This window comes from Chiloscyllium plagiosum, chromosome 30 (assembly GCF_004010195.1).
Source record: "Chiloscyllium plagiosum isolate BGI_BamShark_2017 chromosome 30, ASM401019v2, whole genome shotgun sequence".
Taxonomy (NCBI): Eukaryota; Metazoa; Chordata; class Chondrichthyes; order Orectolobiformes; family Hemiscylliidae; genus Chiloscyllium; species Chiloscyllium plagiosum.
Window position 1 is genome coordinate 7,843,537 of NC_057739.1, and position 62,121 is coordinate 7,905,657.

The 62,121-nt window shown below is 43.7% G+C and overlaps 2 protein-coding genes across 2 annotated transcripts in view; both read left to right on the plus strand.

Moving 5' to 3' along the window:
- The window catches only part of LOC122564748 (neural proliferation differentiation and control protein 1-like), a 195,139-nt gene extending 181,439 nt beyond the window's left edge, over positions 1 to 13,700 (plus strand). Inside the window, exons 5-9 of the mRNA XM_043719908.1 lie at positions 4,731 to 4,797; positions 6,068 to 6,155; positions 7,554 to 7,633; positions 8,175 to 8,274; positions 9,935 to 13,700. Coding sequence (XP_043575843.1) covers positions 4,731 to 4,797; positions 6,068 to 6,155; positions 7,554 to 7,633; positions 8,175 to 8,274; positions 9,935 to 10,006 — 407 coding nt within the window. The 3' untranslated portion in view covers positions 10,007 to 13,700. The remainder of the gene's footprint in view (positions 1 to 4,730; positions 4,798 to 6,067; positions 6,156 to 7,553; positions 7,634 to 8,174; positions 8,275 to 9,934) is intronic.
- A 28,914-nt stretch (positions 13,701 to 42,614) lies between these two features.
- Positions 42,615 to 60,223, plus strand: LOC122564647 (POU domain, class 5, transcription factor 3-like). The gene is made up of 5 exons (XM_043719737.1): positions 42,615 to 43,387; positions 43,793 to 43,904; positions 50,836 to 50,966; positions 54,927 to 55,091; positions 59,620 to 60,223. The coding sequence occupies exons 1-5, from the start codon at positions 42,719 to 42,721 to the stop codon at positions 59,863 to 59,865; spliced, it is 1,323 nt and encodes a 440-aa protein (XP_043575672.1). The 5' UTR covers positions 42,615 to 42,718; the 3' UTR covers positions 59,866 to 60,223.
- The last annotated feature ends 1,898 nt before the right edge of the window (positions 60,224 to 62,121 follow it).

Consider the following 62,121-nt stretch of genomic DNA (forward strand, 5'->3'; position numbering starts at 1 on the left):
TGCAATGGAATCAGTCAGTGCAGGAGGAGACCATTTGGCCTTCATGTTTTGCTTCCCTCATGTAATCTCTACAGGTTCCAGCATTTCAAGTTCATAGCCATGTTATCTTACAGTGGATTTTGGTTTTCTGCCTGAATCCCTTTTTCAGGTAGCAGGTTTCTGATCCCCATTCCCTTTAAACTAATACAGAACCAAGGAACAGCGACATTGTCAGAGGTTTGAATGAGGTGTCGAATCAGGGTTTTAGAAAAGGACCTGTTGAACATACTGCACTGTTCTGGTATCAGTGATTAAGGGAAATGAGTTAAAGTCTTTATTCTGCTAAGAGATCATTGACCTGAAATGTTAACTCTATTTTTTGACTCAGACATTGCCAGAGTTGCTGAGTATTTTCAGCATTTTGTGATTTTATTTTCCATTTCAAGTACCTGCAGTATTTTGCTTATAGTTGTTTATCTGAGGCTCCTGCTATTCCTGATTAAAACAAGATATCCCACGGCATGACTTTGTGAGAGAGAGAGAGGCATGAAACATGATGTTCTGGCCAATCATCAACACAAACAGATGATCTGATCATGAATTATCACATTACTGTATGACATCACAGATTGGGTTTCCAATGTTGCAACAATGGCTACCCTTTAAAAACACTCATTCGCTGTAAAGCATTTTGGAATATTCTAAACCCATGTAAGAAGCCTTCAAATACTCTCTAATCCTTCCATCAATTACTTCAAAGTTCTACCCCTTAATTATTAATCTTGATGCTAATTGAAATAGTTCCTTCTTGTATTTCTTCCTAATAAGTCCATTCACCTCAACAGATCTCCCTCAGCCACCTTGGTCCAAAGGCACAACAAAGCTGCACTGAGGGAGGATATTCCTGGAAATACATCCAGGGAAGTTATTTGGATGGAACTGAGAAATAAGAAAGGGATGATCACCTTATTGGGATTGTATTATAGACCCCCCAATAGTCAGAGGGAAATTGAGAAACAAACTTGTAAGGAGATCTCAGTTAACTGTAAGAATAATAAGGTAGTTATGGTAGGGGATTTTAACTTTCCAAACATCGACTGGGACTGCCATAGTGTTAAACGCTTAGGAATTTGTTAAGTGTGTACAAGACAACTTTCTGATTCAGTATGTGGATGTACCTACTAGAGAAGGTGCAAAACTTGACCTACTCTTGGGAAGTAAGGCAGGGCAGGCGACTGAGGTGTCAGTGGGGGAGCACTTTGGGGCCAGTGACCATAGTTCTATTTGTTTTAAAGTAGTGATGGAAAAGGATAGACCAGGTCTAAAAGTTGAAGTTCTAAATTGGAGAAAAGCCAATGTTGACGGTATTAGGTAAGAACTTTCGAAAGCTGATTGGAGGCAGATGTTCGCAGGTAAAGGGACGGCTGAAAAATGGGAAGCCTTCAGAAATGAGATAACAACAATCCAGAGAAAGTATATCCCTGTCAGGGTGAAAGGGAAGGGTGGTAGGTTTAGGGAATGCTGGATGACTAAAGAAATTGAGGGGGTTTGGTTCAGAAAAAGAAGGAAGCATATGTCACTTTTAGACAGGAGAGATCAAGTGAATCCTTAGAAGAGTATAAAGTAAATAGGAGTATACTTAAGAGGGAAATCAGGAGGGCAAAACGGGGACATGAGATAGCTTTGAGTTAAGGAGAATCCAAAGTGTTGTTACAAATATATTAAGGACAAAAGGGTAACTAGGGAGAAAATAGGGCCCCTCAAAGATCAGCAAGGCAGCCTTTGTGTGGAGCCTCAGAAAATGGGGGAGATACTAAATGAATATTTTGCATCAGTATTTAGTGTAGAAAAGGTTATGGAAGATAAAGACTGTAGGGAAATAGATAGTGACATCTTGGAAAATGTCAAGATTATAGAGGAAGAAGTGCTGGATGTCTTGAAATGGTTAAAGGTGGATAAATCCCCAGGACATGATCAGGTTTACCCGAGAACTCTGTGGGAAGCCTGAGAAGTGATTGCTGGGCCTTTTGCTGAGATATTTGTATCATCGATAGTTACAGGTGTGCCGGAAGACTGGAGGTTGGCAAACGTGGTGCCACTGTTTAAGAAGGGCGGTAAAGACAAGCCAGGGAACTATAGACCAGTAAGCCTGACCTCAGTGGCTGGCAACTTGTTGGAGGGAATCCTGAGGGACAGGATTTACTTGTATTTGGAAAGGCAAGGAATGATTTGGGATAGTCATCGTGGCTTTGTGCGTGGAAAATCATGTCTTGCAAACTTGATTGAGCTTTTTGAAGAAGTAACAAAGAGGATTGATGAGGACAGAGCAGTAGATGTGATTTACATGGACTTCAGTAAGGCGTTCGACAAGGTTCCCCATGGGAGACTGATTAGCAAGATCTCATGGAATACAGGGAGAACTAGCCATTTGGATACATAACTGGCTCAAAGGTAGAAGACAGAGGGTGGTAGTGGAGGGTTGCTTTTCAGACTGGAGTCCTGTGACCAGAGGAGTGCCACAAAGATCGGTGCTGGGCCCTCTACTTTTAGTCATTTACGTAAATGATTTGGACGCGAGCATAAGAGGTACAGTTAGTAAGTTTGCAGATGACACCAAAATTGGAGGTGTAGTGGACAGCGAAGAGGGTTACCTCAGATTACAACAGGATCTGGACCAGATGGGCCAATGGGCTGAGAAATGGCAGATGGAGTTTAATTCAGATAAATGTGAGATGCTGCATTTTGGGAAAGCAAATCTTAGCCGGACTTATACACTTAATGGTAAGGTCCTAGGGAGTGTTTCTGAACAAAGAGACCTTGGAGTGCAGGTTCATTGCTCCTTGAAAGTGGAGTCACAGGTAGATAGGATAGTGAAGAAGGCGTTTGGTATGCTTTCCTTTATTGGTCAGAGTATTGAATACAGGAGTTGGGAGGTCATGTTGCAGCTATACAGGACATTGATTAGGCCACTGCTGGAATATTGCGTGCAATTCTGGTCTCCTAACTATGGGAAAGATGTTGTGAAACTTGAAAGGGTTCAGAAAAGATTTACAAGGATGTTGTCAGGGTTGGAGGATCTGAGCTACAGGGAGAGGCTGAACAGGCTGGGGCTGTTTTCCCTGGAGCGTCGGAGGCTGAGGGGTGACCTTATAGAGGTTTACAAAATTATGAGGGGCAGGGATAGGATAAATAGGCAAAGTCTTTTCCCTGGGGTTGGGGGTCCAGAACTAGAGGACATAGGTTTCGTCTGAGAGGGGAAAGATACAGAAGAGACCTCCAGGGGCAACTTTTTCTCGCAGAGGGTGGTACATGTATGGAATGAGCTGCCAGAGGATGTGGTGGAGGCTGATACAATTGCAACATTAAAGAGGCATTTGGATGGGTATATGAATAGGAAAGGTTTGGAGGGATATGGGCTGTGTGCTGGCAGGTGGGACTAGATTGGGTTGGGATATCTGGTCGGCATGGACGGGTTGATCCGAAGGGTCTGTTTCCGTGCTGTACATCTCTATGACTCTATGTTCGTGCCATTGCTCTAATACTTCAGACCACTATTCTTTGGGTAATCCAGGATGGAAGCCGGGAAAAGGTTGTGGCTGTAAGAGCTGCTCTCTTTTTTTGAGGTATTTTAGGTATTAGGTGTGCTGTCCAACAGAAAGTTGTTTTCAGTAAGCAATTAGAAGCCCGACCTTTAAATTCTGTTTAATTTTGGTATTTAGATTTCTTGAAGATAATTAGCCTGGTAGCAACCATGCAATTTACTTATAATATTTCCTCTTGAAACTATGTTTACGGTGCAAGGGTGAATCGTGAATGCTTACAGCTAGTTCTGAAGGACCAGATCTCACTTTTTAGAGTTATTAAATTAACTGTCACCCTGTACCTCAATTCTGTATTTATAAGTGAATTGCCCTCTCAGTATGTTATCATTTATGATTATGATTACAGTGTGGAAACAGGCCCTTCGGCCCAACAAGTCCACACCGACCCGCCGAAGCGCAACCCACCCATAACCCTACATTTACCCCTTACCTAACACTACGGATAATTTAGCATGGCCAATTCACCTGACCTGCACATCTTTGGACTGTGGGAGGAAACCGGAGCACCCGGAGGAAACCCACGCAGACACGGGGAGAATGTGCAAACTCCACACAGTCAGTCGCCTGAGGCGGGAATTGAACCCGGGTCTCTGGCGCTGTGAGGCAGCAGTGCTAACCACTGTGCCACCGTGCCGCCCACTTATGGCTATTATTTCATGTATAGTATTTGCTGCCGGTTGGCTCACTTTTTTTTTTACTGACTTTTGGTGTGTGGTGATTGGGAATAAAATTGGCATCTTCTCAATCTACCAATAGTAGAACTGTATCAATTTTACACAGTACAATTCATGTATGGAGGACTTGAGCATTCATTTTATTCTGGGACTTGTATGGAACACTGAGTGTGTAAAATACAATGGTCACTAATTTGGTAGAATTTTGGTGCTTCAAAAAAATGGGTGGCTAATTATGAAAATGTTGCGTGGTTGGAGAGTGAATTCTTATCCATGGAAGATGCTTCCTTTGAGATTTTCACATACTCAATTATCCACTTAATACCCCTTGAACAGGTGAGCGGTTAAGTGGTTAGTCAAGTTAAATTTGATAATGTAACAGTTTTACATATTTAGATTGTATGAAATGTAGAAAAGGCCTGTCAAGTGCAGATCTTTTGAAAGTTATTGACATTTGTCATTCTTCATTCCTCAGCTTTGATCATTGTATGCACAGTGGCGGGGGTCTCTGGACTGATCATTGCTGGCATCTGCTGGTACAGGTAAACTTCAAGTTTCTAATCGAGGAGGATGAAACAAATTGGAAGTTCAGAAATAATAGAATTTTATGACTCTAGAGTTCGAATGCATTGTTCCCCTCTCTAGTCCAAAACTGAGCTGTCAAATGGTTTGGGGTCATGGCTGGTATTTCGGTCTTCATTTGAGGATCTATAAAGACTAATTTTTGAAAGACTGGACAATATGACCTTTGGGTACAACTGAGAATTGATCTTAAGTTAAGAAATAAACTAAATTTGGACTACTTTACACTCTGTGATGGTACAATAAAGAGGTAGATGGTGATATTACTAAAAGGCAAATACAGGGTGGATTTAAGAAAATTCTTCAAATAAAGAATGATTACTGCATTGAATACACTTCTGAATTGGAAGTTTGAGGCAAATGCCCTGAATTTCTTTGGCACAAGTAGATTGTAAAATGGATGGAGTGAACTTTAGGCCTTACTAGCCATGGGCTAGTGCCTCTACATTAGAGACCTCTACATCAATTTACATACTTCTGAAAATCCACTCGCAATTGTTGCTTTGCTCAAAATTGAGCAAGTCTCAGACATCATTTTGCAAATAAAACAAATAGAGCAACTAGAGTCATTATCTGTGAACAGTATTGTAATAGAATGCAGAATCTGGCCACTACAGCACTATGGGCAAATACTGAGCTAAGAGGAAGGCCCATATGTGTGTATGTCACCTCGGACAATCTTCGCCTTTCTGAATCAAGTTGAAAGATTTGATAGCGTTGGATCTCTGGGTGAAGGACAGATGTGAAAAACGTATGAAGGGGATGGAATAATGCATGGAAAAGAAAATCTCTGCAGATTTTGACCTCGATAAATTTAATTAGAATGCTATAAGCATGCTTTATGAAGTCTAGCTATGCTGGGGCTGGGGATTATAGCTTTACAAGTATTTTTCTTGCCAGCAATGTATAACATACTGTTGAAAATTGAATGTATCCAATGTTCCTGTTATATTCTCTTCCCTTCCAAAAATACCTGCCTGTACTAGAAAACAAGCATTCTGAGGCCAGGCATCCGCATGATTGCCATTCTTCTTCCATATTTCCAAAATATAATTCTTGACAGCTTTCTCAATTGTTATGTCCATGCTGGTGCACTTTTCAGATTTTGCTTGGGTTATAGTCGGGCAGGCATGGATCTGTCAATAAGAACATGATTAAGTCAAATAAATGGCATTTAAGTAGCTCTCTGTAACCTATGCTTTTACTTGATTTTTTAAAAATTAATTCTAGATTACAGAAAGAGGTGAGATTAACTCAGAAAGCAGACTATCCAGGCTATGGTATAATTGGATCTAATGCGCAACCTGAGAAACCCTTGGTAAGTTCAGAAGAAAATGGTATTTAAATTATATATAATCTGCACATAGATTTTTTTTTATTCATTCATGGGATGAGGGCATCCTTCCCTAAAGAAACTTAATGAACCAGGAGGGTTATAAATATAGTCCAAGCCTTGAATGGTGTTGGTACATTGATTTGCTGTCTTGCTGAGACACAGTTTCAACAATGGGGAAGATAGGACCTTAACCAACCAAAAACAAGGTTTCTATCTGCTTTCCAAACCTGAGCAACCTACCTTCTACCTGACCTGCTTCCTTTCAGTTCTTACAACACCTGACCAGCTGGTTTTAAAATATACATTGTGGGAGCTTTATGTGAATGTGATCTTGTCTCTAAGTCAGACATTTGAGATTTTGGCATTCAAATCTAACCATGAGTTCGTAATGGAGGCTGACTGTAGGATAATACTGAGGTGCATTGAGTTATCGGAAGAATCATCCTCAGGTATCAACCTGAGCTCCATTTGTCTATGTCAGTGTCCACATGAATGCTAAAAATCCCTATACCCTTTTTTGAAGAACAAGGATATCTCCCAGCTGTTTGACAAATGTATGTCCATCAACCAACATCAGGTTGAGCAGATTCTTGTTTCTGGGACCATGTTTTGTGTGAAGTGCCTGCCATGTTTTCCTACATCACTGCAGCTGTACTTAGAAATAATCAGTTCCATGAAATGAGATATTCAATGAAATGCAATAGAAATTCAAGTTACTTTTCACAGATTCTCAACCAAAAGAAGACCATTTTAAAAATGTATTTCTTTACCTGTTACCTGTAGCATCCAACTAGGAAAAGCCATGATTATGGGAGCATAGTGACCATATTATTGGCTGCTGAAGTCTTTAGAGTAAACTCTTTGGTTCAGAGTTATGATAGGTTGCCGTCCAAAACTGAACTGATTTGAGTCTCAACTGGGCTGTGTATGTACTTTCTGAATCCACAATCCTTAGCATAACTTTGTGGCCAGCTTCACATGCACTGACCTGCGCACAATTTTGACATCCACATTAGTTTCTGTCACACTAAATGGCATCAAAATAATATCACTGAATTCTAAAAGGACATTGATTAGAGGCATTTCAGCATGAGACTCTGAGAGAGGCCTTGTCAATTTTATTTACACAGCAGCATGTACTGTCTGAAAGAGTCATGGGAACAGATTACAAGTAATTTACAAAGGGAATTAGACATCTACTTAATAAAAGGTTTTCAGTCTACAGAGGAGTGGGGCTAAATAGATGGGTGCTATGAGATTCTATTACACTAGTCTTTTGCTAATTGTAATATAAATGTTTAGTGTGATAACCAAATAAAGGTACTGAAAACATTTTATGCACATCCTCATTTTTTTAAAAATGTGCCCTTGCTTGAACAGAGTGGTGACAAGAAGCTGGCACAGAGTGCCCAGATGTACCACTACCAACATCAGAAGCAGCAGATGCTATCGATGGAGAAGTGAGTATTCAGATCCATTATGTACTGATAATCTTTCTCATAATATGTATGAAACTGCAGTTAAATTAAGCAATCATGTTGCTCAATACTGTGCCAATTCTAAAGTAGCTTTGATAGTCAGAAAACCGCATTTGTTAGGAATTTTCCAGTCATCTCATGCAGTTCAAATGAGCAAGTTGGTCAAGTATAAGTCAAGATGTGCATCTTATTCAAACATCAAGTGGATAGGATGGGAAACATTGACAGAGTCGACAGCAGCTAAAACCAATGGGCAGGAGGGAGTGTGTAAAGTGGGAGGTAGAGGAATTTCGGGAGGGGACCTTCTGTTCCTTTTGGCATGTTAACTAGACTGTGCTAATTGGTCTATTTACTTTGAATCTTGATGGCTGTACAGCAGCTGTGTGTCAGCACATAGCTAGTGTACAAGAGCTGTACATTGTGGGGGGGAGAGAGTGGGAGTGGATGGAGAGAGGGCAGATGATGATAGACATTGCACAGAAGGATAATATAATTAGCTGTTTTCTTTTTTGAAAAAAATTAGAAATAAGGATGAATCCAAAGTACCCGAATCAGCGACAGAATCTGAGGGAGAGAATGAAGATGGCGATTTCACAGTCTATGAATGTCCAGGACTGGCTCCAGTAAGTCCTAGGGAATGAGAATATTACTACAAAACCTGAAGCTACATATTACTAGGGGCACCAATAATGTAAGGAAAGCTGTACTTTTTCTGACTTTAGACCGTGGGTATGTAAGTAATCTATTTCAAAGGAGCTTGTGGTATTGTGTCATTCTATACATATGCAGAGTAAATAATCTCAAACGTCCACTCCATCACCATGTGGAGATGCAGAAGGATTTGGCTAGCAGCAATAAATTATTTAAACTGCACATTTTGATGGCATAACGCTATTAATTCTCAAATATGATCTGCTTTGGACAATTTTAAAAATCCATTATACCATTTGAATAAAAATAAGGAATGTTCCTTATAACCTGGCCAACATTCTATCCACCTTACTAAACACATTTTCTGACTGTACATTTGTTTTCTTTTTGTGGGGCCTTACTCAACATCAGCTAGCTTACATTTACCAGCAGACCAGCATTAAATGATTTTGTAAATGCTAATTAGCATCCTGAGACTACGATGAGGTACTATATTCAGGTTAATTTCTTTCTTATCATTACCCAGTCACCCCAACTGAAAGAAAAAGACTTGTAATGATATTGTGTCTTCCTGAGCTTACATTGCTCCAATTTCTTTGCAAACAATGAATATTGTTTTGAAGTATGGTTACTGTGATAATGCACAATGGTTGTACACTGCATGTTCTATAATCAATGTGATGATGACCAAAGTTTTTTTATTGTTGGTTGAAGGATAAATATAGAGAACAGCGAACTCTCCACTTTTTAGTATTGTTGCCATGGGATATATCTGGATGAAGGCACAGTTGGGTCTCACTTTAATGTCACATCCAAAAGAAGATCAACACTCCCTTGGTTCTGCTATGCAGTATCTATCTGGATTTTGTGTTCAAGTCAGTATGGGACTTAAACCCCAATTCAAAGACAAGATTGCTGCTGACTGATCCATAACTGACACTGACTTGCAGGCATACAGTTGGCCAGCATGATTGGATCAGGCCCATGGTGAAGGCTTTTGCAGTCGATATGCCTACCAGTGCCATATTGCCTGCAGGGGAGCAGCTTCCACAATAACTCTTGCAGAGAGAGGATAGGGGGGAATTTACAGAAAAGGGATTGAGGGTGGGGAAGCTGTTTCTGTGAAGTGTTAAATGTGACTTAATTCTGTGTTTCTGATGGGTTTTCACAATTTAAGGATAAATGAATTGTGTCATTAAGAAGATTGAACAAGTTTTACTGCAGTTTCAGTCACTGATGCTATTATTACTGCTGCTTGTGAATAAGATGCTCGTAGGACAATGTGGTGGGGTGCGGGTGATGAGGGGAGAACTCCACCAGGCTTTTCTTATGTAAATGCACTTCACAGCTAGGCAAAGACAGCAGATATTAGCCATATCATTACATCTTTACAGGCCCATTAACTTGCAGGCTTCTCTAAACAGTGGGGTCTGTGATTGAACAGCTAGTTCCTGTTAGATTCACACCCATTCGCAAGTCTCTTTTGCTTACTTTCTGAAGACTAAACCTTTTCAGGTAGGTAGAAGATTCTGAATGGGAATGGCCACTAGGCAGGTCTCAATAGCACACCCATTTCCTCTGAATCTGCCTGCTGGGTCTCACCTCTCAGCTTTTCTTTTTCTCTTGTCACAGACCGGGGAAATGGAGGTCAAGAATCCACTTTTTGATGATTCATCCCTGCATCATCCACCGCTCAGTAACTAGACAACCTGGTATCTCTCTGGACTATGAAACTTCAAAGAGGGAGAAGTATCTGCAGTTCCAAAAGATCGTTCAACTGTGCACCAAAAGACTGTTTTGCTTCCAATGGCCTCTTTCATTCTGTTTCTGACTGTTGAGGAAATCCATCCCCCTACCCCAATCTAAACTCTGGTAATAGTCTTTAATCACACCACCACTGTGATCACCACACATTTTCAGCTTCCTTGACCTGACATGTTTGGCAGTTCAAGAGAATGTTATGGTGCGTTTCTTGTTACCCAGTGATCATCTCGTTTCTGAAAGAGAACAGAATGTATGACGGTTCAAAGGAAAGTATTAAGAAGGTGACCGTTGTCCCTCTGTGGTTTGCACATATAGATGTGTGTGCTGCAGACAAACTAGGTACATGTTTGTCCATTCAGCCAATTTCCCAACACTCCTGAGTGTGGTGTGATACTTGTCTACATCTGACCAGAAAGTAATCATTGAAAGTGAAACTTGCTCCATAGCAGTGTCATTTCACTGTGCTTTGTAGTGGTCAGCTGCAGTTGCTAAATGTAGCTGCCTCTTTACTGGGGAAGGGTTGATGATGTTTCATTCTTTCAAATTGTAATCTGTTAGGACTCTTCACAGCATCAGTCATCTAAAAACTCAGATGCCACTGATTTTCCATTGCAGTAGGTTATTATAAATAACTTGTCAAATTGTGGTGAACTGCCAGCTGTCTTGAACCTTGATGTAAGTAACTCAACGGGGCAGTTATCAAATGTCAGTACTCATAAGGATGAAAGCAAAACGCTTGTACCACTGAAGCTCATCCTTACATGACTCTTTTAATTGTATTGGCCAAGTATTCATTTTGTAATCTTGTAATGCACAACTATTCTACTGATACTTCCAAAACATCATCTGAAATCATTTCACCATCCATTAAAACTGAAGAAGCATATAAGAGCCAAAGCTCCTTAATATTGGAATACAATAAAACCATGGTGTGATTGATAGGAGATGATGAAGCAGGACCCAATTGAATTGACCACACTCCTTAACCACTCATTTTATGTATGTGAGATTTTCACCAGTAACTAAGTGTTACCTCTTTAATGACAATTCAGGGTGGTATTAGTCTGTTAGTGTAGAGAGGTGCTATTGTTACCAACTGTGCTCTATTTCTTACTCCCATCCATTCCCTGTCCTGCAAATTGCATGAACTTCAATTGTTAGATCGATAGGGGAGTTATACAAAGCATTCAACTTTCAGTTGTGACTGACACAAAGCATACAGACTGATGGTGATACCGGTCAGTCCCAGGTTTTAATCAAGAGGTACCAACTTCAGAGCTGCATGTTGCACTTTGTGACTGCTGGTGATAAATTGGGTTTGGCTGGCTGACCATGGTTACAGTAGTATGAGAAACCCAGAGACTGAGTGTTCAAATCCCAAAACAACAGGTTTATGATGTTGACTTAATTCACTCTGGTAATTTGTAAGGCAAAAGCCAGAAATGGATGATAGATTGTTATAATATTTCAACCTGCCTCTTCTATCTGTTCCATCCTAGACATTACTATAGACCATAGCTGATGATTGACTCTTGATGCCCTCACAAATATCCTAGCAAGCACATGTATAAACAAGTAGCACACCAACTACTGCCTCCTGGTAACTGCCAATGAGGTGCAACAAATGTTGCCTCACCAGCATTCCAAGAATAATTTTTCAAATTAAAATCTAATTTCTAATCTAATTAAGATCTAATAAGGTTAGTGCTTGCCAACTGATTTGAACAGTACAGATCCAACAAATCTAAATTATTTGAAGACCCCAACACTTCTCCACCTCTCACCAAGCTGAAGTTTTATTCCTGGAAGTAGGGCATCCCCAAAGTGGATACACATTAAACTTCAGTAGTTCAGGTCCAGATGAAAAGGTCTTTGTTTCTCAACTAGGGAAAGAAGACGTCTGTATATTAGTCATATAATTGCCTTGGTAACTATTTGATTTTCTTGTGTAAATGTAATATAGCAGAAACCTGTTGCGAGAGATGTTAAAAAAGGAGATAAAGGTTATATCTAGATTGTATAAATTGGTTGGTCAGATTTTAATCTAATTAAGAGCATTTATGAAGTAATTTATGTGCAAGTTTATAGAAATTAGCTTAATATTTAGATTTTGTTTATAGGGCTTACCTGAAGTTTTATTCCTAAATTTTTATTTCAAAGAGCTTTATTTTAAAGGGACTGGATTCATAATGCTGTTTTTGCTGGTGATGCTTCAATACTGAATCCTGTAGCAGTCAGTTAATTTCATAATATTTTGTGTTCTGCAAACTTTATGCAGGCTCCACAATGTACAGAGCCCAGTGCAGGAGCCAGATTAATCCCACTGGTTCACTTGGCTGTTTCTAACAATTGCAAGAGCCTGTCTATGACCCAAAGTTGGACCTACTCACTGTAATTACTCATTTCCATTCTGCTGAAAAGGTCAGTTTAACCGCGATCATGCAGTTTAAACTATTATCAACAGGAAAAATATTGAATATTCTGTGCTATAACTAATCTATGATAAAATGAAAACGTAAAATGATGAAGATGTACAGCTAATGGATCAGCATCTGAGGGAGACAAAGGATTGACACTTGTGTTTATTCTTAAAATCCTTCAGCATAAGTGGGGCCATTTGACCCATTAATCTTGCATTGGCTCTTTGAAAGAGCTATCCCACTGATCCCAATCTCCTGCTCTTTCCCCCCCCCAGCCCTGCATTTTTACTTCAAAGATAACTTGCAGGCTTCGGATGCTTTTGAAACATTTGAATGTAACCAAATCCACAAATGAGCTGCTAAATTGAAGCCGTCAGCCAGGAAACTCTTCAGTCGTCTTACATAATTTTAATAATTGAAACAGTAAGACTAGAAACAACAGTAATTTTATTTTCCAAAATTTCCATAGCAAGAGTAAATAGTTAACCTGATGGAAGTACCCCAGTGGAGCAGTTTGGCTTAAACTGTTACCAATCATGCCAACACCAAAACCTATCTGGAATTGGTTGCCTTCTCCATAAAGGGACATTCAGTGAAAAATTCCTCCAGATGGTTTTCATTTTGATACTTGAATTGCTAAGCTGCAGATTCCATTCCATTGTAACTCAATGAATAGAAATATGCTTTCATTTAAATAGGAATATGAACATTGATGAGATGGCTAATGTTAAATATTTCCTTTTCAGAGGAAGCATGTAATGGTTAGATGGGAAATTAGTTGAATTGAGTTGCATGGTGCACTGTGGGAGAATGAAGAGATTCCAGAATGCAGATCGATAATGCTTGCATAAGACAAATGCTTTGGATCAGAACTTTTGATATTCTCACTCTGTTTCTTCTTCCCTCTCTTGTTCTTATGGGATTGGCCACATGGACCATGGTGATCTTTAACATTCCAATGATCTGATCCATATTTGTCTTCTGCCACTTCATGTATTTATTATCTATCTATTCACTTTTATTTTAGTTGTCGTCTTTTCTAGTATATTTCGTTTTCCCAAATTAGGTCACCACAATTTAAAATACCCGTTCTTGCATTATGTTTATTGTATTTTTCAGTGAAAATAAATTAATTTGTTGAAGATCTATTTTTTATTTTGGCCCTGTTTCCTGTGGTATTATTGAACATAAATAAAATGGCTTTTTTCACTGGATTTTGAGGATCTCCAAACTTTTTTTTATAGTTTATTCACACCTTGGAACTCCACAGACTGTGCACTACGGTTCATTAAAGAATTGGTGTCAACTATGATTCAATTGGCAACATTTCTGCTTTTAACTAAAACAATTGTGGGTTTAAATTCCACACCAGAGGCTTGAGCATTAGGTTTAGATTGACATTTTAGTCTCACATTTTGTTCTAGTTCTTCTGGGAATTATTTTGAATACCTTTTTATTGGGACTTTCTGCTGAGGGGAGGACAATCCCAACCTCTGCAACCTGTCCACATAACTAAACTCCCTCAAATGTGGTAAACCTCATCAAGACCTTGATATTTTGACTGAGGCTGAAGTATTGATTTGCAAACTTTAATAATGACTTGTTTTTTATTTCACTGCCCCTCTTTACAATGCTAGTAAGCCTTGTGCTTTCAGACTTGTCATACGAATTAGGAGCAGGAATAGGCCATGATTCCTGAAGAAGGGCTTATGCCTGAAACGTCAATTTTCCTGCTCCTTTGATGCTGCCTGACCTCTGCGCTTTTCCAGCAACACATTTTTCAGCTCTGATCTCCAGCATCTGCAGTCCTCACTTTCTCCCATTCAGTCCCTTAAGCCTATTCTGTTGTTCAATAGGGTCATGGTTGATCTGATTGTGACCTCAAATCCACATCACACCTCCTGCTGATAAACTTTGTTAGTCAAGAGTCTATCTATCTCTGCCTTAAAAGTATTCAATGACCATGTCTCCATCACTCTGGGGAAAAGATTTTAAAAACTCAACCTCTGGAGAAAATATTTCTCTTCATTTCCATCTTAAATGGGAGATCCCTTAACTTTTAACTGGCTCATGTCCCAGTCTCCCACACAAATGGAAACATCCTTTTAAAATCTACCCTGGTCTGATCTCCCCTGCCACCTTCAATCTTTTTTAAATATCCATCCCCAGGTCCATTGCTCTTTTTCCTTTCAAAGTAAAAACATTATACTGCCTTGTTAAAGTTCATTGCATCAGCATGTGTATATCCATTTGAAGTTTGCTATTATCCTGCTTAACATTTAAATAAAATATAATAAAAATAATGTGCCTAATCTTGACTCCCAGGAGTCGAGGGATTAGTGTTGTCCTGTAGGAGAATCATCTATTCATTACTAATGTTTGCTTCCCATTCTTAAACCCACTGTTTCCCAACTATTTTGCAATATGATCTCTTTTTAATGTCTAAAAAAATAACATTACCCCGGATGCCAGCAAAAACAAAAGCAGTTTGGAATATTCAATATATAATAAATCAGGTTTGTGTGTTATGGATCAAAATATGCATCATAAATCTGCATTTGTAAAGTAAAAAAATGTTAGGAAACACTCCCTATCCGTATTCCTTTGTTACAGAAGACTCAGTTAAGACCCTCTCGCACATCCCCATTCACAATGTATTCAGTGCTTCTCCTCTCCTCCCCTGCTACAGACAAGCAGTTGTCACCACCACAACGTGTGCGTGTACGCGCGCACACACACTCGCTGCTCCCTGCCCCCCTCCAACTCAGTGAAGTTTGAAGCTGCTGTGTCATTACTTGATTTCTCCTCACCCTCAGTCAATCAGTTTTACACTTGCTTGTGGTTTCTCCCCACTCACAGCCAGTAAGTGTTACAGTTGCGTGTCATAAGCCAAATACAGATCCAAGTAACCAAAGATCCTTTACACATTCTAGTATGCACCATTGTATTAGAGAAACCAGTTCTGTTAATACTTGAATGTGATGTCTAATGTTAAGTCATAGATGTCAAGTTGGTGCCATTCCTGCTCCTCATCTACTGTGCTGAGTGATTTAATGAGCTTTCTACTCCTGCTCAGTGTTGGGAGTTCAGCTGTTAATGCCCAGCTGTAGAGGAATGGATGGCAAAGAAAAGGCTTGGGTTAAGGCTGCCTGAGTGGGGCTTAGGGAGACTTTTTGGGCTTATGGAACAGCATTTTGATGCAAATTGACATCACTGCAAAGAGTTGTGTTGGTGTAGCTCCTATTCCATGTATGTACTACTTCAATAAGGGAGTTGAAAGCTCAACTAAAATTTACTGTTTTCGCAAAGATAGGTGACATATGTGAAGTTAATGAAAAAGATTACCAAGATACTAATATGATAAACAAATGGTTAAAACTCTGGCAAATGGACTTGAATGTGTAAATGTAAAGTCATCCATTTTGGACCTAAAACAACAATAGGGTATTGTCTAATTGTCCAAAGAGACATGGTTTCCAGGTACTTAAAGCATTAAAATGGCAAAAAAATTCTGAAAATAATCAAAAAGGCTAATGGAATGCAGGTCTTTATATCCAGGTGACAAGAACAGAATACAAATCTTAACTGTAAACAGCCCAGTTTAGAGCACACCTAGAATATTGAGAGTAATCTGGGCAACAGATCTTCAAAAGGAAATATTTTGAAGGGAGGAAATACAGTGTAGTTTTACCAAAATTATATAATTGGACTCCAGGGGTTTAATTACAAGGGAAGATTACACAAACTCTTCTCTGCCCAGAACTTAGTAGGATAAGGAAAAACTGGACTTAAATTTTCAGATATTAAGGGCAACCGGGTAGCTTAAGAAGCTTACCTCTGTTGTTTAAGAAATTGAGGTCAAGGGAGAATTGTCTACATGTTGAAGTCAAATCTTTCAATAGTGACGTTAGGAAACACTTTTGAAAGCTGAAAAATGTTTTGAGCATTCGTCCACAAATGGAAATTATAGATTTTTGTTTTAACTTGAGGTTTATTTTTGTTCCTTTTAAATATGAATGTTGATCTCATTGTTGCAACTGGCTGAAGGAGCTAAATGGCCTTCTGTTCCCATATTCTAATACAACATTCACTTTGAGTAGGAATGGCTGGACAGCAATCGTGAACAGGAACACGAGCTTACTTTCCCCCTTCTCTAACTTGGAGGACATTTAGTTCAACTGTTACACTCTAACTGCAGATCAGGTAAAACAGACCAGACCAGAAATCTGTTCCGAAAATTAAGACACTGTACGTTCAATGTGGAAAGGGAATGATAAGGAGCAGGGTGGGGTAATTCACAAAGGACGTCTCTCAGCTTAACTCAGTTTCACATTGCATTGATTTTTGACTTCATGACTTTTCACATTGCATTAGCAGCATCACATTTGATGTAAACAGTGTGCATCATTCGCACAACTGGCTGCAAGCCATCAATTTCATTTACTAATGACCAGGAATCCTATTTGGGGGAAAAAACAGGGAATGAAAATAAAAGCAAAATGTGAAACAGGAAACTGAAGCATTTGGCAGGTCTGGCGGCAGACAGGGAGAGAATCAATGTTTCATCAGAGCGGGAAGAAATTAGAAACCAAACAGCTTGTAAGCAACTGCAGAACTGTGAAAAGAGGACAGGGAAAGAGCAAAACAGAGGTCAGTGATAAAGTGGAGCAAAGGAGAGATGAAGTGGCAAAAAATATCTTAGTGGAAGTCAAAAGAGAATTATAATGGGATAAAGGAAGAAACGAAAAGAGTGGGCCAAGCAGAGGAGTAAATGGATACAGCAGAATGGCAAAGGGAGTTAGTAATGTGAAATATTTGGTAAAGTAGTGCTATATTCCAAGGAATGTGATTGGAGTAAGTTGAATGACCCTGGAGATCATAGAGTCATAGAGATGTACAGCACGGAAACACACCCTTCGGTCCAACTCATCCATGCCAGCCAGATATCCCAACCCATTCTAGTCCCACCTGCCAACACCCGGCCCATGTCCCTTCAAACCCCTCCTATTCTTTTACCCATCCAGATGCCTTTTAAATGTTGCAATTGTACTAGCCTCCACCTCTTCCTCTGGCAGCTCGTTCCTTAAACGTACCACCCTCTGTGTGAAAAGGTTACACCTTAGGTCTCTTTTATATCTTTCCCCTCTCACCCTAAACATTTGAGTCTGTTAAAATATCAACCACTCTTGAAAAAATAGCAGAATACTAAGTTTAGCATAAACCCAGGATCAGTGCTGCATTAGCAACCATTACTGATTACAAGGAGATCACTTATTGAAGGTCTTCCAAATATCTGTTCTGGAGGAGAATCAAATCAGTATTGAAACATTAACCTTCTTTTCACTCTACAGATTCTGCCTGATCTGCTGAATTTCTCCAGCACTTCGTTTTGATTTCAGATTTTGAGGATCTGCTTTTGTTTGTCCAGCTCCTGCCCTGCATTTCAGAGAGAGCTATATACCACCTTGGAATCAAAGAGTCATAAAGCATGTAAAAAAAAAATCTTCAGTCCAACTTGGTAAAAACAATGACGGCAGATTCTTCAGTCCAACTTGTCAGCACTGACCATACATCCCAATCTGACCTAGTTCCATTTGCTAGCACTTGGCCCATGTCCCTCTAAATTCTTCCTATTCATAAACACTTGCAGATGCCATTTAAATGTTGTAATTGTACCCACTTCCACCACTTCCTCTGGCAGCTCAGTCCATTCATGCGCCAGCCTCTGTGTGAAAAGGTTGACCCTTACGTCCTTTTTTAAATCTTTCCCCTCTCACCGTAAACCTATGCCCTCTAGTTTTGGTCCACCCTGAGGAAAAGACCTTGACTATTCATGCTAACAATGACTTTAATAAGCTTCTAGAAGGTCACCCCTCAATCTGCAAGGCTCCAAAGAAAAAAAGCCCCAGCCTATTCAACCTCTCCCTACAACTCAAACTCTCCAGTTCCAGCAATATCCTTGTAAATCTATTCTGCACTCTCTTTAACAACATGCTGTAGAAGGGCAACCAGAATTTATGCAGCATTATAAAAGTGGCCTCACCAATGTCTTGTACAGCCACAACAAGACACCCCAACTCCTATACTCATTGTTCTGACCAATGCATGAAAGTATGCCAAATGCTGCCTTCGTCATGCTGTCTACCTACAACTACACTTTCAAGGAACTATGCACCTGCACACATAGGTCTTGTTCAGCAACACTCCCCATTAGGTGTATAAGTCCTGCCCTGATTTGCTTTACCAAAAAGCATTACCTCACATTCATTTAAATTAAATTCCATCTGTCGCTCCTCGACCCAAAGGCCCATCTGAGATAATCTTCTTTGTCCACTACACCTCCAAATTTGGTATCATCTGTAAACTTACTAACCATACCTCCTATCTTCATATCCAAATTATTTACATAAATGACAAGAAGTATTGGATCCGGCATTGATCCTGCTGGTTACAGGCCTGCAGTCCAAAAAGCAACCTTTTACCGCCCCTCTGTCTCATACCTTCAAGCCAATTTTGTATCCAATTGGCTACCTCTCCCAAATCCCATGTGATCTAAACTAACTAACTGCTACCCTGGTTGATAGAATTGTTAAGAAGGCATATGGTGTGTTAGCTTTTATTAATAGAGGGATTGAGTTTCAGAGCCATGAGGTTGTGCTGCAGCTGTACAAAACTCTGGTGTGGACGCACTTGAAGTATTGCGGTTCTGGTCACTGCACTATAGGAAGGATATGGAAACTTTGGAAAGGAGTCAGAGGAGATTTACTAGGATGTTGCCTGATATGGAGGGAAGGTCTTATGAGAAAAGGCTGAGGGACTTGAGGCTGTATTCGTTAGAAAGAAGATTGAGAGGTGACTTAATTGAGACATATAAAATAATCAGAGAGTCCGACGTAGTTTCTTTACTCTGAGAGGAGTAGTGGTGTGAAACAGCCTGGCTGCAACAGTAGTAGACTCGTCAACTTTAAGAGCAATTAAATGGCAATTGGATAGACATATGGACGAAAGTGAAATAGTTGGATTAGTGTTGGTTAGATGGCATTCAGATTGGTTTCACAGGTCAGCACAATATTGAGAGCAGAAGGGCACGTACTGCGCTGTAATGTTCTATGTACATGATTTCCCACACACAAAAAGATTGAAGCCTTCCCAGGCACAGATCCATGGTCTTGCGAGCCTAAGTGATGCCACCAAGTCCAACCAGGTGACTGACCTTCCATTGGAAGAACATTTTGGAAAACGATCACAACTCCTCAAGTTGTAAGGTAACTATGAATAAGGATAAGTCTGGTCCTTGTGGGAATATATTGGATGAAGCCACTTTTGAAAGTATTAGACAAGAGCTAGGAAGTGTTAATTTGGAGGAGCTATTATCAGGCAAGTCCATATTTTACATATTGGAGTTGTTTAAAGACCTACTGATCAGCGTTCAGGGTCAGCATATTCCAATAAGAAGGAACGACAAGGATGGCAAGGTGTGGAACCCGTGGATGATGAGAGAGATTGTGAATTTACTCTAAAAGAGAAAAAGGAAGCATATGTAAGGTTTTGGAAGATAAAATTGGACATGCCTGTAAGGAATATGAAGAAACCAGGTAGCAGGGACATAACTGAAACAAGATATTAGGAGAGCAAAGATAGGCCATGGAAAGTCCTTGTCAAGTACAGTGAAAGGGAATCCCAAGGCATTTCATATTTGGGATTACTAGGGAGAGGGTAGAACCACTGAAGGGTAAGGAATGGTACTTGTGCTCGAAGGCAGAGGATATGTGTGAGATCCTAAATGAGGACTTTGCATCAATATTCACTAAGGAAAAGAACATGGGGAATAGTGAGATTTGTGTGGAGCTTACTAATATGCTAGGACATTTTGAGGTCAAGAAAAAAGTAGTGTTGAGTCTCTAGTAGAGCATTAAGGTGGATGTCTCCAGAGCCCAAAGGGAACCACCCCAGGTTATTGATAGAAGTAATAGATGAGATTGCTGGGCCTTTGGTGAAGATCTTGGTATCCTCTCTAGCCAGTGGAGAGGTGCTTGACGACTGGCAAGTTTCCTGTGTTCAGGAAGTGCTAGCGAAGAGTAGGAATAGGAGGATAGAGCAGATGATTGGGCTGGCATGGTAGCTCAGTTGTTAACACTACCACCTCACAGTGCCAGAGACTCTGGTTCAGATCAAGCCTTGGGTTACTGGAGTTTGCATGTTCTCCCCATGTCTGCCCATGGGTTTCCTCTTGATGCTCTGGTTTGCTCCCACAGTCCAAAGGTGTGCAGGTCAGGTGGATTGGCCATGCTAAATTGCCCATAGTAAGCAGGGATGTGTAGATTACCCATTGGAAAAGCAGAGTTATCGGGCGAGTCTGGGTGGGATGCTCTGTGGAGAGTCAGTGTGGGCTTGTTGGGCTGAATGGCCTGTTTCTACACTGTACAGATTCTATGAAAGCCATGGTGACTATCCTTAATCAGTCCTTGCCTTTCCAAATGCCTTTAAATCCTATACATCAGAATCCCCTCCAACAACATTCATACCATCGACATCTATAGTTCCCTGGCTTTTCCTTACAATCTTTCTTAAACAATGGCACCACATTAGCCAACCTCCAGTCTTTTGGCACCTCGTAATGGCTGTCAATGATACAAATATCTCAGCAAGGGGTCCAGCAATCTCTTTCCCCAGCTTCCCACAAAGTTCTGGGATATACCTGATCAGCAAAACCTTTAAAAGCTGCAATAGAATCTGGACAGTGCTGTTTGGTGTGTATCCTTCAGTGGATGGATGGCTCCAATTAAATCACCTCCAATGAAAACAGAGTGTATTGAGATGATCTGCTCAAAGGACAGTGACTGATTAGAATTGAAGTATAAAGACTGGCTGCCATTGTTTAATAGATGAAGTTACCCATTCAATACCAGAGTGTGTCAAAGCTACATTTTGAAGAGCTGAATGTGTTGATTTTCCTGGGGAATGCACAGGGGAAAACGAAGACACTTCAATGTTAAGTGACAACCAGCCATTTGGTCATGATGGGCATCTTAGCCTTTTACATTCCTTGGATCCAAGATAATCTAGGCAATCAGGAACTGTTTTTTTTGGCTCCACTGCAGCTTTGAAAGCTGATGCAAGGAGAGAACTATCAACACCTCTTTTTATACAGATCAATAATGAACTGCAGAGAAGTAGTAGGTCATGAGGAAAAGACAGGAAAGCAGAGTTGAGGCCAAAATCAGTCAGTCGTGCTCTTACAGAGCGCAGGCTAGAGAGGCTGAATGGCCTAATCCTTTCTCTTTGACCTCTCAGGCCTTATACAATTTCAGAAAGTCCTAAGATGCTTTAAAAGTAACAAATGATTTTTGAAGTGGAAACCACAGTCACAATATGGGGAATACAGCAGTCAGATTGTACACAACCAGAGCTTACAAATAGGTGACAAGATAATCTGCTTTGTTGATCTCAGTTGGAGGTTAAATATTGTCAGTATTACCCTTAGCACGAGAAGGTGTCTTGGACAGGATCTAGCAGTGTCACTGGGTTTGGACACTTCAGCTGCACTGGCACTAGGAGGTTCAGAGACACTGACCATAGAACGTAAAACATTACAGCGCAGTACAGGCCCTTTGGCCCTTGATGGCTTCACAGGTTAGTGCAACAATGTAAAGCCCATTTAACCGACACTATTTCATTTTTGTCCATATGCCTATCAAATGACCCTTTAAATACCCTAAAAGTTGGTGCATCTTGTCATATTGAAACCTACTCTAAATACAAGCTAAAATATTGGAATGGAGAGAGGGGTTGGGAGGATTTGAGGAGGGAGATACAGAGAATTGGGAGCGGGCGTGTAGGTAGCAAAAGGGGAAGGATGTAGGTGGCAGTTCATAGCTCCTTGAGAGTAGAGTCATAAGTAGGATAGTGAAGAAGGCATTTTGTATGCTTTCCTTTATTGATCAGTGCATTGAGTGTAGGACTTGGGAGGTCATGTTGTGGCTGTACAGGACTTGGGTTATGGCCACTTTTGGAATATTGCATGTAATTCTAGTCTCCTTCCTATCGGGAAGGATGTTGTGAAACATGAAAGGGTTCAGAAAAGATTTACAAGGATGTTGCAAAGGTTGGAGGAATTGAACAATAGGGAGAGGCTGAACAGGTTAGGGCTGTTTTCCCTGGACCATCAGAGGCTGAAGGGTGACCTTATAGAGGTTTATAAAATCATGAGGGGAATAGATAGAGTGAATAGACAAGGTCTTTTCCCTGGGCATGGGGAGTCCAGAACTAGAGGGCATAGGTTTAGGGTGTGAGGGGAAGATATAAAAGGGACCGAAGGGGCAACCTTTCCATGCAGAGGGTGGTGCATGTATGGAATGACCTGCCAGAGGAAGTGGTGGAAGCTGGTATAATTGCAAGACAGATTGTTGGGAGAAGAGGCATTTTCAGGATGGTGAGCTTTAACTGGTGTAATGCCACAGAGATCAGTGCTGGGACCGCAATTATTTACAGCATGTCTTAATACCTCAGATGAGGAAAGCAAATGTACTCTTGCCAAGTTAGTGGATGACACATAAATAGATGGAAAGGCAATGGGTGAGGATGATCCAAAAATTCTACAGAGAGATATAGATAGATTAAGTGAGTGGGCAAATACTTGACAGATGGAATATAATGTGGGAGATGTAAGGTTATGCACCTTGGCAGGAAGATTAGAGGAGCTGAATTTTATTTAAGTAAAGATTGCAAGGGATATAGGCCCAAGGCAGGTATATGGAGTTAGCCACAGATCAGCTATGATCTAATTGAATGGCAGAACAGGCTTGAGGAGCTGAACAGCCTACTTCTGTTCCAAAAACATGACAACACAGAGAGATGTGGGAGTCCTCATCTATAAATTACAAAAAGGTAGCTTCCATATTTAGCAGGCACAAGGCAGGACAAATGGAACATGAGCCTTTATTTCAAAGGGAATGGAATAAACAAGTCGGGAGGGTTTGCTAAAGTTATTACACAGGGCGCAAGTCAGACCACAGCTAGAATATTGTGAAGAATTCGGCGACCTTAGCTAAGAGAAAATATATAGTGTTGGAGGCAGTCTAGAGAAGGTTCACTTGGTTGATACTAGGTATGGAGGGAGTGTCTTCTGAGGAGAGATTGAGAAGGTTGGGCCTGTGCTCACTGGAGTTTAGCAGGATGAGAGGCAACCTTGTTGAAACATCAAAACTTCCTATAGGACTTAACAGGGGAGATGTGGAGAGGTTGGTCCCCGCTGTGGGAGAGTCTAGTACCAGAGAGCATAAACTCAGAGTGAGGGGTCACACATTTTAGACTGAAGTGAGGAGGAATGTTATTCTCTCTGAGTAGAGGGTAAACCAGTGGAAATATTTACCACAGAGGACTGTTAAGGCTGGGTCATTAAGTGTATTCAAGGCTGAGATAGACAGATTTTTCATCAGTCAGGGGAAAACGCAGGAAAGTGGAGGTTAGGATTATCACATCAGCCATGATCCCATTGAATGACAGAGCAGACTCGATGGGCTGAATGGCCTATTGCTGCTACATCTTATTGGGGTCAGTGAGGAGCGGTTGAAGAAGGGAAAGAGTTAGCTGAGGTTTGGGAATGGCTAAGTTGGAGATATTGCCAGGAATCCAGTTCCTCCTTCAGCCAGAATCCATAGAGCCACAGAGGACTCAAAGCACTCCGCTTCTTCCTTTCCCGCCGTACCACCCAGTACCCTTCCACCGACACCCTCCTTCGACTGACCGAACTGGTCCTCACCCTGAACAACTTTTCTTTCCAATCCTCCCACTTTCTCCAAACAAAAGGAGTAGCCATGGGCACCCGCATGGGCCCCAGCTATGCCTGCCTCTTCGATGTACAAACAGGAAAGCAATCTTCATCAACTCCAGCCACTTCCAGCCCAGCTCCATTGATATTTTAGCTTAGAGTCATAGAAATGGACTCCCCCACCCCAGGGAAAAGACCCTATCCACTCCCCACTTGATTTTATAAACTTCTATAATGTCTTTAAACCTCTATATAAGGTCACCCCTAAGCCTGCAGATCTCCAGGGAAAATACCTCCAGTCTCTTCAGCCTCTCTCTATAGCTCAAATCTCCAACCCTAGCAACATCCTTGTAAATCTTTTCTGAACCCTTTCAAATTTCACAACATCTTGCCTATAGCAGGGAGACCAGACTTGTATGCAGTATTCCAAAAGTGGCCTAACCAATATTAAGTACAGCCACAATATGACCTCTGAACTCCTGTACTCAATGCTCTTTTACTAACCTTTGTTGTGCCAATCTAATACTCCTCCCCCATCCACTGCTTGTGTATGTGTGTCAGTGCAAGAACATCTCTCCCATCACTCAGATAGGGACACTCCAACAGATTACATGGTGATCACCCAGTGGGCTGTTTGCTGGAATCACATCCTTGAATAGTAATGTCCAACTTTATCTACTTATACAGTCGGACAGACTGTACAACACTGAGAAAGCCCCTTTAGCCTATCAGGTCCACACTGGTCATCAAATGTTGTCATTTCTATCCAGAAATGCTGCTGGGCCTTCTGCGTTTCTCCAGCAATTTATGGTTTTGTTTCTGATTTCCAACATCTGCAGTTCTTTGGTTTTTCATTATCTATTCTAATCCCATTTTTTACCTCTTGGTCTGTAATTTTGTGCGCTATTGCATTTCAAATGCTCATCTAAATAGCTCTTAAATATCTTTGGGATGACCACCTCTATGATCCTTTTAAACAGTGAGTTTCCAGATACCTAAAACCTGTCTCACAAATCCCATCAACCTCCTGCTCCTGACCTTAAACCGGTGCCCCCTGGTTATTGATCGCACTGCTGAGGGGAAAGGTCACCCGGGAATTACATTATTTATGCCCCTACTGGCCTGCTGAACACTCTCTGCTCATTCCTGAAGAAGGGCCTGTGCCCGAAACGTCGAATCTCCTGTTCCCTGGATGCTGCCTGACCTGCTGTGCTGTTCTAGCAATAAAGTTTCAACCACAGAGTTGTAAAGCAAGGAAACAGACCCTTTGGTCCAACTCGTCCAGAAATTTTAAATTAATCTAGTCCTATTTGCCAGCATTTTGCCTATGTCCTTCTAAACCCTTTCTATTCATACAGTCATCACGATGCTTTTTATGTATTATAATTGTACCACCCTCCACCACTTCCTCCAGCAGCTCATTCCATACACGCAACACCCTCTGTGTGAAATGTTGCCGCTTAGGTCCCTTTTAACTCTTTCCCCTCTCACCTTAAACCTGCGCCCTTTAGTTTTGGACTCCACTACCCTTGGAAAAAGACCTTGGCTGTTCGCCCTATCCATGTCTCCAGGCAAAAGCCAGTGACTTCGGTGAGATGTGGCATCTCCATTGACGCCTTGTGAATATTGAAAACTTGCCAGGTACCTGGGAGTTGAATGAGGCAAGAAAATAAATACCTGAATCACTGGGAGCTGCACCAACACATCCAATAGAGCCCCTCATCCAGGCATTTCCCTGCACTCTTTAGAGAGCTGAGGGTCAGATTCAGTGATGAATATGCACCAAATGCAGATTGATGGATATTGCAAATAACATGGGTGTCTTACATAATGGCCTCATTAAAAGAATTAGCCATTGGTTCCATATGTATGAAATGTCTTCAGGGAATTAACACTGATTAAATAAACAGCATAAAATGGCCTTCTGATAACTAGGTTGCTGCGTGAATTAAGTAGAGGATTCCAATTGCAAGAGGTTGAGCTGGTCAATGTAAACAATACCTTTATTACCTTCACAACAGCTGCCACAATTTTGTATTTGACCTGGAATGATCAAACTAACTTCCTCAGAAGTGAACAGAGAAGTGTTTAATTTGAGTGGGTGGACACTTGTATAGGCAGGTGACATTGAAAAATGGCTTTTGTCATGTACACGTGGCCTGGTATGAATTGTGTTGCTCAGAACACGCATGTGCAAATGCCATTGTGTACGCAGTGAGCACTGAAACAACAGCAAACCAGATCATCGGAACAACAACCTAAGTTTATATAGCACAATGGGTACTGCCTCCCCGTGCCTCACTGAGGGAAGTTCACACCTCTTTCCAAGCCTCAGGTCACAGCAGCAAAAGGCTTTAAGAGCCATCTGAAATAAGGAGAGTGAAGTGGAAAGGTTTAGGGAGATGATTCCAAAGCTCAGGGACTAGGCACCTGAAGGCACATCCCCAGCAGAAGCAATGAAGTCAGAAATAGCACTCCCAACAGACATTGATTCCCTCATGGTCCAGCTGTACTGCCCCTCATTGGCAGCATAGCCCGAAGGCCGACTGCAGCCTGACAAGCTGTCTGTAGCCTGATTGTAGCTCGCTGCTATATGGCTGGCAGCTGACAGCAGGCATGGTGCCTTCATTCTGCTGCAGTTTATTGTCCTACTTGCATTTGAGCCACTACTGCAGAATCAGACGGACCGCTGGCTGATGAGGAATGAGCCCCACTGTTTATACTGCTGGTTACTGCTATGTGCAAAACCACACACTCACACATGCTCACTATCACATATACACACACACACAAGCAGTCACACACATACACATTCTCCCACACAGACACACACATACTCTCATACACACTCTCTCTCACACACACACACACTTTCTCTCTCACACACACAAGCACTCGCATCTACCTTCTATTTACTACTTTGTATTTACTATAAACCGACCGACTCCCACAGCTACCTAGATTACACCTCCTCCCATCCTGCCGCCTGTAAAAACGCCATCCCATATTCCCAATTCCTTCGCCTCCGCCGCATCTGCTCCCAGGAGGACCAGTTCCACTACCGAACAACCCAAATGGCCTCCTTCTTCAAAGACCGCAATTTCCCCTCAGACGTAGTTGACGATACCCTCCACCGCATCTCCTCCACTTCCCGCTCCTCCGCCCTTGAGCCCCGCCCCTCCAATCACCACCAGTGCAGAACCCCACTGGTCCTCACCTACCACCCCACCAACCACCAGATACACCATATCATCCTTCGTCATTTCTGCCACCTCCAAATAGACCCCACCACCAAGGATATATTTCCCTCCCCTCCCATATCAGCGTTCCGGAAAGACCACTCCCTCCGCGACTCCTCATCCCCCACCAACCCAACCTCCAGTCCCGGCACCTTCCCCTGCAACCGCAAGAAATGCAAAACTTGCGCCCACACCTCTCCCCTCACTTCTCTCCAAGGCCCCAAGGGATCCTTCCATATCCGTCACAAATTCACCTGCACCTCCACACACATCATTTACTGCATCCGCTGCACCCGATGTGGCCTCCTCTACATTGGGGAGACAGGCCGCCTACTTGCAGAACGTTTCAGAGAACACTTCTGGGACACCCGCACCAACCAACCTAACTGCCCCTTGGCTGAACACTTTAACTCCCGCTCCCACTCCGCCAAGGACATGCAGGTCCTTGGCCTCCTCCATTGCCTGGAGGAAGAGCGCCTCATCTTCCGCCTAGGAACCCTCCACCCACAAGGGATGACTGCAGGTTTCTCCAGCTTTCTCATTTCTCCTCCCCCCACCTTATCTCAGTCCCAACCCTCGGACTCAGCACCGCCTTCTTGACCTGCAATCTTCTTCCCGACCTCTCCGCCCCCACCCCCTCTCCGGCCTATCACCCTCACCTTAACCTCCTTCCACCTATCGCATTCCCAACACCCCTCCCCCAAGTCCCTCCTCTCTACCTTATCTCATTCCTGAAGAAGGGCTTATGCCCGAAACGATGATTCTCCTGCTCCTTGGATGCTGCCTGACCTGCTGCGCTTTTCCAGCAACACATTTTTCAGCTCTGATCTCCAGCATCTGCAGTCCTCACTTTCTCCATATACAAACACTCACACATACACTCTCATACGCATTCTCACACACAGCCACATGCATACAAGCTCTAGCACACATACATATTCTCTTTCTTTCTCACACAGGCAAACACATATACACATTCTCACACACACACAAACACACAGGTGCAGTTGGCACACAATGAAAGTCCTGCTGGCACATGTGACATGATAAAGCAAATCTTTGGCACATTGAGCTGAGGTTTCCCATGCAGTAAATCTCTCTAGTGGAGCACCCCTCCACCCCACCCCTGCCAAAATCTCTCTGGAGGAGACCCCCTGCAGTAGTCTCTTTCGCGGAGCACCCCATATAATCTCTCTGGAGGACTCCTGTCACATTCAGCTGTCCAGGGGTTAAAGTTCAAGCTGACTTGATGTAGGGTGCACAATCTTTGAACACCCCAAGAAACATGATTTGGAGGGGCCAGTGTTAGACTGGGGTGTACAAAGTGAAAAATCACACAACATCAAGTTATAGTCCAACAGGTTCTAAGAATCTATAGTCCTAAGAAACAGCAGATGAAGAGCACTATCTGAACAGTGATGAAAGGCAGTGAAAAGGTAATCTTGACGAGCTCTTTATGGTTGGTCTGACCATGGGGAGCGCCCCCAAAGGTGATAGCTGTTCCTATTCTGCATTCAGCAACTGGCCCAATCCCAATTCCTCATTCAACAACTGGCCCAATGCCAATCCCAATTCCCCATTCAGTAACTGGCCCAATCCCAATCCCAATTCCTTATTCAACAACTGGCCCAATCCCAATCCCAATTCCCCATTCAGTAACTGGCCGAACCCCAATTCAAATCCCAATCCCAATTCCTCATTCAGTAACTGGCCCAATGCCAATTCCAATCCCAATTCCCCATTCAGTAACTGGCCCAATCCCAATCCCAATTCCTTATTCAACAACTGGCCCAATCCCAATCCCAATTCTCCATTCAGTAACTGGCCGAACCCCAATTCAAATCCCAATCCCAATTCCTCATTCACTAACTGGCCCAATCCCGTATCCAATCCCAATTCCTCATTCACTAACTGGCCCAATCCCGTATCCAACTCCAATTCCTCATTCAGTAAGTGGCCCACACCTACCTTTTCCTCTCGGTCTGTGATTCATGGCATTCACAGAGTCACAACAGAAAATGTAAAGGCCCCTAGACAAACATTCCAAATCAGATTTATTAATGGATTCAAACTATATGCCATGCTAAAGTTAACTAATGAATGTTGGACATCGTCTTGCAGATGACGTATAAACAGTCCATGAGGTTGACAGTGAGAAGGAAGCCATTCCTGATGAAGGGCTCCTGCCCGAAATGTCGATTTTCCTGCTCCTCAGATGCTGCCTGACCTGTTGTGCTTTTCCAGCACCACTCTAATCTTGCCTCTAATCTCCCACATCTGTATTATCCACTTTCGCCAAGAGAGAAAGAAGCTGTTAGGTTACAGGGGGATATAAACAGATTGTTCAAATGGGCAGATCAGTGGCAGATGGAATTTAACCCTGATTAATGTAAGGTGATGCACTTTGGAAGAAGGAACAAGATAACAGAGTTCTCAATGAATGGCAGGACAGTAGGCAGCTTGGAGGAGCAGAGCGATCTTGGAGTGTTTGTCCTTAGATCCTTGAAGGTGGCAGGATAGTTAAAGGACACTTGCATTTATTAGTTGTGGGGTAGATTATAAGAGCAGGGAGGCCTGGAGCTGTACAAGACTTTTGTTAGGCCATACCTGGAGAACTGTGTGCAGTTCTGGTCACCACACTCTAGGAATGATATGATTATACTAGAGGGTGCCTCAGTGGTTAGCACTGCTGCCTCAGAGCACCAGGACCCAAATTCGATTCCAGCCATGGGCAACTGTGTGGACATTCTCCCTGTGTCTTCATTGGTTTCCTCTGGGTGCTCCGGTTTCCTCCCACAGTCCAAAAATGCACAAAGTTAGCTGGATTGGCCATGCTCATTTTCCCTGTAGTGTCCAGGGATATGCAGGCTAGGCGGGCTGGCCATGGTGAATACGGAGTTACGGGGTTTAGGATGCTCTTTGAAGGGCCAAAAGGCCTCTTTCTGCATTGTAGGCATTCTGAGATTAAAAGGAGATTCACCAGGATGTTGCCTTTCAGATAAAGGTGGGCAGGATGAGCTCGAGTTGTTTTCTTTAGAGCAGAGAAGATTGGAGGGAGGAATCTGGTAGAGGTGTGTAAGATTGAGGGGAATGGACAGGATGAATAGGAAGCTGTTTCCCTTAGCTAAAGGGTCAATAACAAGGGCCTGAATTTTAAGGTGAAGGGCAGCAGGTTTCCAGGGGACCTGAGAAACGTCTTTTTAACCAGAGGGTGATGGGGATCTGCTGCACCCGATGTGGCCTCCTCTACATTGGGAAGACAGGCCGCCTACTTGCGGAACGTTTCAGAGAACATCTTTGAGACACCCGGACCAACCAACCCAACCACCCCGTGGCTGAACACTTTAACTCCCCCTCTCACTCCGCCAAGGACATGCAGGTCCTAGGCCTCCTCCATCGCCAGACCATGGCAACACGACGCCTGGAGGAAGAGCGCCTCATCTTCCGCCTAGGAACCCTCCACCCACAAGGGATGAATGCAGATTTCTCCAGCTTCCTCATTTCCCCTCCCCCCACCTTATCTCAGTCCCTACCCTCGGACTCAGCACCGCCTTCTTGACCTGCAATCTTCTTCCCGACCTCTCCACCCTCACCCCCTCTCTGGCCTATCACCCTCACTTTAACCTCCTTCCACCTATCGCATTCCCAACACCCCTCCCCCAAGTCCCTCCTCCCTACCTTTTATCTTAGCCTGCTTGGCACACCTTCCTCATTCCTGAAGAAGGGCTTATGCCTGAAACGTTGATTCTCCTGCTCCTTGGATGCTGCCTGACCTGCTGCGCTTTTCCAGCAACACATTTTTCAGCTCTGATCTCCAGCATCTGTAGTCCTCACTTTTTCCTAGGTGATGGGGATCTGCAATGCACTGCCTGGAGGGTAGTTGAGATGGCAAACCTTACAATGTTTAAAAGTAACTTAGATTAGCACTTGAGATATCATCACATTCAAGGCAATGGGCCTAGTCCTGGAAGGTGGAACTAGTTTAGACTTAGTGTATTTTTGACAATACAGACTCGATGGGCCAAAGGGCCTCCTCTGTACTGTATGGTTTTATAACTGTAAAGAGTTTGTATAATTGTTTAAACTCATTCAGATAAAGATGTATAAAAAAGATATAGAATATATGTAGAAATTTGACTCATGGGCAGGAAACAGTGGGGGGAGATAAGGGATTCTTTTACAGGATGGTGACCTGTAACCAGTGGATTCCACAGGGATCTCTGCTGGGCCTGCAACTGTTTACAATATATATTAATGACTTGGGGGAAAGAAGTTGGTTAGGCCACTGTTGGAATATTGCGTGCAATTCTGGTCTCCTTCCTATCGGAAAGATCTTGTGAAACTTGAAAGGGTTCAGAAAGGATTTACAAGGATGTTGCCAGGGTTGGAGGATTTGAGCTACAGGGAGAGGCTGAACAGGCTGGGGCTGTTTTCCCTGGAGCGTCGGAGGCTGAGGGGTGACCTTATAGAGGTTTACAAAATCATGAGGGGCATGGATAGGGTAAAAAGGCAAAGTCTTTTCCCTGGGGTGGGGGAATCTAGAACTAGAGGACATAGGTTTAGGGTGAGAGGGAAAAGATATAAAAGAGACCTAAGGGGCAACATTTTCACTCAGAGAGTGGTACGTGTATGGAATGAGCTTCCAGAGCAAATGGTGGAGGCTGGTACAATTGCAACATTTAAGAGGCATTTGGATGGGTTTATGAATAGGAAGGGTTTGGAGGGATATGGGCTGGGTGCTGGTAGGTGGGACTAGATTGAGTTGGGATATCTGATCGGCATGGACGGGTTGGACCGAAGGGTCTGTTTCCATGCTGTACATTTCTATGACTCTATAGGACTCTAAGTGAATGTCCTATAGCCAAATTTGCAGATGACACAAAAATAGGTGAAAAGGCAAGTTGCGAGAGGGATAGAAAGACACTGCAAAGAGGTATTGACAGGTTAAGGAAATGTTGGCAAATGGAGCATGAGGGAAAATGTGAAAGTCGGAAGGGAGAATAAAAGTATTATTTAAATGGAGAAAATCTGTAGAAAACTGCAACACAAAGGGACTTGAGGATATTTATGCACGAAACACAAAAAACTAGCACACAGGCAGCAGGTAATCAGGGAGGCGAATGGAATTTTGGTCCTTATTTCATGGGGGTTTGAGTATGAATAGGGAAGTCTTACTGTGACTGTACAAGGTGCTCGTGAAATCACATCTGGAGTATAGTGAGCAGATTTGGCTGCATTATGCAAGGAAAGATAAATTCCACTGGAGGCTGTTCAGAGAAAAGTCTTGAAGATGATCCCTGGTATGAGCAAAGGCTAAACAGGTTGGGACTCTACTCACTGGAGTTTAGAAAAATGGGAGGTGATCTCATTGAAAGTGCCTTCAGTTGAAAACAGAAGTTGGAAATCCAGCTGGGGTCAAGGCTCAGTAGGGCTTTCATTCACCATTATACAACAATAGACATGATGCCACATTGCCAAGCTGTACCAGTTGGTGTTTCCAGGCAGATACAGAGCGGTTACCACCTGCTGGTCATTCAGATTGGCGATGACACACACCTTCCCACTGTCTGTACAAACCCCTCACCTCACCACTACATGGGACCCTCAGGAGGGTCTAAAGGAATGAGTCAGATTATCTCCTTCCTGTCTGCCCTGAGGCAGTCTAAACATCCTTACAGCATAACAATGGCCCATTGCTGATGCACCGAGATCATTCTTCAAGCTTCTTGTCATAAGAACAGACGTTCGCACCCTGTCTAGTCATCCAGTCAAAGGCACTGCCTTGGTAATTGCTGCACTCATCACTGTGTTGGTTAGTAAGCAGTCTTTCCATTCCTTCCTTTGACCAGGATTTGTATCACTTCCATCCCCCTCTCACTCCCTCCTTTACTGAAGGAATGAGCTCATGGATGTTGTGAAACTTGAAAGGGTTCAGAAAAGATTTACAAGGATGTTGTCAGGATTGGAGGCTTTGAGCTACAGGAAGAGGCTGAATAGGCTGGGGCTGATTCCCCTGGAGCGACGGAGGCTCAGGTCTGACCTTATAGAGGTTTATAAAATCATGAGGGACATGGATAGGGCAAATAGACAAAGTCTTTCCCCAGGATGGAGGACTAGAGGGCATAGGTTTAATGTGAGAAAGAGGGAAAGTTTCAAAACGGACATAAGGGACAACTTTTTCACATAGAGGGTGGTATGTGTATGGAATGAGCTGCCAGAGGAAATGGTGGAGGCTGGTACAATTACAACATTTAAAAGGCACCTGGATTGGTATATGAATCAGTAGGGTTTGGAGGGATATGGGCCAAATGCTGGCAAATGGGACAAGATTAATTTAGGATATCTGGTTGGCATGGATGAGTTAGACAGAGGGTCTGTTTCCGTGCTGTACATCTCTATACTGGTGGAAAGTGCCAAATAACATATTGTACATGGAGAATTCAGTAAAACGTCTAGCCCGTTAAATGTTATTGCAAGGCAACCTCCATTTTCCGAACAACAGGGGTGGGGAGTATTTTGTTCAGATAATCGAATATTTAGATTATCGAATGTTCGGAAAATCCAATGTTTGGATAACACAGTTTGCCCAAGCATCGGGAACTTGAAATCTTGTTCTGATAATCCGAAATTCGTATAATTGGTGTACGGATAGCCGAGGGTGCACTGTACATGGCATTGTTCACAAGGTAATGACACCTACGTTAACCCCCACCCCCACCCCCACCCCAGCTGTAGCCTGCGTGGGAAATTTTAGATGGTAGAATTTAGAGGGAATATTGATCATGGGGCCCACCAGATGTCTTCAGTCATCACCTGTAAACATAAACTCAGAGACCGTAGAACATTCCAGTGCAGAACCATTTTTCCCTTCTACAGACGAGCACTAGGGGGAACCGTTCAAAATTAAGGCGTTTTCCATCGAGGACAGTGATGAGGAGAAATGTTTTCAGTCAGAGGCTGTAGAATGTATTATCCTCAGTGAGTCTTTGAAAGTCTTTCGGGTCAAGGCCATAGAGATGTACAGCATGGAAACAGACCCTTCGGTCCAACCCGTTCATGCCGACCAGATATCCCAACCCAATCTAGTCCCATCTGCCAGCACCCGGCCCATATCCCTCCAAACCCTTCCTATTCATATACCCATCCAAATGCCTCTTAAATGTTGCAATTGTACCAGCCTCCACCACATCCTCTGGCAGTTCATTCCATACACGTACCACCCTCTGCGTGAAAAAGATACCCCTTAGGTCTCTTTTATATCTTTCCCCTCTCACCCTAAACATATGCCCTCTAGTTCCGGACTCCCTGACCCCAGGGAAAAGACTTTGTCTATTTATCCTATCTATGCCCCTCATAATTTTGTAAACCTCTATAAGGTCACCCCTCAGCCTCCGACGCTCCAGGGAAAACAGCCCCAGTCTGTTCAGCCTCTCCCTATAGCTCAAATCCTCCAACTGTGGCAACATCCTTGTAAATCTTTTTTGAACCCTTTCAAGTTTCACAAGATCTTTCCGATAGGAAGGAGACCAGAATTGCACGCAATATTCCAACAGTGGCACCTCCCAACTCCTGTACCCAATAGGCAATAGATTCTTGACTATGAGCGAGCCAAAGAGTACTGAAGTAGGCAGGAAAGTGAGTTGAGGCCTTAATCAGATCAACCAGATCTTATTGATTGGCGGAGCAGGCTTGAGGGACCAAATGGCCGACTCCTGCTTCTAATTATGCAAAGACTATGGTCTAATTGTATTATTGGTGGCTTGTTAATCCAGAGACCCAAGTAATGTTCCAGGTTCAAATCCTGCAATGGCAGATGGTGGAATGTGAATTCAATAAAATCATCTGGAAATTAAGAGACTAATGATGACCGTGAATCTCTTGTCAATTGTCAGGAAATACCCAACTGGTTCACTAATGTCCTTTAGGGGAGAAAACGGTTATCCTTACCTGGTCTGGCCACGTGTGACTCAAGACTCTCAGCAATTTGGTTGACTCTTAACTGCCCTCTGGGTAATTAGGGATGGGCAATAAATGCTGGCCCAGCCAGCGATATCCTAATCCTGTTAATGAATAAAAAAAATCCATATGTTTGCATGTCGGTTATCAATGGTAATTCTGCTTGAATATATTCCTGGCAGCATTATCTCCCTCTAAGCCACTCAATTGAAATGATTTTCTCCACCCCAACATTCTTATTGCTTATAAACAAAAGAAAACAGTACTTGAAAACTCCAGACCAATCCTAGACGTCAGTAACTCTCCACTTGGTCCATCTAATCTTTTTCTAGTGTAACCCTGCCCACAGTGTAACCTCTGTGCTCCAATAACTCTCTGCAGAAAAATACTTGGATTCTCCTTATGGCTAAGAATTCTCCATTCTAGCCTATCCCTTAATTTCTGTTGTTTGATGTTAAAGCTGCCCTCCTTACAATCAGTAAAGAGATCATAGCCAGCGTATCCCCAGGTTCTCCTGTGATCTACACAAGTCAAGAGTGTGGTGCTGGAAAAGCACAGCAGGTCAGACAGCATCCAAGGAGCAGGAAAATCGACTTTTTGGCACTTCCTGATGTAGGGCTTATGCCCGAAACGTCAATTCTCCTGCTCCTTGGATGCTGCCTGACCTGCTGTGCTTCACCAGCACCACAATATCCTTATGGAACTTGACAGGGGAGATGAGGAGAAGTTGTTTGCCTTTGTGGGACAGTCGAGGACCAGAGAGTGTACTCCCAGAATAAAGGGTTACACATTTAACACAGAGAGAATGAGGAATTTCCTCACTCAGAGGACAGTACATCTGTCGAATTCTTTACTGTAGAGGGCTGTCGAGGCTGGCTCATTAAGTATATTCAAGGCTGAGGTAGATGTTTAATCAATCAGGCAATGACAGGTTATGGGGAAAAAAGACAGGGTGGAATTGAGGACTATCAGACTATTCATCATCTCACTGAACGGTGGAGAAGCCTCATCTCACTGAACGGTGGAGAAGCCTCATCTCACTGAACAGCCTGTTCCTCTGTTTTATGGTTAATCCCCAGTGAGTGCTGAAGTAGTAGTGATGTGAACACACGATCTCGTCGACACTCCAGTGCATCGCTGAGGGAGGGCCACGATAAAGGCACAAACTCTGGGATGACACGCTAAACTGAAGCCTCACCTTTCTTCTCACAAAGGAATACTTCCCATTTCACCTTGTGCAGAAGAGCAAGGGATTGGTTCCAGGTGTCCTGTACAATTTGTACCCTTCAGTCAACATCAGATTCATAACACATCATGTGGTTTAAACACTGTTTATAGGAGCTTGCTGTACAAATTCACATTTCCTTTATTACAAACAGTGGCTCTACTTTAAACATAGTGACTTAAATATAAAGTGCTTTGTGATAGTCTGAGTCTGTGAACAATGTTTTTCCTTTATGTCTCTTCATTAGGTCACGTCCTTCAGAGAAAGAAATCTGTCATCCCTTACCTGGTCTGGCCTACATGTGACTCCAGGCCCACAACATGTAGAGGTAGTTAACCCATAATAGCCCTCTGGGAAATGAGGGATGGGTAATAAATGCTGGCCCAGCCAGTGATGCCCTCATCCTGTGAATGAATAAGAACAATGGAAGGCCTTGGATAACTGCATGGTTTCATTGAGGCTGTGGTGTGATGAGCTGAGATTTGGATTCTGACCCCTAGCTGATACACTCACAGGGTCTCTGGACCTCAAATATCCAGCAATTCCAACCCAGGAGGGAGGTGGGGATGGGGGTGGGGGTAGTGGTGGAATTTAGTCAGTGTGTCTCTGTGTGACAGTACCCCGTTGTATATATGTTATTCCTTGTGGTGAAACAACGTGTCCCCACTGAGAACCAAAGCTAACACATGAATAATGCCCCTTGTGGCAAAAGATCCAAGGCTGCCCGATGCCCTTAGGTCTGTAAAAGGACTCAAGAGCTTCAGGAAAATCAGAAAGAGGAGGAAATAAAGATTACGTATGCTCTTTGACTTGAGCCATAAGATAAATAGATGCTTCCCACTTTCGCTGTCCAGTCAGTGATTTCTGCTGACTGATTCACCTGGGGTGTTTGGTCTGCTCGTGTTGCCTCCCATTGTCGAACAGGCCTTGTGCTCACTGTCCACCCTCGTGTTGAAAGATTGACCAGGGCAAAATAGTTTTCTTTACGAAAAGAGTGAAAGCATGGAGTTGAACTCCTTCACTGGTCACAATAACATTACAGGAGCATAGCTCTCTGATTCAAGCAGTGTTAGCTGATACACACAGAGCCTCACACAGAGACAGTGGCTCTGCATTTGAGTGCATTGTCCTGAGATCACGCATCTCAATAAAGCACCCAGAGGCAAGTGAAATTGTCTCTTAATCTGCTTCAATTAGCCCAGAATTCCAGAGCTTTGCTGGAGCTTTTGTTGCCCTTGGAGTTGCACATTTTGCATAAAGAAGCCCCGGGGTCAAATCCAGCAGCTACCAGCCTTACAGAGCCACCTACTTCATTTGCAAATTGTTCCTTTCCTGCATGTGAGGAATGGTTTTCATGCTGAGGACATCAGTGAATTCAGATCCATCTTCTCATGGGGCAAAGGGGTGGGAACTGTTAACAGTTTGTTACAGAAAACAGACAGAAGAAGACAACAATATGATGTTGGAAATCAGAAAGCAGTTAAAATCACTCAGGACACATCTGTGGAGAAAGACTGACAGTCAACATTTCAGTTAAATTTCTGTTTGGAAATAGGGATTACCTTCAATTGCCATTGTTGCATTTTCACTGACTGTACAAGCTTCTGAAGATATTTTGCGAGTACAAGATGCTATATAAAGACAGACCAGCATGTTTCAGGCAGACCAAAGACGGTTTTCTCATCTTCCAGATGCAGTTGATGTTCATTTCAGACATAAATTGCAGACTGCAGCAACACATATTCACTTAGAATGAGCCATTGTATGTCTTTCCCAACCAACTTAACAAAGGTACATTTAAAACAGCTTCTTTCTTGTTATTATCAGAATGGATCTTTCCTGCAGCTGTAACACTGTATTCCTCACTCTGTTCTATCACCCTAATTCTGGATTAGTGGTGCTGCAAAGAGCACAGCAGTTCAGGCAGCATCCAAGGAACTTCGAAATCGACGTTTCGGACAAAAGCCCTTCATCAGGAATGCACTACGACCTGCCTGCACTGCATGCAAAACAAAACCTTTCACTGTACCTAGGTAACATGTGATAATAATAAATCAAATCAAATCATATATTAGGGTTGCTCTCTCTCTGCACCTTCTCTGTAGCTGTAACACTACATTCTGCTCTATTACTGCAATGTACTTATATAAGGAAATAAAAACCACAAATAACTGCACATGCTGGGAATCAGAAACAAAACCAGAAATTGCTGATAAAGATCAGCAGATCTGGCAGCATCTGTGGAGAGAAATCAGAGTTAACGTTACGGGTTGAGTGACCTTCCCCAGAATGTTTTTCAGATCTCGGGGTCACTTGACCCCAAATCTTAACTCTGATTTCTCTCCACAGATGTTGCCCGACCTGCTGAGTTTTTTCAGCAATTTCTGCTTTTGGTACTTGTGGAATGTATAATTTAGATTAAAAAAGAGCAAATGAGTTGGCAGAGATAGCTTTGCATGCCTGCTAGGTTAGCTTGGGATGGGAGACAGTAGTAATGATATCCTCAATGGATTCTGGGACAATTCTGCCATTGAAAAAAATGAATAGATTTTACCAAATCAGACCTGGAAAACAAGGTTAAAGTGAGTACTGCAGGTGCTGGAGATTAGAGTCGAGTGTGGGACTGAAAAAGCACAGCAGATCAGGCAGCATCCAAGGAGCAGGAAAATCGACATTTCGGACAAAAGCCTTTCATCAGGCCTGTAAAATTGATTTTCCTGCTCCTTGGATGCTGCCTGATCTGCTGTGCTTTTTCAGCCCCACACTCTGGGCAGGAAACAAGGTTGCCAACACCACTCTCCATTGACCACAGTTAGATTCATAGATTCATAGAGATGTACAGCATGGAAACAGACCCTTCGGTCCTACCCATCCATGCTAACCAGACATCCCAACTCAATCTAGTCCCACCTGCCAGCATCCGGCCCATAACCCTCCAAACCCTTGCTATTCATATACCCATCCAAAGGCCTTTTAAATGTTGCAACTGTACCAGCCTCCACCACTTCCTCTGGTGGCTCATTCCATACACATACCACCCTCTGTGTGAAAAGGTTGCCCCTTTCTTTCCCCTCTCATCCTAAACCTTTGCCCTCCAGTTCTGGATTCCCCCTCCCCAGGGAAAATACTTTGTCTATTTATCCTATCCATGTCCCTCATAATTTTGTAAACCTCTATAAGGTCATCCCTCAGCCTCCGACGCTCCAGGGAAAACAGCCCCAGCCTATTCAGCCTCACCCTGTAGCTCATATCCTCCAACCCTGGCAACATCCTTGTAAATCTTTTCTGGATCCTTTCAAGTTTCACAACATCTTTCCGAGACCAGAATTGCACGCATTATTCCAACGGTGTCCTAACCAATGTCCTGTACAGCCACAACATGACCTCCCAACACCTGTACTCAATACTCTGACCAATACCAAGCATACGAATTAAACAATTACTCAACAAAAAACCCTTTCAGAGGTTGAAAGAAAGAACGGATTTACATTTATATAACACACTGCACAACTTGGGCTATCACAAAGCAGGTCACGGGGAGATTTTTCTCTTCTTTCATGGGATGTGAATGTGGCCAGCTTTGTATTGTTCATCCCCCTAATTGCCCTCTGAACTGTGTGGTTTGGTAGGCCATCTCAGAGGGCAGTGAAGGGTTAACCACATTACTGCGAGTCTGGAGTCACATGTAGGCCGGACCAGGTAAGGATGACAGATTCCCTCCCTGAAGGACATTTTTAAGCCAAAATAAGTCAACAAACTGGCAATCTGAAACGAAAACAGAAATTGCTGGGGAAACTCAACAGATCTGGCAGTATCTGTGGGGAGAGGCATAGAGGTAATATTTGAAGTCCAGTGACAATTCTGATAGCATTTGGGCAAAAGTGGGAATTATCTTGACAACATGGTGGGGGGGGGGGAGGGGGGGGAAGGGAAGGAGTGTACAGATAGTTGGAGACGGAGCCCAGAGAGAGAGACAGAGCAGAAACTTTAGACAGACAAAGGGATTGTTGATAGTAAGTCAGGGAAGAAGTAAAGGTGATAATGGAGTTGATGAGTGGGTGAAAATGGGTTAACTACACTGAAAGCAACTCATGTCAAGTCAGGACGTGGGGCGAGGGGGTGAGCAAAAGACTTGGAAGGGATGTCACTGTTGTAATGAGGGACACAGAGCAGTTGAATTGTGAACAGAATCCTTAAAAAAAAACAGCAGAAAAGGATTTATTCTACCTACCAAAGTTCTTACATCCCCACATCGAATAAAGTAAAATGTGATGAAACTTCACAAGGTTGCCCTATAAAATGTGACTTTGAGGCCCATGGGGGAATATGTGACCACAGACATGGTCCTGGAAAATGAAGCATATTTGGACAGCAGCCCATCTTGCAAGCAGAGAATCAAGTTCCTTGCAACCTTCTTGCAAGCTCCTTGGATGCTGCCTGAACTGCTGTGCTCTTCCAGCACCACGAATCCAGAAGCAGAGAATCAGGCTGGCTGACTTGTGCAGGTCAATGTAGCAATCTGTAAAGCGTGACATTGACTGAGGGATGAATATTGGTCAGGATGCAGCCAGGATGCTTTTCAAAATAATATAAATGGGATCTTTCTTATCCTCCGGAGAGGCTGATGGCACCTCACAAACGGGGTCAGCACTCACATGCAGATCAATATCCTACAAGGGTACAAATTTCTAATTCTTTCTGAACAGTCCAAAAAACAATCCCTCACATGTCAAGTTGAGGAAAAGTGAAACTCAGTTTCGAAACAGAAGGCCAGTAAGTAAGAGATAAGATTGTTGACCAAGTAAAGAGGGGGGCGGGGGGAGGGGTAAATGAGAGACCTCTGAAGTTTCCAGTTGGCCAAGTTTGGGATTGATAAATAGGAGAGATTATGGCCAACCCGGTGCAATAAATGGTACTGTTTTGGGGGCAGGGCGGGGTTTTGTGATACAGTGGTAGAATTCTGTCTCCAAATAACCGAAAATATTTTTGTTTTTAAATGACAGCTAAGAAACACAAGTCCAAAAGGTGTCCAGATCAGCCTGCTCCACACACTGTTTACAAACCGTTTTTTTTCCCCTGAAACCCCTTTCTCTGTAAGTTGTTTGACTGGAGCCTTGATGTGAGGACTGTGCAAATGGGGGTGAAGTTCTGGTCGGAAGTGAAGCCCCGGGAGTCCCCATTCTCTCTGCGGCCCCAAGTGCAAAGGATTAGCGCTGGAACCGCACACAATGCTCAGGCGGCTGCTTTCATTAATTGTCCTGCAGCCTCTTACAAGGCTGCTCCCCCACTGTTCCTGTCGACAGGCGGCCCATAAATAAATCAACCCGTCTTCCCTCTCACCATTATACCATTATCTATTTACGATTTCAAAAAGAGAGAGAGTTGGGTGTTCAGACCCTTGTGTAAGGCTCATGGAGAGAGAGAGAGAGAGAGAGATCTTAAGAAATGTGTAACTTGTGGCATCACACTAGGAAAGAAGCATTACTTCATTCCCAATGTGCTCTTATCTGACTTGCTAACATTCAGAGAAAGATTTAAATAGTGATTTAAACTAAATTAGTACATTGAATGTGGCCGTTTTCTCTCCTCCCTTCAATGAGGAGCCTTTGTGTCCTTGCTAAATTCCTGAGATTAAGTTTATAATGTCCCTGTTAATGGACTGTGTCTCTTGCTCATGGGGTGGGGGGGATGGAAAATCTGTTAGTATCCATCCACCTATCACATCTAGATTGAACCTGCCCTTTGTATTTTCGTAGCTCGCAGCCGCTGAAATAAAAGCCAAGCTACCCCCCCCCCCCCTCCCCGCAACAACTGTCAATCACTGGGGGAAAGCATCAAGTTCATTTACACCTTCCCCCCTACCGCCAACCCAGCGCCAATAAGAAGGATTTCAATTAACACATTGATCCAATCAGACTGCCCAGTCAAGTGGAACCCACCCTTCCCTTCCTCTGGCTCAATGAGCTGCAAGTTTGAGGTTGGGTTGACCTCTACAACGATGGGCTTTTGTGGCTAGTGTGTGTTGGACTGCTTGCTTATAGAATGTCAGTCAGCCCTGGTCAGGGAGCTAATGGGGCCAGGTCAATCCAGTCTCCCGAGAGACCAACTCTGGTACCTTTTGGGAATGGGGTTGTCCAGGATGTGGGTGCCCAGTTTTATAAACCTGGTTACAATGGTCTCTCGGCCCAGTATCTCTTTCCTTTCCCAGCCCTGAAAGGGGAGTATGGGGGCCACTCTGAGTCTCCCCTTGGGGACTGTGCAGCAGTCTCTCACTCTGGTTACTGGTATCCCTTCCCTAGTACTGAGCCAGTGCCAAGCCATGGAAGCGGGCACCATTCCCAACTGGCAGCAGCTGGAGGATACATCAACCGGCCGGAGGTCAAAACCGAGAAGGAGAGCAGAGGTTACCCCCAGGAGGTGAGATACAGTTCACCCAGCGCCCCGGGCCCTTCCTACCCTCCCCGATGGGGTGGCCCATTCTGGCAGCCGGCCCTGGCCGCCCCCAGCAGCAACTCGAGCTCCGGCTCCTCCTCGTCGTCGTCGTCCACCTCCTCAGGGCCGCTTCCCAGTCAGAGCTATGGGCCCTTCCCCTCACCCCCACAGATGTACCCCAGTCCCTCCCAGCAAAGCGACAGCAGCCAGCCTGTCCAGTCCAACACTGGCTCCACTGAGACAACGAGCGAGGAAGGTCAATCCAGCGACAGCGAGGAGGTAACTCTCTATCTCTCTATGTTCAAAGGCATTCCCTGGCTAACAGTGTCAAACTTTGTATTCTAAGGATTGATGTGGTTTTTTTTTCTGTTGCTTGGGCTCCACCAGTATATCCTTTTAAAAAAAAATAGTATCCTAAACACTTCAGGCCTCCTCCTGCTTGCTCTCTCCTAATTTATATAATGTTTTTGAAAAGTTTGATCTTTCATTCATATGTGATGTTCCAACCCATGAGGTATGTCTGGATATTTTGAAGAGTTTGACTAGAGAACTCTGTCAGTCATTCAGTAATTCCAAGATCATGGTTGAGTGCAGTGGTTGTATTCACTGGGGGATGTTATTTCAATAATCTAAATTCTTGCTGTATGAACAGACCCTCCAATTTCATCCTCTTGTCTTTTAAAGGAGTACCCCACCAAAGAGAAAATGGAACAGTTTGCCAAAGAATTGAAACATAAGAGGATTACACTTGGCTTCACACAGGCTGATGTTGGATTAGCTTTGGGAAATCTCTATGGTGCGTGTCCCTTTGTGTTTTGAAGGAGTGATATTTTTGTTTATTGAGATATTTTGCTTTTAAAGCCACTAGTACTGTACTTTTAAACAGTGTATTGCCACTATTTTCAGGGGCAAATACTTTATGATTTGATACCGGATCTGGTGTTTTAAAATGTTACATGTCTTTTGAACTTGCCAACTTTACCTTAGGATGGTGACTAGTTCGGGCCAGTGATTTTTTTTTTCAGAAATGTGTTGATACAGTTTGTCAATTCAAAAGAATCATCTTTTTTTTAAAAAAAAATGCATCAAGGAGGTTGCAGCTGGTGAAAGTTGTTGGGGGAGACTGGTGAAAGAAACAGGTGAATATAGTGTTGAACTTTGACCCCTCGCGTTGTGCAGAATTGCAAGTGTCAGGATTATGTACGAAAAACTGAATCAGGAGTAGGCCATTCAGCCCCATGTATTTCCTCTAATGGCTACTCTTGACAATGGCCTCCTTTCCATTCCCTTTCTAGGCTGGATCCCTTTAGATTCTTGACTCCCCTTGTCAGACAAACCACCTCTGCCTTGAATGCATTTAATGACCCTGCCTCTGGGGAAGGGAAGGGTGTTCCAGCAATTTACAATCCTCCTAGAGAAATTCTCCTAATTCCTCTACTTTTGTAGGACTCTCCTGAAACCCTCAAAAGCAAAATAAGGCTATCCTTTCTATCTAATTGTACTGTTTGAAGTGCCTCTTGTCTTAAACAGTGTTGCAAAAAGTTCCATCATACCATTCAGAATCAGAATGAAATAATCTTTGGTAACAGTTCCTATGGTAGCGGAGTCATAATGGCTTCCACAATGATGAGGTGCCAGGCAGCAAAGCCTGAAATACCGAGAGCCTCACCTAGAGACCTGTGTAGGTGCCGAGCACATGTTGAAACTTGCCAAGCGATGAATGTTTTGGTTTCAATGGTGAAAGGGAATGGAGCAATTTGGACTTGAACAATATTTTGAAGATGATAGAACCATCAGTATTCCTATGCTAGTGGATTTTGGTCAGATAATGAAATGGCCTACTGGTGATGGTCTGATATCATTGCTGCAGATTCTGTGCTGTTGAGCAGTGGCTCATGAAATTCCCAGAGGTTATAGCGATATGGACACTGGGACTACAGCACTTGAAAGTGCTCTCTCGCATTTTATCTGTTGAGGGTAATCTAACCAAGCTGTCTACCCACTGAGTTCCTCTTGCCTGATCAGGCACGGCTCACTGGAGACTAAACCAAAAACCTGTGGTGCTGCAAATCAGACAAACGAAAATTGCTGACAAAAGATGGGTCAGGTAGTATTTCAGGTTCCGTAACACTTCAGAACCTGAAATGTTATTTCTTCTCATTCTCACTCCCATTCCTTCTCTCCAGATGCTGTCAGACCTGCTGAGTTTCTCCAGCAATTCTGTTTTTTGGCTTCACTTATTTGCTTAGGTTATTTTTCCTCCCCTTTTTGTTCCAATTGGAATTGAATCCATGACCCTCCACTTAATGGCTCTAGATTTAGCTGTTGGTGGAGCATGTTATTACATTCATCATCCTCGTCATTCAGGGACTGGAAGCTAGGGTTCTCCTTGAAGCAGACTAAGTCAAGAGATTTAATGAAGATCTCCCAAATTGTGAAGAACTTGAGCATAAATTGTTTTTCACTAAAGTGTCAATAACTGAAGGGCACAGAATGAACCCAATTAACGAGCATCAGGAGATTATCCATTACTCAAGGGATGTGAGGGTCACTGGCTAGGCCAGCGTTTGTTGTCCATCTCTAGTTGCCCCTGAATGTGTGGTAGTGAGCTGTCTTCTCGAACTGCTGCAGTCCACCTGCTGTGGGTAGACCCACAATGCTGTTAGGGAGATAATTCCAGGATTTTGACGCAGCAACAATGAAGGAACGATAATATTTTTCCAAGTTGAGGTGATAACTTGTTTGCCTAGGGAGTTGGGATCTGGAAGACACGACCTGAAGAATGGATTTAAAAACAACTTGAAAAACTTGCAGAAGGAATTTGAGGAACACTTGAAGGGCTAAGCAGGTTAGCAGAGCTGTGTGAGGCCGTAGAGACTGGGCAGTGGAGACAATTAACTAGCTCGAGAGCAAGTTCAGATGCAACGAATCAAACAGCCTCCTGTATCAGTGTATGATTCTTAAAGATGTTTCTTAGTTTGTGACTGTTGTGATTGCAGTTCTGTTGTTGCAGTTTGCCTTCCTAGCAACCAATGAGATGTTTTGATAGTGGGTTTTGTAGTAGTCTTTGACAAAGGAGCTGGCTTTTTTTAAATTGAATATGAAATTCCATGTGATTTTTTTACTGGAACCTGTGCCTAACAGGGCCTTAGCTTACTGACCCAGTTGAATGTTTTCTCTCTGTATTAATGTAGATTGTGTGCTTGAATAGAGCTCACATTTACAATTCTTCATGATCATTTGAGCCACATGGCTGTTCAGTGTTTGGTTTGAAGTGATGCTCTATTCATTTGGGAATAATAGTATTCCTGCTGTGACCTCGGTTCAGAAAGCAAATCTGGGTTAGATTCTCTGTCTGCTTAGACAATAGTCCAGCCACCCAGGTCACTGTCCTGAGTATGTACTGACACTGAGTGGGGCAAACTAATTTTCATGCAAATGTTTCAAATCAAACAATCAAGAATGTGGTGTTATTTGACTGTATATCCTGTTATCATTGTTTTTTATAAGAGCAAAATATTTTAGATGCTGGATATTTGAATCAAACACAGGAGACACTGATGTCAAATATTTGAAGTAATAGTGAGTCAACTCAATGTTGACTTTTCTTTCTTTTCCCCAATAATAGGGTCATAGAGATGTACAGCACAGAGACAGACCCCTCGGTCCAACTGGTCCATGCTGACCAGGTATCCTAACAATCTAGCCCAATTTGTGAGCACTTTGCCCACATCCCTCTCAACCCTTCCTACTCATATACCCATCCAGATGCATCCTGAAAGTTGTGTTGCACGTAGATAGGATAGTGAGGAAGACATTTGGTATAGAACATAGAAAAGCACAGCACAGAACACACTGTTGTGCCGATTTAATCCTAATGTAAAATAACCTGCACACCCCTGAATTCACGGGTGTCCATGTGCGTGTCCAGCAGGGGCTTGAATGTCCCTAATGACTTCTCTATTGGTCAGAGCATTGAGTATAGGAGAATAGAGGTGTGTTGAGCTGTACAGGATGTTGATTAGGCCACTTTTGGAATAGTGTGTGCAATTCTGGTCTACTTCCTATCAGAAGGAAGTTGTAACATTTGAAAAGATTTATAAGAACGTTGCCATGGTTGGAGGGTGTGAGCTGAAGGAGAGGCTGAATAGGATGGGGCTGTTTTCCCGAGAATGTCGAAGCTGAAAGGTACTGCCACTCCGCCCATTGGATCAAGATACTGTTGTAATCTGAGGTGACTTTCTTTGCTGTCCACTACATCTCCAGGTTTGGTGTCATCTGCAAACCTATTAGCAATACCTCCTATGTTCGCATCCACATTTATATAAATGACAAAGCAGTGAGCCCAGCACCGATCCTTGTGGCAAATCACTGGTCACAGGCCTCCAGTCTGAAAGTAACCCTCCACCACCACCCTCTGTCTTCTACCTTCAGGCCTGTTCTGTATCCAAATGGCTAATTCTCCATATATTTCATGAGACCTAACCTTGCTAACCAGTCTCTCGTGAGAATTTTGTTGAATGACTTAACTAAGTCCATATAGATCACGTCCACCACTCTGCCCCCATTATCCTCTTTGTTATCACTTCAAAAAAACTCAATCACATTCGTTAGACATGATTTCCTGTGCACAAAGCTAAGTTGACTATCGCTAATCATCCTTGCCTTTCCAAATTCGTGTAAACCCTGTCCATCAGGATTCCCTCCAACATGTCAGGCTATAGTTCCCTGGCTTTTCCTGACCACCTTCTTAGATTCCAGCACTTTCTGTTTGTTCCTGTTGACACCATCTATTTAACCTTTTTGGCTGACATACCACCACCTGCCGTCTAACCCTAACTTCATTCAAAACATAGGCCCTCTAATCCTGACTTGTACCAACTGCTGTCAGCTCCCTACCTGCCGATCTATATTCACTTCTCAGCTCCTTCCCTGGCTCTAAGGACCTGTTGGGACTTGCTGCGATAGTACCCTGTTATGGGGAGATTGCTGTGTAAAAGTGAGAGAGAGAAACAAACTCTTTCTAAACCATCCGGCAAACAGGCTGGTTTTATGCTAAAGTTATGGATTCCATGAAAAGTTGTGATGTCTGGTTGTGATCTGTCCATCTGTTCCTACAGTTGGATACCAATGTCCTGCCCCCCCATCGTCCCACCCACCCATCGTGTGCCTCGTGGGTTATGTTGCCCCCTGTTGGTCCAGTTACCAGGTAGATCTGAAGCTGAGTGCATTGTCCCTTTCTGTAGTCGCCCTCTTCTGCTTCAAGTCTCTCAGTAAATCATTTTCATACTTGGAAATCATCTTGGAAAACTAGTGTTTCTCTAACTTCCTGCATTTGAGAACCAACCAGTCATATGTCCTTTTTCCATCCTGGAATCTTTTATCTCTGCCATTAGTCAGAAGTCTGGAAGCTTATCAAAGGCTTTCTGTAAATCCTTGATGTACGGTGGAAAACATTGTTCAGTGTACAATTTGCCAGTACAAATGTATTAAAAGCTGGTTTGTAATCGGGAAGGGCATCGAAGGTTAATCGGGGAAAGGCAGGAGAGTGGAGTTGAGGGTTATCCAATCAGAGATGAGCTCTGGTAGAGCAGACTGGATGGACTGATTTCACCCTTTTAATTTATGGTTGCCAGCTGTTTGAGAAATATTTCAAATGAATTGTTGACCTTTTTTTGGCAATTCTGTAATTTATTGACGTAAGGGCCAAGTATAGTCCTTGGGTGCACCAGGGCAAAGATGATTAGACCAGAGATGCAGGCAATTTAGTCCTGAATTTAAAGTCACTTGTTGTGATTGTTTCATTGTGAAAACACTATGGAAAGATGTCTTAGAGCCACAGATGTACAGCACAGAAATACCTCTGGTCCAACTTGTCCATGCTGACCAGATATCCTAAATAAATCTAGTCCCACCTGCCAGCACCTGGCCCATGTCTATCTAATCTCTTCCTATTTGTATACCCATCCAGGTGTCTTTTTAAATGTTGTAATTGTACCAGCCTCCTCCACTTCCTCTGGCAGCTCATTCCATACATGTACCACCCTCTGCGGGAACAAGTTGCTCCTCTGGTCCTTTTTTATAAATCTATTTTCCCCTCTCACCCATAACCTATGCCCTCTACTTTTGGACTCCCCACCCCAAGGAAAGATCTTGTCTATTTACCCTATCCATGGGAAGGGGAAGGATAATGTGGAGAAATTATTCACTTTTAGTTGGAAGAAGTAAAAGCTCTACTTGAATGGATTCTGAAAAGATTTACAAGGATGTTGCCAGGATTGGAGGGTTTGAGCTACAAGGAGAGGTTGAACAGGCTGGGGCTGTTTTTCCTGGAGCATCAGAGCCTGAGGGGTGACCTTATAGAAGTTTATAAAATCATGAGGGGCATGGATAGGGTGAATAGCCAAGCGCTTTTTTTTTATTTCTCTAGGATAGGGGAGTCCAAAACTAGAGGGCATAGGTTTAAGGTGGGAAGAGGCAAGATTTAAAAAGACTGAGGGGCAATTTGTTCAGTGGTGCGATCAGAAGAAGTGATGGAGGCTGATATAATTACATTTAAAAGGCAATTACAGGAATAGGAAAGGTTTAGAGGAATATGGGTCAAATGCTGGCAAATGGAACTAGATTAGTTTGGGATATTTGGTTGGCATGGATGAGTTGGACTGGAGAGTCTGTCTGTGCTATATATGTCTGACTCATAGACTGTCTGGTTGTGTATAAGGCCAATAGGATGTTAGCCTTATTTGCATTGATAGGGCGTGCAGGAGTAAGGGAGTCTTGCTATTTGTTCTGCAGGTTTTAGGTAAGACTGTACCAGAGTACTGGACATGTCTGGTGAAGGGTCTGTTTGGTAGGTGCCTATGGAAGGTTCATTAGGTAAGGTCCTCCTGAGGGGAGGAGAGATGGAATCTAGTGGCCTTGTACACTCCAGAGTTTAGAGTGAGAGGTGATCTAATTGGGACGTAACATTGAAGGGACATGACAAGGGAGATCCAGCTGTTCACTGGCTGGTGATTAACAAACTAGTGGGCAAGGATTCAGGATAAGGGATTGGCCAGCATATCGGACTGAGATGAGACCTTTCTGTACTGTGGTCTAGATGTGGTTGCAAGTGTTCAGTATGCTGTCCTATCTTCCCACCCCACCCCTGGGTGGAACAGTAGGACTGTTCATTTTAATTAATTAATCTTGCTGAAAGGCAGTTCAGGCTTGGATCTGTGTGACCACTTCCCTGTTCCCAGTTTTTGTTCTGTGTTCAGATGGGAGCTGCAATGAGGTGGTTTTCATCCTCGCCTGACATCAACATTCACTCTCTCTCGAGGGAAGGGATAGCAGTTCAAAAAGCAATTCCTTTCCCTTCTGTTCCTTACTGGTCTGAACCAGACAATATTGTAGGGCCAGTGATAACAGCTCCATCCCCATTCCGAACCTCCCATGGGGAGATGAGATTGCTGCTGTGTAAAACAATAGCTGCGATTGCTGTGTTGGACATGTGTCTGGCTCGGTGTGTGTGTGATCTCATATATGGCCCAATATGAATCATTTCTGTTTAAACTTACAGGTTTGCACATACTTTAGTATTAGGTTGAGTTGTCAGTGAAAGGGCCACTTCCTGGTGCCTAGGCGTGCGCGCTTCTCTCTTTTTCTTTCCCCCCCCTTCAATAAAATAGTGCTCACTTAACACCTTGATACTCCTGGTGACAAAACTCCTTCCTCTGCTGTTCTAGGGAAGATGTTCAGCCAGACCACCATCTGCAGGTTTGAAGCACTCCAGTTGAGTTTCAAAAACATGTGCAAGTTGAAGCCAATACTTCAGCGTTGGCTGAATGACGCGGAGAATAATGGTGGCCTGCAGGAGGTAGGTGTCCTCTCAGTGTTTTAACACCCTGCTATCGAGGTATCTTCTGGATTGGGTAGGGCAGAGTCTCTACAAATGACTTTTCTGGAAATGTTTGAAGACTCGACATGGATTCTGTTGCCCTCTTTAATGGCAGTTTCTTCAGCATTTTGTTTTAACTTGCCTGGTGAGGTGTTTGGGAATTGTGATAATGTATTCCTGTTTCAATAACGTTGTTTGTCTGTGATTTGAAGTGCACATGAAAACTGGTTTAAAAACAAGTGCACTCATTACCTGTATTTAGATTCTGATACTTCCTGGTCTGTATGTTCATTATCCATCCGTATCTTATCCTCACTCTCTGAAGCAATGGTTTGGCATTCTCCTCGGCTGGTGCATTTGGCAAAATGTTGGACTCCAAGCTTGCAGTCTTTATTAAAGTTGGAACAGGTTTACCACACCAAACTACCAATATACCAAATGGGACAGGCTTTGAATGCCTCGAGTAACTCGATGGCATCCATGAGGTGCTGTGGGGCACTAACTGCAGCAGAATTCTACACTAATACAACCTGCAACCTCATGGCCTGCCATCCCCCCCCCCCCCCCCAACTATTACCTGATTCCTAATGAAGGGCTTTTGCCTGAAATGTCAATTCTCCTGCGTCCTCGGATGCTGCCTGACCTGCTGTGCTTTTCCAGCACCACACGCTTGACTATTACCATCAACCCAAGGGACCAGGCCTGGCTCAATGGAGAGTGCAGGAGGGCATGCCAGGAGCATCACCATGTATACCTAAAAATGAGGTGAAAGCCTGGTGAAGATACCAAACAGCGCTACTTCGTGCCAAGCAGCAAGTGATTAGAGCGAAACGGTCCCACAATAAATGGATCCGATCTAAGCTCTGCAGTCCTGTCGCATCCAGGTGTGAATGCTGGTGGGCAACTTGGAGGTGGAGGATTCACAAATATTCCTACTCTCAATGATGTAAGAGGCAAGAATGTCAATGCAAAAGATAAGGCTGAAGCAATCTTCAGCTACAAGTCCTGAGTAGATCAATCCTCCTCCAGTGGTCCCCTAGCATTATACATACCAGTCTTCAACCAATTTGGTTCACTCCTCATAAAATCAAATGGTTGGAGACACTGTATACTGCAAAGGCAATTGGCCCTGACAACATTCCAGTAATAGTATTGAAGACTTGTGCTCCAGAACTTGCTGCTCCCTGAGCCAAGCTGTTCTAGTACAGTTACAACACTGGCAGCTACCCAGGAAAATTGCCCAGGTATCACCTTTACATAAAAAGCAGGCCAAATCCAACCTGGTCAAATACTACTCCATCAGTAAAGTGATGGAAGGTGTCATCAACAATATTATCAAGCAGCACCTGCTCAGTGACATCCACTCAGCACCTGACCTCATTACAGCCTCAGTTCAAACATGGACAACAAGTGAGGTGAGAGTGACAGTCCCTTGACATCAAGGCTGCATTCAGAGTGTGGCATCATGGAGCCTTTACAAATCAGGGGGCAAACTCTCTGCTGGTTGGAGTCATACCTGGCACATAGATAATTGTGGTTGGGCAGTCATCTCTGCAGGAATTCTTCAGGGTAGTGCTCCCAGCGCAACCATCTTCAGCTGCTTCATCAATGACCTTCCCTCCATCATAAGGTCAGAAGTGGGGATTACACAATGTTCAGCACCATTTGCAATTCTTCAGTAACTGAAGAATTGCAAATGTTCAAATGCAACCAAATCTGGACAATATCCAGGCTTGGCCTGACAAGTGGTAAGTAACATTTGTGCCACACATGCCAGGTGATGACCATCTCTGATAATAAACAATAGGTGCAGGAGTAGGCCATTCTGCCCTTTGAGCCTGCGCCACCATTCAATATGATCATGGCTGATCGTCCTTAATCAGTATCTTGTTCCTGCCTTATCTCCATAACCCTTGATTCCACTATCCTTGAGAGCTCTATCCAACTCTTTCTTAAATGAATCCAGAGACTGGGCCTCCACTGCCTCTGGGGCAGAGCATTCCACACAGCCACCACTCTCTGGGTGAAGAAGTTTCTCCTCATCTCTGTCCTAAATGGTCTACCCCGTATTTTTAAGCTGTGTGCTCTGGTTCGCCACTCACCCATCAGCGGAAACATGTTTCCTGCCTCCAGAGTGTCCAATCCTTTAATAATCTTGTATGTCTCAATCAGATCCCCTCTCAGTCTTCTAAACTCAAGGGAATAAAGCCCAGTCGCTCCAGTCTTTCAGCATAAGGTAGTCCAGCCATTCCAGGAATTGACCTCGTGAACCTATGCTGCACTCCCTCAATAGCCAGAATGTCTTTCCTCAAATTTGGAGACCAGAACTGCACATACTCCTCCAGGTGTGGTCTCACCAGGGCCCTGTACAGCTGCAGAAGAACCTCTTTGCTTCTATTTTCAACCTCTTAGGAAGGCCAGCATGCCACCCAGCTTAGTATCATCAACAAATTTGCTAATGTTATTACTAATACCATCTTCTGTATCTTTAAAATATATTGTAAAAAGCTGCAGTCCCAGCACTGGTCCCTGCAGTACTCCACTGGCCACTGTCTGCCATTCTGAAATGGAGCTGTTTATTTCCTGTGTCCTCTGGACACAGGAAATAAACTTTGTTTCCTGTCAGGCAACCAACTTTCAATCCAAGTTAGTACTTTGCCCCCAATACCATGCGCCCTAATTTTGCTCACTAACCTCCTATGTGGGACTTTATCAAAAGCTTTCTGAAAGTCCAGGTACACTACATCTACTGGATCTCCCTCTTCCATCTTCAGAGTTATATCCTCAAAAATTCCAGAAGAATAGTCAAGCATGATTTCCCCTTCATAAATCCATGCTGACTCTGTCCTATCCTGTTACTACTATCCAGATGTGTCGTAATTTCATCCTTTCATAATAGACTCCGGCATCTTTCCCACCACTGAGGTCAGACTAACTGGTCTATAATTTCCTGCTTTCTCTCTCCTACATTTCTTAAGTGGTACAACATTAGCCACCCTCCAATCTGCAGGAACTGATCCCGAATCTATCCAACTCGGGCAAATAATCACCAACGCATCCACGATTTCTCGAGCCACCTCCTTCAGTATCCTGGGATGTAGACCATCCGGCTCCAGGGACTTATCAACCTTCAGACCTAACGGTCTCTCCAACACCAATTCTTGGTAAATATAAACTCCCTTCAGTTCAGGTCCATCAGCCACTGTTACCTCCGGGAGATTGCTTAGATAAGAGACTATCTAACCACTGTCCCTTGATCAATGGTGTTGCCATCACTGAATCTCCCACTATCAACCTCATCTTTGCGCTTACTATTGACCAGAAACTCAACTGGACTCACCACATAAACACGGTGGCTACAAGACCAGGTCAGAGACTGGGGATATTGCGGGGAGTGACTCCCCAAAGCTGGTCCACCATCTAAAGGTACAAGTCAGCAGTGTGATGGAATATTCCCCACTTGCCTGGATGAGTGCAGCTCCAACAACACTCTAAACTTGACACCATCCAGGACAAAGTCTGTTTGGCACTACATCCACTCAGATAAGTGTTACTGTCTACAAGCTGCACTGCAGAAATTCACCAAGGATCCTCGAGCAGCACCTTCCAAACCCATGACCACTTTCTTCTAGAAGGGCAAGGGCAGCAGATACATGGGAACACCACCACCTACAAATTCCCTTTGAAATCATTCACCATCTTGACTTGGAAATATAAGTGCTGGGTCAATATCCTGAAATTCCCTTCCGAGGGGGCTTTGTGGGTCTGTATGAGCTGTAGTGGCTCAAGAAAGTGGCTCACCATCACCTTCTCAAGGGCAACACATGAGCAGTAAATGCTGGCCCAGCCAGTGGGGGAAGGTACGTGTGTGTGCGCGCGCGCACTATTTCGTCTTTGCATTCAAAAGTCCCAAATGTAATAATTGCTCATTTTCCCTAGATTTGTAACATGGAGCAGGTTCTGGATCAGTCAAGGAAACGGAAGAGAAGAACCAGTATTGAGAACGGTGTGAAGAGAAACTTGGAGACCTACTTCATGAAGTGTCCTAAGCCTACCAGTGAGGAGATCTCCCAGATTGCTGAAGATCTCTGCTTAGACAAAGAGGTGAGTGATTTGCTTATTTAATGACCAGCCTTTATTGCATTTTCAAATGTGTACACACTTCAGGGATATTATCTGTAACCCATTGCCAAACGTTTGGTGATGGGCTACAGATATTGGGACAGTTCAGGCCAAATGCAACAATTTGACAGATTCTGTCTTTAATCGTAAAGAGCTGGATTGGTTTAGGGAGGAAACTGGAATCTGTGTTGTCAGAGCTTCTGGGAATCTTGTGTGGAAGAGGCCAGGATTGAAGCAGCCTTGATCATTGTTGCAGGGTTGGGAGAGATTTAGGTGATGTGTAGGAATTTGAAAAGGTGCTGGTACCAAAATGGTGGTACTGCCTAGTTCGCAGCCTCCTTACCAAGTTGCATTCTTTCAGAAGTTTGGCTGCAAAGCAATAGGGCTATCCTGTGTTTGTGAAAAATGCTACGTAACAGCACGCCTTTATTATCACATCACTCTGGGCTTCTAGATGTCATTGAGGATTATCACATGGACTCATGGGGGAAATGGCGAAAATGGTATAGAAATGGGAAGAGAAACCCATACAGTAATTCTTTTAGTTCGGACTTGATCAATGCAAATGGAACCCGACAGGTACTACTTATCTACTTGAGAGGAAAGGTTTATAGTTAAGAGTATATTTGCGATTTTGATAAAGGCTGTTTGTTATGGAACAGGTAGAAACCGGATAGAGGCTTTTGAAAGGAGCTCTGGTAATGAGCATGGATCTGGGTAGTGACAACTCATCACCTCAGGGGATCTCCCATCCACCGCCTCCAACCCCATATTCCCACAACCCCGCACTGCCCGCTTCTACCTCCTGCCCAAAATCCACAAACCCGACTGCCCCGGCCGACCCATTGTCTCCGCCTGCTCCTGCCCCACCGAACTCATCTCTGCATACCTTGACACGGTCCTGTCCCCCTTAGTCCAAGAACTCCCCACCTACGTTCGGGACACCAACCACGCCCTCCATCACCTCCATGATTTTCACTTCCCCGGTCCCCAACGCCTTATCTTCACCCTGGACATCCAGTCTCTATACACTTCCATCCACCATCACGAAGGCCTCCAAGCCCTAAGCTTCTTCCCCTCCCGCTGACCCAACCAGTATCCTTCCATTGACACACCCTCCTTCGACTGACTGAACTGGTCCTCACTCAACAACTTCTCTTTCCAATCCTCCCACTTCCTCCAAACCGTAGGAGTAGCCATGGGCACCCGCATGGGCCCCAGCTATGTCTGCCTCTTCATAAGATATGTGGAACAGTCCATCTTCCGCAGCTACACTGGTACCACCTCCCACCTTTTCCTCTGCTATATCGATGATTGATTGTATTGGTGCTACCTCGTGCTCCCACGAGGAGGTTGAACAGTTCATCCACTTCACCAACACCTTCCACCCCGACCTCAAATTTACCTGGACCGTCTGAGTCCTCTCTCCCCTTCCTAGACACCTCCATTTCTATCTCGGGCAACCGACTCAACACAGACATTTACTACAAACTGACCGATTCCCACAGCTACCTAGAATACACCTCCTCCTACCCTGCCCCCTGTAAAAACACCATCCCATATTCCCAATTCCTCTGCCTCTGCCACATCTGCTTCCAGGAGGACAAATTCCACTACCGAACAACCCAGATGGCCTCCTTCTTCAAAGACCGCAATTTCCCCTCAGACGTGGTTGACGATGCGCTCCACCGCATCTCCTCCACTTCCCGCATCTCCACCCTTGAACCCCGCCCCTCCAATCGCCACCAGGACAGAACCCCCACTGGTCCTCACCTACCACCCCACCAACCTCCGGATACATCGTATCATCCTCCGTCATTTCCGCCACCTCCAGACAGACCCGACCACCAGGGATATATTTCCTTCTCCACCCTTATCAGTGTTCCAGAGAGACCACTCCCTCCGCGACTCCCTCGTCAGGTCCACACCCCCCCACCAACCCAACCTCCACTCCCAGCACCTTCCCCTGCAACCACAAGAAATGCAAAACTTGCGCCCACGCCTCCCCTCTCACCTCCCTCCAAGGCCCCAAGGGATACTTCCATATCCGCCACAAATTCACCTGCACCTCCACACACATCATTTACTGTATCTGCTGCACCCGATGTGGTCTCCTCTACATTGGGGAGCCAGGCTGCCTACTTGCGGAACGTTTCAGGGAACACCTCTGGGACACCTGCACCAACCAACCCAACTGCCCCTCCCACTCCGCCAAGGACATGCAGGTCCTTGGCCGCCTCCATCGCCAGACCTTGACCACACGACGCCTGGAGGAAGAGCGCCTCATCTTCTGCCTAGGAACCCTCCAACCACACGGGATGAATGTAGATTTCTCCAGTTCCTCACTTTCCCTCCACCCACCTTATCTCAGTCCCAACCTCTGGATTCAGCACCGCCCTCTTGACCTGCAATCTTCTTCCTGACCTCTCCGCCCCCACCCCCCTCTCTGGACTATCACTTTCACCCTCCCCTCCTTCCACCTATCGTATTCCCAGCACCCCCCCACCTTTTATCTCAGCCCACTTGGCACACCAGCCTCATTCCTGAAGAAGGGCTTATGCCCGAAACGTCGATTCTCCTGCTCCTTGGATGCTGCCTGGCCTGCTGTGTTTTCCAGCACCACACGTTTCAATTCTGGTCTCCAGCATCTGCAGTCCTCACTTTCTCCTCGTGACAACTCCGCCTGGGAGATTGGTAGTGGTTTGCAAAGACTGGGCAATTTAAAATCTGAGCCAGTACTTGGTTTCTGACCAGAGCTGATGCCTAGGTACTGGATGTGTACGTAGACGTTGGTGTCTTTGTCCACCTTTTTGGAGTATCTAAACACTGAAAGCAACTGTTATATTGTCTTTGTATGTAATCGAGCCGAACGTAGGCAAGTTAGGGTCAGATGGACTTTTATTTTTAAAGAAAACAAGAAGCTTTGAGATTAAGCAGAGGCTGTTGTTTTTTTAGTCCTTGTTCCTGTATTACTGGATAGATGCGCTCTTCCTATGTTTTGCCCTTCAGTTATTTGTGTATGCTGACTGGCTTCAACAGCCATTTTTAGCTCTTCCCAAATCTAACGAAACTTGACTGAATTAAACCTATCGAATTGTTAATTTTGTATAAAAGCCAAGTACTGTAGGAATCTTAAATTATGAAGATGAATTTCCTCAATGCTCAGCAAACCAAACAGTCTCAGCCGATTTAGAAATTGATAAGTGTAATGCCTCTAGTCAAGAAAACCAGTAACTACAATAAGTTGGGCTAATGTCAGTCATGGGGTAAAACACTGGCAATCATCATACAGTAGGCTGTAGCAGAACAACTAAAATATGTTGAAGGAATCAGGCAGTGTCAACATTGGTGTATAAAAGGGAAATAGTGTTTGAATATAGTAGAGAGCTTTTTTTTCCTGAGGAAATAACCAGGACGGTTGATTAAAGGGGACCCTGTAGATGCGGTGTACTTAAGTTTCCAAAAAGCACTTGCTAAGGTTCCCAAAGGTTTCAAAACACTTTTCAAAGTTCTAACCTGTACAGAGGACTGACTGACTTTTTTTTAAAAAAAGTGTAAGGATAGATGGGTCATTTTCAGGTTGGCAAGCTGTTACTGATGGAGTGCATATGAACCAATGCCACGGTCTCCACTCCTTACAATCACTAGCAATGACTTGGATGAAGGAGGCAGAGTGTGTGGTTACTAAATCAATTGAGGGAGGGGGGGGCTGCAAAAAGTAAATTGGAAAATTCCGGAGAGGGCATATGTCTGTAAACAATTGAAGATAGATTGTAAGGTTTGGCAAGAATTTGGCATGTGGAGAGTGAAATTGAGAGGTTTGGCAGGGAGAATGGAAAAGCTCTAACACAGGTACAGGAGATGTGTGCTCTGGTTCTTGCAAAATGCAGTTAGTATGTAGATGCAGCAAGTGATTTGAGGCAAATCAGCTGCTGATGTTTACTCCAAAAGGAATTGTTCAAGAAGGGGAAATGGGTGTCATGGATAACTTAACGGATGTGCAGAGGATATTTTCTGTCGTGGGGAGGAATCCAGAACTAGGGCACGTTAAGTTTGGCACCACCCATTTCAGACTGACTTGATGGGCCATTTTTGTTCTAAGGGCTGTTCATACATGATCAGAGTGCAGTGTAGGCTGGGTCTCTGGACTTGCTCATCCAATCAAAATCTTGATAACCAGGGACTCCAGAGGAGCAGATAGGAATGAGATGAGACAGCAGTTAGCCATTGCTTTGTAAATGGCAGAGCAGGCTCAAGGTGCTGAAAAACCTCCACCTTAAAACTTATGCTCCTGGAGGCGATGGCACAATGGTAATGCCAGTGAATTAGGAACCCACCACGCCAGGAGATTGCTCTGAGACGAAGGGCTCAAATCCAAGCACAGTTTGAGTTCAGTTAACCAATCTGGAATTGAAAGCAAGTCTGAGTAATGGTGACTGGATTAAAATAAAAAGCATTTGGCTCGCTGATCCTTCTTGAGACTGATCTTTTTTTTCTGACTTTTCTGTAGGTGATCAGAGTTTGGTTTTGCAATAGACGACAGAAAGGGAAGAGGATGACTCTACCGTGTATGGAAGAGAACGATGTACAGATTCCTGAGGGGAGTCCACTCCACCTGTCTCCCGGTGCTCTGATGTTACCTGAGCCCACAGCAACCCAAGGATACAGTGCAGCTATGGTGCCACCTCCCATGTATATGACCCCCTTCCCTCAAGCTCTGCACCCGGCTGTCTCCATGGGCAACCACACCAGTTAGAGGGTCATCTGACTCGAGTGCATGGACCTATGATTCTAATGATGTGTTGATAGAACCAACCTGAAAGTCTAAACTAGGAACTAGGTGAAGGATTCATTTGGTACTAAATCTTAACCCAGCCTTTTTCTCTCTGATTCTCCCTTTGCTCAACTTCAATTCCAAATGGGATTTGAGCACTCGAGCTCATTTTGAGAAATATTTAATGGGAATTCTCTAACTTATTGGAATACTTTGTGGCTTTTAATGTATGGAATATTTTACAATATATTTCCTCTGTTTTTCTTACAGTAGGTCTAGTTCTCTTTACATGGAAGATGATTCTGAATATTTTAAATGATTTATAACATCCTTTAAACTATCCAGTGCTGTTGAATTACTTGCTGTTGAAAGTTCCTTTCAGATGGGGCCTGTTCCAGAATGCAAGGCCCTGCCTCAATGAATCACTATCATAAACTTATCAATGTGTCTGAAATCAGCTTCCATTATTCCCAGAACCTCTTTAATTTGTGAAACTGTCCATCCCAAAATCTGTTTGCTTCAAATGCATAATGTTGATTTTTTTTTTTATTTTTGGTTTCAAATATCCATCCCTTAGACAGGAATCTGCCAAGTCAGTGTTTTAAGAGATTGGAAAGGTTTAATTTGTTTTTTGAGGTTTTTCCAGAAGGTTACACACACGGTGAGGCTGATTGTGTTCACCAGGTGGGGCTGTTTCACAAAGGCCAGTCTGGTGGCTGGTATAGGGCCTGAGGGTGTGTTTCTGAAAATTAGCTGGCTCAGGAGAGCTCTGAGCCATCAAGAAGGCCTAAAGGATAAGCCCAGAACCTCGACACACAGTCCAAAAATAGGTAATGTTGCAATCTGCTTTGTTGTCAGATGTGAAAGTTTACTCAATAGGACTCAAGCCTGCCCTACTTCAGTTCGATTGCCTGAAGACTCCCTAACCCCAAGGCTATGAGCAAGAGATTTTGTCTTGATGTGATCTCTGAGGACTTGATGAGCCAGCAGTCTAAATCTGTAGCTGTCTCTGATCTGTTTAATGCTTTGTAGGGTTGAGGGGTGGCAGAGCATGGAAGTTGAAGAGGCAAGTCTTCACCTGAAGATGATATTGCTCAAGGACAATATGGAAAGAGCGACAATATTTCCTCCTTGCCTCTTCAAGGTGTTCTAGGTTACATCTGGGTAGTCTTGGCAATGGGTGGAGGCAGGTGAAGAAGAAATCAAGTTGGACTGTTAAGTTCAATCAAGTAGAGCTGATCAATGGAGAATGGAGGACTTACCACACTGGCAGGCATTGTGGTGACTGGGCTTTGGGTGGCTGGGGGTGTGGTTGAAAGCAGCTCACTGGAGTTTAATTAGTGGGTGGTGGGAGAACATTTAGCTGGGTGCTGAGGTGAAGTAGGTGAAAAATTGATGTTTTCAAACCTTGAGTGCCCAACTGGGAGAAGAGCTTCATTCCTGCCTTCCAAAGGAATTGTCCATAACAAAGTTGTGGGAGACTTGAGAAAATCCTTTTGAAATAAAGGAAGGACATACCAAGATAAACAACTTCTGTTACATAGAAAACAAAGGACCGTAGATGAAGGTTCACCAGCCTGTAATATGAATCTCTTTTTTCCCCCCCCCCCCACTTCTCTCTCCTCCTTCCCCCCCCCCCCCTTCCCTTCTGTGCTACAGGAAAGGCTCTGAGCCAGAGACCTTGGACCCACTGCGTGGCCCTGGTAATTTCCCCCCTTTGCAACAGTATCCAAAATGGTGCACTTGTTTTTCAAGGGAACAACCACAGGGGATCCCTACACTGATTACTTTCCCCCTTCTAACATTTACCCAGCTTTCTTTGTGCCTAGGAGTTACTACTTCCCTGTAACTCTTATCTATCACAGCCTCTGCCTCCCGAATGATCCCAAGTTCATCCAGCTCCCGCTCCAGTTCCCTAACACGGTCTTGGAGGAGCGAGAGTTGGGTGCACTTCCTGCAGATGTACTTGAATGGGACACTATTGGCGTCCCTCACCTCAAACATCATACAGGAGGAACATTCCTCTCTCTTCATTGCCATCCCTGCTGGTCCCCTTATCAGAACGTAAATAAAGAGAAGCTTATTTGATGTGTCCCTGGTGTATGAAGTTAGAGGAGGTGGTTGTGTGGGATGCCCTATAAAGATAGGGTCTTGGGTTTAGAAAACACTCACTTACATAGCTGAGGGGAAAAAAAAAAGACCCTTTTCCCAGAAACCTCTGCTTTAGATTTAGATTTA

What these genes read in the sequence shown, in the direction of transcription:
- LOC122564647 (XM_043719737.1), top strand. Translation starts at nt 42,719, where the DNA reads ATGTCAGTCAGCCCTGGTCAGGGAGCTAATGGGGCCAGGTCAATCCAG. An exon ending in AATCCAGCGACAGCGAGGAG is followed by an intron (nt 43,388 to 43,792) that starts GTAACTCTCTAT and finishes TGTCTTTTAAAG; the next exon opens with GAGTACCCCACCAAAGAGAA. An exon ending in ATAATGGTGGCCTGCAGGAG is followed by an intron (nt 50,967 to 54,926) that starts GTAGGTGTCCTC and finishes CATTTTCCCTAG; the next exon opens with ATTTGTAACATGGAGCAGGT.